The sequence below is a fragment of the Oncorhynchus tshawytscha genome, linkage group LG15 (assembly GCF_018296145.1).
Source record: "Oncorhynchus tshawytscha isolate Ot180627B linkage group LG15, Otsh_v2.0, whole genome shotgun sequence".
Classification (NCBI taxonomy): domain Eukaryota; kingdom Metazoa; phylum Chordata; class Actinopteri; order Salmoniformes; family Salmonidae; genus Oncorhynchus; species Oncorhynchus tshawytscha.
The window spans coordinates 9853809-9917632 of NC_056443.1; the positions used below are offsets into that span (position 1 = coordinate 9853809).

The 63824-nt window shown below is 42.2% G+C and overlaps 1 protein-coding gene across 1 annotated transcript; it reads right to left on the bottom strand.

Annotated features, from left to right (window-relative positions):
* Positions 1 to 31831: 31831 nt before the first annotated feature.
* LOC112214351 (leucine-rich repeat neuronal protein 3) lies at positions 31832 to 53109 on the bottom strand. The gene is made up of 2 exons (XM_024373001.2): positions 52790 to 53109; positions 31832 to 36634 (listed from the first exon to the last, which is right to left on the bottom strand). Exon 2 carries the CDS (start codon positions 36238 to 36240, stop codon positions 34120 to 34122), a length of 2121 nt encoding a protein of 706 aa, XP_024228769.1. The 5' UTR covers positions 36241 to 36634; positions 52790 to 53109; the 3' UTR covers positions 31832 to 34119.
* Positions 53110 to 63824: the final 10715 nt, after the last annotated feature.

Here is a 63824-nt window from a genome sequence, read left to right on the forward strand (position 1 = left end):
CTCTCTCTCTGCCTCTCTCCGCTCTCTCTCTCGTGCTCTCCCCTCTCCCCTCTCTATCTCTCTCCTCTCTCTCTCTCGTGCTCTCCCCTCTCCCCTCTCTATCTCTCTCCTCTCTCTCTCGCGTGCTCTCCCCTCTCTATCTCTCTCCTCTCTCTCTCGCGTGCTCTCCCCTCTCTATCTCCCTCCTCTCTCTCTCGCGTGCTCTCCCCTCTCCCCTCTCTATCTCTCTCCTCTCTCTCTCTCTCGTGCTCTCCCCTCTCCCCTCTCTATCTCTCTCCTCTCTCTCTCTCTTGTGCTCTCCCCTCTCCCCTCTCTCTCGTGTGCTCTCCCCTCTCTCCTCTCTCTCTCTCTGTGTTTGTTCAGTGTTTGTGCAGACAGAAAGTTTTGGACACAAAGGTCTGTAATGTTCCATGGCAATACAAACACACTCTTATTTGTTGGTACTATAAAGAAAAAAAAATACCGTCTTTTTTCTATAAAAAGTTATAGAAAAAAATTATGAATAACAAGACATCATACAGATAGATGGTGATTATTCAACGATGATGTGCTTTACAAGACATCATACAGATTGTGACAACGATGATGTGCTTAACAAGACATCGTACAGATTGTGACAGCGATGATGTGCTTAACAAGACATCGTACAGATTGTGACAGCGATGATGCGTTTCTTCAGATTCTCATCCTGTCTGGCACTCTTGAGTTACTGCCTCGTCTGAGCATGTGCCGTGCGGTTGCTCCAGCGAGCTGTGTCGGTAACCTCATTCGGTTGATAGTGGTCCAGCCACACATTCACGGGGCTCTTCGGAGGTGCTTATCGCATTTGCAAATATGATTACTATTACAGTATCCTTGTCCGTACGAGCGTATGTCGCTTTTAGACTTATTAAAAGGCGAGTCTAGGCAAGCTGCTGCCTCGTCATTTGAAATGAAATGTTGTAATAAATCCAACGCATGTGTTTGAATCAGAGGGGCCAAATGTAAGTGAGAATGGCTATCCTTTGAGTGAAAGTCTTTCTTGGCCCCTCTGTGATTCCGCATACAAATGATTGCTTAGCACGAACCGGAGCATAAACTCATACAACTCCCTCTTTCAGCCAGAGAGGGGGGGCTAATCTCACACACCTGATGGATTCAATTTATTTAGGGCACTGCGTTTTATACACAGTCTTTCATTCATACGGGGATTCAAAGGCACTTTACAATTACTGGGCGGATTATTAAAAACTCACGGATATGCAGAACGCAGAATCCTACAGTATAGCTGGGTGACGAATGGAGACCACATTGCACCAGTATGCCCCACCACACAGTATTTTGGTACAGAGCAGAGGGTTCAGTGCCAATTTGGCCTGGCCTATTTTCGATACACGTCACAAGACCGCGGTGTCTCTGTGCACTCCGTTGGCCTCTATCAGAACCTTGGATATGCTTTTTTTTTTTTTTTTTTTTTTTGGGGGGGTCTGGCAGTCTGCACTCCTCCTTCAGCTTTTGATTTCAAAGAGGTGAACAAAGAAATACAGGACAGTCAGGTTAGGGGCTAAGAAATCACCAGGGAGAAAAAACAGCTGAAAGCTGCAATGGTCGGCTGCGGCACTCTCTTTCACGATCTCTCTCTCTCTCTGTCTATATCTCTCCAGTAGTGGTGTGTGGGTAATATAACAGAGGAAGCCGAGCCAGTAAAAGAAAATCCATATTGCAACCTACGATGTGATATACAGTACAACAAAAAGACAAGTCACGCGGTGGAGGAATAAATTCAACTGCACTTACGTTTGTCTCATCAAAAACCATTGAGCAACGTCTGTCCGATTTTAAATCTATTGCATGTACCAAGCAGTTATAGGACCTGCAGCATTGTCGAGCAAGGTAATGTTTTCAACATTTTACTAAACAACTACTGATTTAGAACAGCAAGTCAGCGCAAAGACAACAGGAGCGCCGCCTCCGCTACCTGCGCCATTTCAACGTCAACCTTTGAACATCATCGAATCAACAAGGCTATATACTGTATGCTTAATTTAATACACTGAAAGCATTGTTCGTGTTGGCAAAACAGTATATGGCTCTGTTTTTGTTTGTCATAGGCTACCTAGCTAAAATGCTTGCTAGCCTAACTTCCTCACATAAGGCAACAATGAACCAGCTAAGTTAGCTAGCTAGTTAATGTGATCCTACCAGGCTACATCTAAGCTACATATTGAACTTCAATTGTCTCAGGCCAGTGGCACAATATGTGAGTTTATGGTTAGATCAGAATCGCCTTCATAATCATTGGCCTGTATAGAGAATTAAGTCAAAACCACAAGTCCAAATCCCCATCTCCATCCATGGCTTAGGAAAGGGCTGATTTAGCAAGCTATCTACTGCTGGACATCAACACAATCTGACCAAAAACAATGATGACGTTTTGCTTAGAATGTGATTTGATTGGTGTGAAGCCAAATCTAAACTGGCCTCCCTTGCGGACCGTTTTGCTGCGCCAGGACAAGCCACAGTTGAGCTCAGGTCAACGCTGATTGGCTAATTACTTTCAAAAAATGTTATCAAGGGGGGACAAACGCTTGCTGGCATCAATCAATCAAATGCTACGGTGACAATATGCCATACTCTTTTGTTCCAGACAGCATCAGATGCATGGGCTCACATACTTAGACAGAGGGGTGCTATTTCCCTCGTTCAGAGGATTTCTCCTGTGAGATTCAGCCACTTGCAAATAGACGGAAAATTATGAAAACACATAGAGACGAAAGAGACATTATTTTCTAACAGTAATTTTTTTGATTGGTTAAATATTTGGGGAAGCCCAGCTTCCCTTTTGGCATCCATGAATACCCACCACAGTATCTCTCTCTCTCTCTCTCTCTCTCTCTAGAGTTATTACTCAAGGCCGGAGCACACCCTCTATTTCCCATTCTATCTCCTGCTAGGACTTGTAGCCTGTTTCAAGAGAAGGGAAACATGCCCTGACACCAGCACTGTCCAGGATAAAGACGGCTTCTGCAAGGCGCCCTCATCATGGGGGTGGAAGGGGGAGGATGGGCAGAGGAAAAGAGGAAGATGGATGAAAGGCTGGGTGTAATATGATGAAGAGTGGTGAGGGGAAGATAAGCGAGAGACAGAAGATAGTTCTTTCTCAGTTTGATGAACAGTAGCAGCGGGGGGCCTGGAGAAAAACAGAAGAGAACAATTGGATGGAGCGGAGGAGGAGAGGTGAAATGAACACCCTTCGTAGAACAACAGATGGGCTGTTGAAGGGATGGAGGCGATGAAAGGGTGGAAATTTAAAAGGCAAAGGGGATCTGCAGTTGAAAAGGTCACATTGAGGTGGTTTGTTTATGTGGCAGGCAGCTTGAATGATGATGTACTCTGCAAACATGAGGAAATGTTGCGCCTTGAGGTGCTGCCTGAATTTAACAGCCCTCTGCAAATGTCTCTGATGGACCACAACTGTCGGACAGCACCTTCAGTCACTAGGAGTAAAGGACAGTCAAGTAAATAATGACTTATTCAGTGTATTATGTATCATAGATCCAGTCATTTTATTTGCCTGAGCCAGAATAACCTACGGTTGTTTGGACAGCACTACCACATATTGGCTTGTGTTTATACTTCTCACGCCTGTTGCTAATGGAACACATGTGGTCTATACACAATATTGCCAGTCAAACGACTGGCTTTATATCTGCATGTTGATTAAACGACTTCAGTTGATTTAAACTGCTCTGCACATAAAACCGACACCAGTGTGGTAGTTTAGCAGTATTAGCTTCCTCCCTCTCTGAGTACAACTCAAGGTAAACTGTCAGCACCACGGCTTGAACCCGGGGCCCTCTGCCTTACTATCATATGACCGCCCGCTTGATCCAATTCCATAGCACTATTGGCGGCATTTCGAGCTAACTGTGTCGTTAGCTTACAGCACTTCCTTGTCTCCGTTACACACACTGTGACAGAGTTTGATCCTCTACATCCATTATTATCCATGTGCCGTGCGTCACATCTATGTTCATAATAAACAGCCTTTCCAACGTAGGCTTTCCAATTATTCCCTTGGTTTTTCTCAGCGTACGACTGACAAAGACAAAAACAGGGATCTTGTATTTATGGTTTTGCATATAATTAATGAATTCAAGCTGTTCTGTGGTGACTGCGCTAAACAGAACTTTGAATCATTCTGAATTGTGTCAAGATTTCCCGACAATACTTTCTGAATTGCATGTTTGGGTTCATTTAAGGCTCATTTGAGGTGGTGAAAATAGTTGTTGTTATGGTTACCACTGGTTTAGTTGATACTGGATTCGTCAATGTACTTTTTACTTTATTTTCTACAGGTGCTTTCGTAAATCTTTGAGACTGTATCAATGTGTCAATACCATGGGATGTAAATCCTGTGTAACGTCACATGTACTCATTGTGAACATTCTGCAAATACGATTATTGCACTGTTGATTCCTGGAGTGTTTAACTACTACCATTCCTCTATACCTCAGATTGTCTAGTCTGCTAGACAAAGGTTGATGAGTCCTATTGAATTCCATCAGTTGACAGAACCATACCGTTTTGGGATTTTGATACGTCCCCCCCCCCTCCTTGTTTTTTCTCTCCTTGTGTGTCGTGTCAAACAGAGAACCAACCCACAAAATGGTTAAATCATTGTCGTTAACCACGTTATGAAACATTTAAAAGTCAACGTGGAAATCTGATTGGAAATACAAAAACCTAAATCCAATGACACGCTTCAAATTCCTGTTGATTTGATGTTGAATTCCCGTTCGTTGACAACTCAATCAAATGTAAATTGAAGCATGGCGTTGAAATGACGTCAGTGCCTTGTGGGAAAACGCTTTCTCAAGATGTCCATTTTTGTGTAGTCTGGCTATTTATTAGGAAGATGTCTTGACAATGGAACTAATACTTTGTACAATTTAAAGGTCCTTTTCAACTATCGGCATGTCTACCCTTTCATTCTCCCTCAGCTCGTTAGCGTTTCCTCTCCCATGATGTAATGAACTTAAAGTTCTCTTCAAGCTGTTTTCCCCTCTTCTTTACTTCTTCTTGGGCCATAATAACTTTGTTGAGAATAATAATAAGAACAGCATGAGCAGCACAATGTTCTCGAGCTCGAAGGGGGTCATCCTTATCCTTATTCTGCAACTGTCGCCTTCGGTCTAGAGTGGCTTTCACTCATATGCTCAGAGCTCTGTAGGACTGGACCTAGATCACAGAGATTCAGGAAAAACAACCGATAAACAAACCTCTCCCTTTAAGCGTCGTTGGCAAATCAAGGAGATTCGGGTCTAATTAGGCAACTCTCTTTGTCTGTGATCTTGCAGCGTTACCCATTCGGTAGACAGGCTCGTGAAAGCAGCCCAAGGGTTAGCCACAGTAGCTGTGTGTTTTTAAGGGATACGTACGCAAGTCCACGTGATGATTTCATAAGAGCCCTCTCTTGTGAAATCTGTTTGCGGTTCTCTTCCGGTTCTCTCCCGGTTCTCTCCCGGTTCTCTCGGTTCGCTGAACTGTACGGCAGGATTTTAAAAGTAGAGCATTGATAGTGTTTTATTTTCCACTCTAGAAGGTTTAGCCTTATTACGAGCTTACAGTACAGTAAGTATGTGCAGAGCAGCTTACAGTACAGTAAGTATGTGCAGAGCAGCTTACAGTACAGTAAGTATGTGCAGAGCAGCTTACAGTACAGTAAGTATGTGCAGAGCAGCTTACAGTACAGTAAGTATGTGCAGAGCAGCTTACAGTACAGTAAGTATGTGCAGAGCAGCTTACAGTACAGTAAGTATGTGCAGAGCAGCTTACAGTACAGTAAGTATGTGCAGAGCAGCTTACAGTACAGTAAGTATGTGCAGAGCAGCTTACAGTACAGTAAGTATGTGCAGAGCAGCTTACAGTACAGTAGGTATGTGCAGCAGAGCAGCTTACAGTACAGTAAGTATGTGCAGAGCAGCTTACAGTACAGTAAGTATGTGCAGAGCAGCTTACAGTACAGTAAGTATGTGCAGAGCAGCTTACAGTACAGTAAGTATGTGCAGAGCAGCTTACAGTACAGTAAGTATGTGCAGAGCAGCTTACAGTACAGTAAGTATGTGCAGAGCAGCTTTACAGTACAGTAAGTATGGGCAGAGCAGCTTTACAGTACAGTAAGTATGTGCAGAGCAGCTTACAGTACAGTAAGTATGTGCAGAGCAGCTTACAGTACAGTAAGTATGTGCAGAGCAGCTTACAGTACAGTAAGTATGTGCAGAGCAGCTTACAGTACAGTAAGTATGTGCAGAGCAGCTTACAGTACAGTAAGTATGTGCAGAGCAGCTTACAGTACAGTAAGTATGTGCAGAGCAGCTTACAGTACAGTAAGTATGTGCAGAGCAGCTTACAGTACAGTAAGTATGTGCAGAGCATTCACTTGAGTCATTCAAATATTGTACTGCATGTGTGTGTGTTACAGTGGTACAGTTGGCCAACTGTACTATTCTCATGTACTCCTTTGGTCATGGTTATCTGTGGGGAAAGCCATTCTGTCTGTGAGTAGCTACACGTGCAACCCTAATTGGGGCATTAGGACCGCTCTGTTCAGAATATCAGCATATTCCCTGTTTGTTTTATAAGTGTCCAGAGCTCTCTGGCCTCTGCTGTAGAGACACACAAAGAGACACCCAGCCAGAGACCTAGAATCAGAACCATAAACCAGAATCCCCTGCCAAAATCAATAGAACTAAGCCAAGTCTATCCTCTGTTTACTGTATTTGTTGCATACCAAAGAGTTTAAATCAGCCAACACAAAGAACACTCCCTCTGTGTTGTTACATCATTGGAATGAGACTTCTATTATAGAGGGGATAATGCCATGCAGTCCTTTATTTTCACTTAGGAGGGAGAGGGTGAGAGGAGAATAATTGTGTCTGAGATGCACTCCTTTTTGTCATGGCTGTTTGTTGTCCAAGAAAGTTAGTTGGGTTGTGATAGATTGCTAACTAAATAACTCTTTTATTTACATACTCTATAACCAACTGTTTCAGAAAAAATAAATCACATAAAAAAATGTGCAATGCAATGCATTTCATTCATGAGCTATTTTAACAATTTTTACTGTCAAAGCCATGTGGTCATCGACTCGTACACCGAACGCCAACGATTTGTAGTCGCTGAGAATGGCCCCAACGCTAATCCAAGTCGAAGGCCTCATCTGCTCGAGCTCCCGGTTCCTGAAGATGCTCAACTCGAGTTGCTGGTGTGTCAGGCCCTGCACAGCATCCCACATCTGACCAGGAGGCAGCAGCCAGGTAAAGACCATCTGTGTGAATGACCTGCCAAACATGGCAGGCATCATCAGTCAGCTAGAGAGGAGAGAAGTCAGTGTGGGTGACACCTGACCACCATTCGTCTGTCCATCTGTTTTCTCCCAGGCCCAGCCCGGGCCTCTCTCTCTCTCTCGCTCTCTCTCTCTCGCTCTCTCTCTCTCGCTCTCTCTCTCTCGCTCTCTCTCTCGCTCTCTCTCTCTCTCTCTCGCTCTCTCGCTCTCTCTCTCTCTTGCGCTCTCTCGCTCTCTCGCTCTCTCCCTCTCTCTCTCGCGCTCTCTCTCTCTCTCTCGCTCTCTCGCTCTCTCGCTCTCTTGCTCTCTCGCTCTCTCTGTCAGATGGCTGAGCTAATTCTCTCATCATGTCAGTGAGGCCTTGTAGCATTGCCTTCTACCGTACTTCTTCGTTTTGGCTTGAAAACGTAGGACTATGCTTCTGTACTACATGTCCTTGTTGTTGTCGTTAAATGGCAGAGGGAATGTTTATAATAGGTAGAGGAGCATCTGACTTCATTGTAAGTACCATTTCAGTACATGTTCTTACTGAAGGGACTTCATAGTTATTTCATGAAAAAGACACTACCTAAAAGCAAACATGCTCAGGAGTTCAACTACATTTACAAAAGGCTCAATCGCCTTGTTCTGATTAGTCCCTTGTGATATAAGCCCTGGTCTGTGTTATTCTATTAGGGAAAAGCTCATGAAAAAAACTACTTCCTCTCTTCCTTCCACTCGTCCAAAACAATATTTTGATTGATTAACTGCCATCAAAGCAAGGCGTCATCAGATTGGTAAAATCTCAGCCTGTTTCCCTATAGTACGACTAGGAGGCAGTGAATTTAGCAGTGAATTTAGCGAGACACAGATCTGCTCCCACAATCAGCTGATTCCTCTGCTTGGCTTGGGAGATGCATCATTAAGGAAGGAGGAGGGTCACAGAGGTTCATAGAGCTACACAGGTTTATCATCTTCCCCCATCGCCCCCCATCTTGCCTGACAGTTAATTTGTATAATTTACCTCCGTTCGGTCTCTCCTTTAAAGCACCCGTTTGACCCCCCAATGCCGATGAGTCAAACATAGCATCTAAATTAAATGGCTGAGACTCGGGGAGAATACATGCAGCCAAGTCAATCAATTGATGGGGAAATGATTCTCAGACGATGCCTGACACAGAGCTGTTTAGGCATGAACTGTAAGCAGGAGAAGAGCGAGAAGAAATGGAGTGAGAATGAGAGCGAGAGAAGGAGGGAGAGAGAGGGGGAAGAAACGGGGAGAGAGAGAGAGAGAGGTAGAATGAGAGGAAGAGAGAGACCGAGAGTAATGAGGAATGAGAAGTTTAAAGTTTGTCCTTCCAGAGGTGATTTGTGGAAGTGACCCCCAGAAGGAGAAAGATGCTGCTGAGCTCTGTGGTATGTATTCCTCCCTCCCTATCCAACGGAGGGGGCTTTAGTTTATGTCTCATAGTCAATCATGAGCCAACCTGCTGAGGGATGGAGGGATGGGAGAGGAGGAGAGGAGTGATGTTGCTATGGAGAAGAAGTGATTACCCTGCACCGAGCTACGGGTATGAGAGTAGAACAGGGATATTTTATTTTGTCAATTGAAGTGTGCAAATGGAAATGTCAGAGCGGCCTGAGAGTTAACGAATGTGACAGGGAGAGGATGTGCCGCCGTCGAACACCTGGTCAATCGCCGCTGTCTTTTGAGTGTTGTTTATGTTTGTCACGCCCTGACCTTAGAGAGCCTTTTATTCTCTAATTTGGTTAGGTCGGGGTGTGACTAGGGTGGGTGCTCTAGTTTTTGTATTTCTATGTTGGCCTGGTACGGTTCCCAATCAGAGGCAGCTGTCTATCGTGGTCTCTGATTGGGGATCATATTTAGGCAGCCTTTTCCCCACTGGGTTGTTGTGGGATCTTGTTTGTGTATAGTTTTGCCTTGAGCTTCACGTTCCTTTCCTTCTTTATTGTTTTTTTGCCCGGTTCACGTTAACTAAAGATGATCAACCCAAACCCACGCTGCATTTTGGTCCGATTCTTACAACAACGTTCGTGACAATGTTATCTTATTCGATGGTGCGCTGTGTTGTTGTGAGCTTTGCAGTCAAATGTTCTGCAGATGAAGTGTGGGCCAAGGAAAGGGAGAAAGGATTTGGTGTTAGAAATCCATAACTGTTTCATACAAACGTCTGTGCTCAACATTGGATTGGGCCAATCAAGAGAGGAGTCAATGGAAACAGAAAAGATGAATGAGTAAATGCTAGTCAATACACAGAAGAATATTAGGAATGAGGCATTCGCTCAAGATTATTCCAACTATGGTCCCAACAATAACAAAAGCCTTACAGAATCCAAAAACACATGTCAAACTAAAGTATTGTAAAAATGCTTATATTCCAATTAAGTCTGTAAAGAATTTCAAACACCTCAATGTTTTTATCAAACTTCAATGACAGTGAGACTCACGACAGATGTGCTTAGTTTAAATTTAGACCCATCCGACACAATTTAATGGCTTAGAGCTTTGTGCTTGTACATTTCTTTGACTTGATGAGGAGTTGTTGATGCCGAATCGCTATGCGGGATACTAGCGTCTGCAGTATTCTATTTTGACAACCAGGCTAATTTCTGCTTTGGGTCATCAATATTTGTGACACTGCCGTGCTGGTGTAAATATAGCATGGTTCTTTGTTCTGTTTAGAAAGTGACATGTCTGATGACATAGACAGGAATTATTTGGATTTGTTTGTTAGTTTGTTCTGTATAGGCTGTAGGTTGTTCTGTATTTGCTTCCCTCTAGATTTCACACACACACACACACACACACACACACACACACACACACACACACACACACACACACACACACACACACACACACACACACACAGCATTCTCCCTATGGTGCAATATCCTTGGACATGTGTACTGTAGATGGCAACTTAAGTTTATCTAACCATTCACTCGAGGCAGGTGTGCAAATATCAAATTGGAATGAAATTATTTGACTTGTGTTCATGTAGTTTCTGAGACATTCTGCAAAGAATATATAGACTCCCTAGTGACAAGAACTATTGTAAAACAGAGACAACTGTGCAAACTTTTAATAAATTATAATATCTTTGCAATATATTTCATACTTAGAGTCAGTACTTCAGCTGTTGGCAATCGACAGATCTCTGTGATTCTCTGTGGATTTAAACCCTCTTCATTCCGAGCTGTTTAGAGAGTGGACTTTCTCTCTCGCTCTCTAATTGACTACACTCATGAGTAGCATCCATTTCTGATTCTGAACAAGGCTTCATGCCCCTCTCTCTGCTTCTTCTTCTCTCTGCTTCTTCTTCTCTCTGCTTCTTCTCTCTGCTTCTTCTTCTTTGAGATTGTGTCGGTCGATCGCATCCAAATTTTAGGTGCATTCACCGCCAACTGCTGCACTGGAGTGTGAGGACAGTCACGGTCTACCTACAATACCATCTGGTAATAAATGACCCTGCTAGCTATTAGCCCTCACAAAAAAACATCACCCATTCAACTATTTAACCCTATCTAATCCTACTCCAGGGCAACAGTCTGGGAGGACAGAACACTACCACTTGCGTTGGCAAAAAACAATTGATATTGAAGGGTCTATATGGTGTGGACACAACAGAAAAACTAATATGAAAGCCCCTAGGGGCTCTGGGGGAGTGGGGTTGTGTAAAGTCTGATGTGATGAAAGCATATAAAATTGAAATGATTGATAAAGCCATGGAAGGAGATATTGATTTTTTGCTTTGAACATAGGGAGTCCGATTATTGTTTTGTTGTGTCGTCATGCTGTTTGCTACCTGAACAGTCCACGAGGGGTAGAGATGCATACTCCTTCTATAGTCATCTGTATAATTCAAGTGCAGATGCTATTTACATATGTGGGGATCTTAACAGTCGAATTGGGAGGTTAGATGACTATATCAATGATGTTGATGATATTCCATCGCGTGTTACTTTGGATGGCTTTGTTAATCATCCTGGAGAAACCCGATTAGAATTCCTTCATGACTCTAGAATGTGTATCATTAATGGAAGGAAATTCCCATTAAGCGATAACTTTACATCCATATCTGGCAAAGGAAAAGCTGTGGTGGACTATGTAGTTACCCTCCACGACTGTCTAGAAAGTCGTTAGGAATATAAGGTGTCACAACCTACACAGACGGTTGAAGAATGCGGATGGTTTGACTTGATTGATCTTTTATTTGTGATATTTTCTCAACCAGGTATTAGTACGCATCACTCGGGGCAAACGCTTACATACCTGTACCATGTATAGGCCTAGATGTAAAGAAAATAAATGTGCAAAATGACTTTCTATGTTCTGATATTGGCATGTAGCGCTCTGGTAGAACTCATCACAACTCTGCAAAGTTGCCAAGCAGCAACATTTGATTTAGATGTGTGGTATGAAACATTTTGTGATTTCATATATTCTGAAATGGGGGGGAAAATGATCAAATAAAGAATACACGCCCCCAAGTCCAGGAAAGTTTACGCGCCGAACGAGACTTGTTGGAATGAAGAGTTAACGGACCTAGGGTCTGTCATGCCGCAAGGCTGAGTATTTATTTTCACAGTGTAAATATAGGAATACAAGAGAACGTTTTAGGAAGGAATTTGATTAAAGACGATGTCTATTCAAACGGAGATACCAGAGACGGCAGCTATTACACATTGAGGAGATACAGACAAGAAATTGGAGCCAAACAAACAAGTTAGGACCAAAAACGACATAAGAAAATTCCAATGGAAGTCTAAGGAGAGCAGGAGGGGGCTGATCTCTGATATTATACAGGTACTTAAGGAGTGGGAGAAGGGGCTTGTTAGTTTGTTCTTAGGTAATGAAAATGTGGCATATTTTGAGGAAGAGTTTTATAAAGACCTATGTTCCTTGAGAACTAAACTGGAAAATACAGTGTCAGAACCCTCTTATTTAAGTAACCTATATGTAAATGAGGAGCTGTCTGTGGCAGAAGTTAAGAAGGTGATTGACTCTGCAAAAAATGGGAACGCATTTGGCGTTGATGAACTGCCTAATGAAGTTTTAAAATCCCCTAAACGAATTGACGTCCTACATTATTTGCTCAACATTTGTTTCGAGTACAGTATACTGCCATCCACTTGGCATAAGTCTATAGTGAATCTCATTCCCAAATCTTCAAAAAAGAATAGGAAAAACTATGTAATTACTGCCCTTTCTACCACGATATATGCTTGCTCTTATTCTAGAAAGTACACCAGATATACTCTGGCATTATGTGGCTGAGCCATGAGGAGAAACTGAAATAGTTTAATGTCCATTGTGTATTTCTGTTTGAGGAATATTTAGATAAAGCCTGCAATAAAAGAAAAATGGCTACCTGTTTCAGTCTATAATATTTAGCTTCCATGTGGTAAATGGCATGTGTGTACAGTGCATTCGGAGAGTATTCAGACCCCTTGACTTTTTCCACATTTTGTTACGTTACAACCTTATTCTAAAATGGATTAAATTGCTTTTTGTCCTCCTCAATCTACACATAATACCCCATAACGTCAAAGCAAAAACAGGTTTTTATAAATGTTTTCAAATATATAAATATATATATATATATATATATATATATATATATATATATATATGCAGTTAAAGTTGGAAATTTACATGCACTTAGGTTGGAGTCATTAAAACTATTTTTTTCAACCACTCCACAAATTTCTTGTTAACAAACTATAGTTTTGCCAAGTCTGATAGGACATCTGCTTTGTGCAGGACACAAGTAATGTTTCCAACAATTGTTTACAGACAGATTATTTCACTTATTATTCACTGTATCACAATTCCAGTGGGTCAGAAGTTTACATACACTGAGTTGACTGCGCCTTGGAAAATTCCAGAAAATCATGTAATGGCTTAAGAAGCTTCTGCTAATTTGCATCATTTGAGTCAATTGGAGGTGTACCTGTGGATGTATTTCAAGGCCTTACCTTCAAACGCAGTGCCTCTTTGCTTGACATCATGAGAAAATCAAAAGAACTCGGCCAAGACCTCAGAAAAATTATTGTAGACCTCCACAAGTCTGGTTCATCCCTGGGAGCAATTTCCAAACGCCTGAAGGTACTACGTTCATCTGTACAAACAATAGTACGCAAGTATAAACACCATGGGACCACGCATCCGTCATACCGCATAGGAAGAAGACGCGTTCTGTCTCTTAGAGATGATCGTACTTTGGTCCGAAAAGTGCAAATCAATCCCAGAACAACAGCAAAGTACCTTGTGAAGATGCTGGAGGAAACAGGTACAAAAGTATCTATATCTACAGTAAAACGGGTCCTATATCGACATAACCTGAAAGGCAGCTCAGCAAAGAAGAAGCCACTGCTCCAAAACCGCCATAAAAAAGGAAGACTACGGTTTGCAACTGCACATGGGGACAAAGATTGTACTTTTTGGAGAAATGTCCTCTGGTCTGATGAAACAGAAATAGAACTGTTTGGGCCTTAATGACCATCGTTATGTTTGGAGGGAAAAGGGGAAGGCTTGCAAGCCGAAGAACACCATCCCAACTGTGAAGCATGGGGGTGGCAGCATCATGTTGTGGGGGTGCTTTGCTGCAGGAGGGACTGGTGCACTTCACAAAATAGATAGCGATGAGGTAGGAAAATTATCTGGATATATTGAAGCATCTCAAGACATCAGTCAGGAAGTTAAAGCTTGGTTGCAAATGGGTCTTCCAAATGTACAATGACCCCAAGCATAATTCCAAAGTTGTGGCAAAATTAGTTAAGGAGAACAAATCAGGGTATTGGGGTGGCCATCACAAAGCCCTGACTTAAATCGTATAGAAAATATGTGGGCAGAACTGAAAAAGCGTGTGCGAGCAAGGAGGCCTACAAACCTGACTCCGTTACACCAGCTTATTGTGGGAAGCTTGTGGAAGGCTACCCAAAACATTTGACCCAAGTTAAACAATCTAAAGGCAATGCTATCAAATACGAATTGAGCGTATGTGAACTTCTGACCCACAGGGAATGTGATGAAGAAACAAAAGCTGAAATTAATCATTCTATTTACTATTATTCTGACATTTCACATTCTTAAAATAAAGTGGTGATCCTAACTGATCTAAGACAGGACATTTTTACTAGGATTAAATGTCAGGAATTGTGAAAAACTGAGTTTAAATGTGTATATAAACTTCTGACTTCAACTGTATTCATTAAAAAAAAGAAAAAATAGGACATATTACATTTACATACTCATTCAGACCCTTTGCTCAGTACTTTGTTGAAGCACCTTAAGCAGCGATTACAGCCTCAAGTCTTCTTGGGTATGACGCTACAAGCTTGACACACCTGTTTTTGGGGAGTTTATCCCATTCTTCTCCGCAGATCCTCTCAAGCTCTGTCAGGTTGGATGGAGAGATTCGCTAAACAGCTAATTTCAGGCCTCTCCAGAGATGTTTGAACCAGTTCAAGTCCGGACTCTGGCTGGGCCACTCAAGAGCATTCGGAGACTTGTCCTGAAGCCACTCCTGCATTGTCTTGGCTGTGTGCTTAGGGTCATTGTCCTGTTGGAAGGTGAACCTTCACCCCAGTCTGAGGTCTTCAGCGCTCTGGAGCAGGTCTTAATCAAGGATCTCTCTGTACTTTGCTCCGGTCATCTTTCCCTCGATCCTGACTAGTCTCCCTGTCCCTGCAGCTGAAAAACATCCACACAGCATGATGCTGCCACCCCCATGCTTCATTCCTTCGTCCTCATGGCTTGATTTTTGCTCTGACATGCACTGTCAACTGTGGGACCATATATAGACAGGTGTGTGACTTTCCAAATCATGTCCAATCAATTGAATTTACCACAGGTGGACTCCAATCAAGTTTCAGAAACATCTCAAGGATCGTTAATGGACGCAGGATGCACCTGAGCTCAATTTTGTCACTGTAGACTTCCATGTGTTAAAAAATACTATATGCGGTGTTATTGCATAACACTGAAAGTGTTCATTCACTAACACTGACAAAGTGTAACAGTGTGAACACTAAGCACAGTGTTAATTTATGGCTCTATTCAATCTGTAAAGCTGAAGTGTTAGAGATACTGAGATATAAATGTAAAGGTAATTTCTGATTGATTCGACATATGCAGCGTTCACCGTGAATACAGTCACCGCTAAAGCGGGAACATTGCCTTTCAATTTCAATCACGATGTAAAGCTGACGTTCCACGTTTCAAATTGAATAGAGCCCTTAACACTCAGAAGTGTGGACCCGTATAGACACCGGCCCAATAACCATGTTATTGTTGATTTAACACTGGGGAATAGAGAGAAAGAGAGCTCTAACAAAGGCCAGTGAAGTCCATGAAAATAGTCATTTCTGGTTTGATTTGAATGATTGTGGCTACGTTGGATCATGGAATATAGGATTGACTGTTGAACTGTGCCTGGGAAAAGAGAGAGGTAGTGAGATACTGGAGCTCTGAGGCATGCGTCACAAAGCATTTTACTTCGAAACAGTGTGTCGTTACTTGTATCACTTTATCAGAAGCACAATGACGTCCAAAGGTTCATTTTATCGAACAACCACCTGATTGACACGCTATGGCGTGTGCGACGTCATCTATAATAATTGGTTTGTTTTCAATTATTTTGACCAGCAGGAGCCACTAATGTACACTGTTTTGATCAAAGCCTCTGGTAATTAACCTATTTTTGACACAATTGGCTGGAAATGCTAAATGCTTCAGGAATCTTTGTTGCCCAATCACTAGAGAGAGGGAGAGGTGCCACTAATGGACTTCAGAGAGTGAGTCTTCAGAGAGTGAGGATGATCCTCATTACCACTGTTTCTTTCGACTGGATTGAGAGAGTCTTAAAATGGAGAGTTTAGGACTATAAGATTCTATCTGCAAAAAGATGATTATAAGATTATTGACTTTAAAGTTCCAAACCCTCATTGGTTTGAATGGTGTCAGCGATGTTTATTTTGTATTCTTTTGAACTGAACAACATGAATTGGGGGTATTTCGAGTACTTAATTAAAATATGCGGTGTATGAATTTAACATGAACAGGAATGGCATTTACTCTCACAGTTGGCCAAAAATAACTATCTGAAAGCCTGGCCCCCAATAGGCAATACCTTTTGATTACACAAACATGGGTTAATTTCACCATCAATTGGGGTTTTATTCACTTTCATTCTGGGTCTTTGTTAATATAATCTTTAAATTACGTTCAGGAGGTGTGGTCTATTGGGGGTGTGGCTTTCAGTGAGTTATTTTTGGCCACCCGTAAGATTAAATGTCATTCCTGTTCATCATGTTAAGTTTGTACACTGCTTAAATGTGTATGTTGACTTTGAGAAGCTGATTGTGGTGCCAATGTGTGTCGCTGTAGTCTCTCCTTTCTCATTTCAATTGCACCTAATCTGATGAAGTCATCGTCAATATAAAATTGCAGTTCGTTTTTGCAGTGATCTGGTTTAATTTGAAGGATTTGTATTATCCGGAATGAGAGGAAACAGCTGGAGAGAAAGGGAGGAAGAAATCAGCTTGAAGGATGATGAACATAAAACACATGATTTATTTTTTGCTTGGGCAATAGTTATTTTAGTTTCTAAGGAACTGTGTAATGAACTGAAAGGATATGACATTTGCAATTTTACAGTGTGTCACAACTAGAATCCGTATATTCAGTCCCGCTCGCCTATTATGGATAATACAGTATAGGTATTTGTATGTAACAATGAGACCTGAACACATTCTTGATAGGCAACAGTGAGACTTGATATCAAAGCATGTTCCAGCTTCCTGATAAGTTTAGTATAAAAGCTGAACCAGGAAGCAGTGTTGACATCAAAACAACAACCAAGGCAACCGAATGATGTGGTGAACAATGTGCCTGGCTTACATATTCTATAGATGGATAATAATGGTATGGAATGTCGATAACATGAAAAGAGAACAAAGGATTCCACAGAGAAGCTTTAGGAACGACTTAAAAGAAATCTATAAAAATCTAATTAGGCATCTCTTTTTGTCAACAAAGGGCCGATTCAAAGGGTTTTCAGTACATTTATCTAAAGCCATCCCTTTAAATTTGGTTTACCTTTAATTAGACATTTCTTGGCAGACTCACTAGAATACTGTATAAGGAGAGAACTGTTCAGAATATTAGGGATAGATGAAGAAAGCCATGTAAATTTACACATATTCTCCTTTCCAGCACCAATTGGTAGATTAAAAAATACTGTGTTCTGACTAAAGTTGTTATGAATAACACAAAAAAACTGGTTCGGAGAGCCTTTACACACAACATATATTATATAGTGGTTTGATTCATCCTGAATGCTGCCATTTTAAATAGTTTAATCCATGAAATATTGGAGGGTGATAAAATTGTACAATAAGGGGTGAACAGTCCTATAAATCTACCTCTGTAATCCTCACTAATCATGGAACTGTGATGACAACAGTCCAGTCGTCGTGAACCGTGCTCCAGGCTCCACGTTTAAACTACTACGTATGGCCTGCGTTACATAATGATTCAAATAGACTACATGTCCCAAACCTGTAATACGTTAGCCTAACATGATCCACTACTTCTAGCAGGATCAACCACATGACCACGTGACAGAGCAAAGAAAGGTAAAATAACGATGCAATGGAATGATGCAACATTTAAGGAAACTAACACTTAAATCAGTGACTGTTATAAATGTATGTGGGTATAACTGATGGTGGCTACCGATCGTGGCTAATATTTAACATCATGCAAATTGTTTTTTAAAAAACACAGTGAAAAGTCTGGGCATATAATTAAAACGTTCTAGAAATCATAAATCATTTCGGTAGGTTTGGCGCTATACTGTCATCTGCACCTGGCTACAGAAACAAGGTACAGACACATAGCTTGTGTCTCCAAATGTCATCCCAAGTTATGTCAGCATTTCATAAACTTCACTGTGGAAAAGGTTATATGTTGATATACTTCAGTTTGCTGCCATCTGACTGGTTTCACATTTGTCTCCAGCGATCTATCATAAGGTAAAATAGATCTAAAACACTTGTCATTTACAGTGCCTTCAGAAAGTATTCATACCCCTTGACTTACTACAAGTTTTGTTGTGTTACAGCCTACATTGAAAATTGATTACATTTGGGGGGTTTTAGAAATCTTTGCAAATGGATAGAAAATGAAATATCTAATTTACATAAGTATTCCCACTCCTGAGTTAGTACTTTGTAGATGTACTTTTGGCGGAGTTTACAGCTTTGAGTCGTCTTGGGTCTGGATCAGCTTTGCACATCTGAATTTCAGGATTTTCTCCCATTCTTCCTTGCAGATTTTCTCAAGCTCTGTTGGATGAGGAGTGGCAGTAAACAGCAATCTTCAAGTTTTTCCTCAGATCTTCACTGGGATTCAAGTCTGGGCTTAGGCTGGGCCACTCAAGGACTTTTACATTCTTGTTCTGAAGCCATTCCAGCATTGTCTGTAGGCTTTAGGTCATTATCCTGTTGGAATGTAAATATTCGCCCCAGTCTAAAGTCATTTTACTCTGAAGCAGGTTCTCATCAATGATTTGCCTCTATTTGGCTCCATTCATTGTTCCTGTTATCCTTATCAGTCTCCCAGTCCCTGTCGCTGAAAAGCATCCACATAGCATGATGCTGCCACCACCACGCTTCACTGTAGGGATGGTGTTAGACGTGTGATGATCTGTTCCTGGTTTTCTCCAGACACAGGACTTTGCAATCAGACTAAAGAGTTACATTTTTGATTCATCCGACCACAGAATCATTTGCCTCTTTCAGGTGCCTTTTTTGCAAGCTCTAGGTGTGCTGTCATGTGCCTTTTTCTCAGGAGTGGCTTTCCGTAAAGCTGTGGTGACACCCCAAGGCTGATCAAAGGAAACTGGATGAACCTGAGCTCCATTTAGACTTGGAGTGTCATAGCAAAGGGGTGTGAATACTTATGTAAATGACATATTTCTGTATTTAATTTTCTATAAATTTGCAAAACATCTAAAAAAATGTTTTCACTTTTTCATTATGGGGTTTTGTGCCATAGCAAAGGGGACTTAATACTTCTGTATTTCATTTTCAATACATTTGTAAACATTTCTTTCACCTGTTTTCACTTTGTCGTTATATGGGGTATTGTGATCCATTTCTAATTCAGGCTGACGGGTGAGAAGGAAAATGATTTAGGCTCTAACAACAAATTGTGTAATAAGTGAAGTGGCATGCATACATTCTGAAGGCACTACATATTTACAATCCCCTTATCCAAACAGTTTACTCATTTGCTTAGCAGTTATCAATAGCGCTTATCCATTTGTAAATTGCAGTGCATGGAGAGTGGTGTTATTTCTATCAGAAAAAACAAAGTAGATGTTGTTCCACTTGGGCAAAAATAAAGTAGATGTGGTTCCACTTGGAACCGAGAGATTGCTGGACCTTATTCATCGTTTTATAGCAATTAAAGGTGTAATTAGAAGGGAATTAAGTCTAGGTCTGAATACAGTGTACTGTATCTCTAGACACCCCTTCACCACACCTTCATTTCTTTGATCTCCACTCCCATGCTATTCTCATGCTTGAGGTCATCAGAATACGCGTAGAGAGAAACGTGCATAAAAAGGAAATTATGTTCCATTTATGTACGCTTAACGCGAGTCGGAAGTCCATAAGCTCTCACAGTCTTACGTCATAATTAGACGTTCATCCATATTTCTCAAACCAAATTTCAAACTGGTTCCAAACGTTACATTTGGGGGTTCTGGCCTCCCAGAAAGAGTTCTGGCCTCCCAGAAATCAAATGAACACATCATAAGCCATGAATTACTATTGTTTATTACAGGAAATTTGCTTTAAAACTGCAACATTTTCTCTCAGCTTCATGGAAAAATGTGTCAAATAGCAGGACATTAGTTCAGGGATTCTTGAAAGCCAGGAAAATCCTTTTCCGGCAGGGAAACCTTATTTCTATAGTTGAAACAATTTATGTTGTTGCATTATTTGAGAAAAACCTTTACATTTAGGGTAATTTTATAAGTAAAATATTTGTTTTGGGAATTTTATAAATACTTGAAATTAATAAATACTTTTGGCTCTATGACTGGAAATGCCCTTGTCCAAAGCAAAAGATCCCAATTTCAAACTCTCCAAAAAAGTTTTTAAAATAAAAAAACTGGCAATAATGGATATTAGCTGAAAAAGTATCTTACAGTATGTAGTGTGTTGCCCTCCGTGACTTTAAATAATACTTCTCTCCAAACTGTGGTTCCTAAAAGATGTGTCCGGAGAATTGGTCAACTCCGTCAGATTTGTCTTAAACCCTAAATGAATCAGGAATGAACAGGGCCAGCTATACCATAAGGACCCCTTATTCATGTCCTTATTATATATAAGGCCAGAAAACAATTTATGATCTGTAACGTATTATTTAGAAATACAGTGCCTTGCGAAAGTATTCGGCCCCCTTGAACTTTGCGACCTTTTGCCACATTTCAGGCTTCAAACATAAAGATATAAAACTGTATTTTTTTGTGAAGAATCAACAACAAGTGGGACACAATCATGAAGTGGAACGACATTTATTGGATATTTCAAACTTTTTTAACAAATCAAAAACTGAAAAATTGGGCGTGCAAAATTATTCAGCCCCTTTACTTTCAGTGCAGCAAACTCTCTCCAGAAGTTCAGTGAGGATCTCTGAATGATCCAATGTTGACCTAAATGACTAATGATGATAAATACAATCCACCTGTGTGTAATCAAGTCTCCGTATAAATGCACCTGCACTGTGATAGTCTCAAAGGTCCGTTAAAAGCGCAGAGAGCATCATGAAGAACAAGGAACACACCAGGCAGGTCCGAGATGCTGTTGTGAAGAAGTTTAAAGCCGGATTTGGATACAAAAAGATTTCCCAAGCTTTAAACATCCCAAGGAGCACTGTGCAAGCGATAATATTGAAATGGAAGGAGTATCAGACCACTGCAAATCTACCAAGACCTGGCCGTCCCTCTAAACTTTCAGCTCATACAAGGAGAAGACTGATCAGAGATGCAGCCAAGAGGCCCATGATCACTCTGGATGAACTGCAGAGATCTACAGCTGAGGTGGGAGACTCTGTCCATAGGACAACAATCAGTCGTATATTGTACAAATCTGGCCTTTATGGAAGAGTGGCAAGAAGAAAGCCATTTCTTAAAGATATCCATAAAAAGTGTCATTTAAAGTTTGCCACAAGCCACCTGGGAGACACACCAAACATGTGGAAGAAGGTGCTCTGGTCAGATGAAACCAAAATTGAACTTTTTGGCAACAATGCAAAACGTTATGTTTGGCGTAAAAGCAACACAGCTCATCACCCTGAACACACCATCCCCACTGTCAAACATGGTGGTGGCAGCATCATGGTTTGGGCCTGCTTTTCTTCAGCAGGGACAGGGAAGATGGTTAAAATTGATGGGAAGATGGATGGAGCCAAATACAGTACCATTCTGGAAGAAAACCTGATGGAGTCTGCAAAAGACCTGAGACTGGGACGGAGATTTGTCTTCCAACAAGACAATGATCCAAAACATAAAGCAAAATCTACAATGGAATGGTTCAAAAATAAACATATCCAGGTGTTAGAATGGCCAAGTCAAAGTCCAGACCTGAATCCAATCGAGAATCTGTGGAAAGAACTGAAAACTGCTGTTCACAAATGCTCTCCATCCAACCTCACTGAGCTCGAGCTGTTTGCAAGGAGGAATGGGAAAAAATGTCAGTCTCTCGATGTGCAAAACTGATAGAGACATACCCCAAGCGACTTACAGCTGCAAAAGGTGGCACTACAAAGTATTAACTTAAGGGGGCTGAATAATTTTGCACACCCAATTTTTCAGTTTTTGATTTGTTAAAAAAGTTTGAAATATCCAATAAATGTCGTTCCACTTCATGATTGTGTCCCACTTGTTGTTGATTCTTCACAAAAAAATACAGTTTTATATCTTTATGTTTGAAGCCTGAAATGTGGCAAAAGGTCGCAAAGTTCAAGGGGGCCGAATACTTTCGCAAGGCACTGTATATATATATATTGTAATCAACATGGTCACAACCATAAAATGTCAACTCCATTATCCTTATAGATTACAATAGAATATTAATTTTGGTTAAAATATGTTACATTTCAGCTGTGCCATCAGAGACTGGGTTCGCGCCAAGGGGGCGACGCACAATTGGCCTAGCGTCGCCCGGGTTAGGGAGGGGTTGGCCGGTAGGGATGTCCTTGTCTCATCGCGCACCAGCGACTCCTGTGGCGGGCCGGGCACAGTGCGCGCTAACCAAGGTTGCCAGGTGCACAGTGTTTCCTCCGACACATTGGTGCGGCTGGCTTCCGGGTTGGATGCGGGCTGTGTTAAGAAGTAGTGTGGCTTGGTTGGTGTATCGGAGACGCATGACTTTCAACCTTCGTCTCTCCCGAGCCCGTGCGGGAGTTGTAGCGATGAGACAAGATAGTAGCTACTAAAACAATTGGATACCATGAAATTGGGGAGAAAACGGGGTAAAAAATATATATATTTTAAAAAATATATATATATATGTTACATTTAATTACGTTGTTGAGTCATAAAGCAACAGTAAAATCAAAATTGCTACAGTGTATACCACTTTAATGTAAAATAAAATGTTTATTTTGTCAACTCTGTAATATATTAACTCCGTCAGAGGGCTAAAAGATCTGATAGAATGGTTATGTTTTTATTGGGGATTTTGAAAGTAATACTTTTCCATATTTTACAAATGTTTATTCTGAACTTCTATTATTAGAGGCAAAAATATCTGTCTGTTTTGAATATCAGTCGCTTGTCAACTCTGTCACTGATGGCTAACCCAATTAAAAAATATATTTTAATCACAATTCTGCAACAAATGCTTAACCAGTTGAAATATTTGCTGCGCTAGACCTAAGGGATAATGTTTGCTTTAGAAATGTTGTTTCATGTTCACCAAATTCAACCTAGCTCATTTCCGATTTATACGAAATTGTTTGACTACAGAGGTAGCAAAACTGTACTTCAAATCTATGATACTCCCCCACTTAACATACTGCTTGACTAGTTGGGCCCAAGCTTGCTGTACAACATTAAAACCTATTCAGTCTGTCTACAAACAGGCTCTCAAAGTGCTTGATAGGAAGCCCAATAGCCATCATCATTGTCACATCCTTAGAAAGCATGAGCTCTTGAGTTGGGAAAATCTTGTGCAATACACCGACGCATGTCTTGTATTCAAGATCCTTAATGGCCTGGCTCCCCCTCCACTCAATATTTTTGTTAAACAGAAAACCCAGACATATGGCAGCAGATCCACAAGGTCTGCCATGAGAGGTGACTGTATAGTTCCCCTAAGGAAAAGCACCTTTAGTAAATCTGCATTCTCTGTGAGAGCTTCCCATGTCTGGAATACACTGCCATCAGACACACATAACTGCACCACATATCACACTTTCACAAAATGCTTGAAGACATGGCTAAAGGTCAATCAGATTTGTGAACATGGTCCCTAGCTGTGTGTTGCCGCTCTCCATGTTGTCTGTTGTCTGTAGCTTGTGAGGTGTGGAAACACTTTGTTGCTTTTATGAATTTTGTCTTGCTGCTTTTTGTTCTATGTTGCTCTGTCTGTATGCTACGTCTTGCTTGCCCTATGTTGCTCTGTCTGTATGCTATGTCTTGCTTGTCCTATGTTGCTATGTCTTGCTTGTTCTATGTTGCTATTGTCTATATTGTAATTGTTTTTAATAACCTGCCCAGGGACTGCGGTTGAAAATTAGCCGGCTGGCTAAAACCGGCACTTTTACTGAAACGTTGATTAATGTGCACTGTCCCTGTAAAAATAAACTCAAACTCAACTCAATGTCCTAAATCTAGAAAAACATGCCAAAATGCTAAGGAAATTAGCATTGGAATTCACCACATAGAAAATAACTCATGAGAATGGAAGCATTCTAAGCACATGCTGGGCACATGCTCTATTTTTGATAGAATAAAATATACAAATGAATAAAGCATCAAGGTAGAAATGTATAATGAATGATGTACAGTGCCATCTGAAAGTATTCCCACTTTTTCCACATTTTGTTGTGTTACAGCCTGAATTTAAAATGTATTACATTTTGATTTTTGGTCACTGGCCTACACAGAATACCCCATAATGGTATATCTTTAAAGAGTAACTTAAATAATCCCACAGACATTGAATATCCCTTTGAGCATCGTGAAGCTTTTAATGACATTTTTGAGATTGTGTATCAATACACCCAGTCGCTACAAAGATACAGCAGTCCTTCTTAACTCAGTTGCCAGAGAGGAAGGAAACCATTCAGGGAATTCACCATGAGACCAATGGTGACTTTATTAAAACAGTTTTGTAATTCTATGGCTGTGACAGGAGAAAACTGAGGATGGATCAACAACCTTGTAGTTACTCCACAATCTCAATTTAATTGACAGATTGCAAAGAATGAAGCCTGTACAGAATAAAAATACTCCTAAACATGCATCCTGTTTGCAACAAGGCGGTAAAGTAATACTGCAAAAACATGTGGCAAAGCAACACATTTTTTGCCCTGAATACAAAGTGTTACGTTTACGGAAAATCCAATAAATCACATTAATGAGTACCACTCTCTGTTTTTTCAAGCATGGTGGTGGCTGCATCATGTTATGGGTAAGCTTGTAATCGTGAAGGACTGGGGAGTTTTTTGGGGATAAAAAATCTACGGAATGGAGCTAAGCACAGGCAAAATCTTAGAGGAAAGCCTGGTTATGTTTGCTTCCCACCAGACACTGGGAGAGGAATTCACCTTTCAGCAGGACAATAACCTTATACACAAGGTTAATTCTACACTGGAGATGCGTACTAAGAAGACAGTGAATGGTCTTGAGTGGCTGAGTTATAATTTTGACTTAACCCTCCTGCTGGGTTCTGGTCGAATTGGACCGATTCACAAGTTTTCTCTCTGAAAAATGTAGGTCCTTTAATCTGATTGTAATACGTTTCCATGACTTGTCTACACAGGGCATATGAACACACAAAATTAATTTTGATTTTTATTACATTTATTACATTTTAACTCTTGTACACCTGTGGTGTTCCCTGTCAAAAATGACCTGTCATTAAAAATGAATGGGTGAGACTACAATTAGTGTATAAAGTTGAGTTCAAGCACATGCCCATTCATCAGATGGACACACTTCCTCTCCCAGACCCCCACATGCACGTGTGTTTGAGCACACACACACACACACACACACACACCTCACTCCTCTTCTTGGCTTCCATGGCAAACCCCCACAGGAACCTTTCCCCCATGGGAACCATACCTCTTGGCATTCTCACAAACAATTTCAACATTGTTCCAATATTTATACTATATACAAATATAACATTATATTTCAATGTTTTATTTGTATATAGAACTTTTCTCGCAGCTCTGGTATATAAAGCTTTTTTGAGGCCTTGCCCTCAATTCATTCTGTGGCAGCACAATGACCAAACAATACACTGTATGTGAGGCTCTGGATCATATCTTTGATCATGACACTGGTGAGGAGAGAGTCCTTGTTAAACTTTGACACAAAGTAGTCTGTGATAAATAGCACAATATGTTTCATTTGAGTATTTGTTATAGTCAAAATAATCCATACATTATGCTTTTTTTTACTCAAAAACTAGTTGTATGAGCTCAGATCAATGAGGCCTGCAGGCCATTAATAGAAAATAGAAGTTTAAAACTTGTATCGTTCACGATAACTGAATTTGATTTAAAAAAAGATCTAACACAACATTAGCTGATAATATATGTATTATTATGGATTTATAATCAGCCATTTATAACCATTTATAATGGGGCGGTCATTCTGGACCGGGGAACACAGAATTAATTAACATGAAGCGAACACAACAGGAGGGTTACATTTACTTCTATGGCAAGACCTGAAAATGGTTGTCTAGCAATGATCAACAACCATATTTGTCAGAGCTTGAAGAATGCTGAAAACAATAATGGGCAAATGTTGCACAATCCAGGTGTGGAAAGCTCAGAAAGACTCACAGCTCTAATCGCTGCCAAGGGTGATCCTAACATGTATTGACTCAGTGGGTTGAATATTTATCTAATCAAGATGCTGTGTATTAGTGTTTTATTTGTATTTGTATTTTTTATTTTACATATGTTATAATATTTCTTCCACTTTGACTCTACATAATTTTTTGTAGGTGGTTGACAGAAAATGACAACTAAATAAATGTTAATCCAACTTTGTAACACGACAAAATGTCAAGGGGTGTGAATACTTTTTTAAGGCACTGTATGTATGTGGCTTTCCTTTTGAGGGTTGCCATTTGACATGTACAGTATTTCCACAACACACGATTGTGTGGTAAATATAGCTAATGCGGTTTTTGTGAATGACGGGGAAATAATACGCTTGAGCAGTATAATCATGAATCTCTGACATGTCATTTATTTAGCATGTTATTTCTTCATGCTACTCTGAGCCCAAATGGGAAATAGCATAATATACTATAAGCCTGCTTCAGATGCGGGTATATCATTATCATAATGCCATATTAGGCTAGGTACCTGCTTTGAGGATATTTCTCGAAGCCAATTTGATAAAATACTGAGAATGACCTCTCATAGATCATTAGACGTACTGTAAATTAAAGGAAACCCCTGGATTCAATTAATACTCCGAGACACAGCAAGGACATTATAAAACAGAACATGTTAACTCCCATACCAGTAACAATGACCTAATAACGACCTTTTGTGAGACCTCAGTTAAATGAGAGCACATTGTATTTGCTGTGGATGTGGCTTTTGACTGTCTCTGTTCCTACATTGATCAGGCCTCCAGAGCCTTCCTTCCTCTCTCCATCCCCATCTACCAAAATTCATCTCTACTCTGTCATCATTACATCACCAGAATGAGGCCACCTCTCACGGAAAGCAGAACACACAGAGAGATGAGTTCCATCAAGGCCAGACATCTCATCTCTCCTACAGAGCAAAATAGCAAATGGCAATTGTGATGTATTCTTAGAGCAGGTTCTAATCTAGAACATGACCCTGGACAGCCAGGATTCTAGAACATTTAGAAAACACAGCCCTCTAATCATGATCATGTAGCAGCTGACACACGCTCGGAACTCATTCACTCTTTCTCCCCATCATTGCAAGCACATGCATGTGGAGGACAGCTCATTAGGTTTGCTTGCCATTGATCTGTTCATAACATTTGCATGCAGGCATGGCTCTGCTAGCTGAGGAAACAGCACAGAGACAAGAGAGGAGTGTAGTCGATCCACCAATGATCAGGAAACCAATTATCCATTTGGCAATGGGAGGATGGGATGGGCAATTAGTACAAAAACCACCACATGGTGTCATATCCTTCCTCCATTCATTTTGAACCAGATTTTCTCATTGATGGAAAGATGTATAGGACACATTTCATTGTTTTGTTTGTCAATAACGTCTCATAATGTTTACATCATAATGTGTATGTCTAACGGATGCTATGCTTCCATTGTCTGCCTTCCTCACTCCGACACGACCCTCGTCCCTCAACCGGCACTGCAGACGAAGGCACGGAGTCGTCACTCTATCCGACGTAAGACAATGCTATAGGACGCTCTGATGTAAAGAGAATTTTGTTTACTTTTTGCAGCGTTACTTTTTGTTATTTTAATGTCAAAGACACCCAAGTGTGCACGTGTGGTAACTTTACTGGCAGTGCCAGGTTGGTAATCAAGTGAAACATGCAAATGTGATAACAGTCCTCTATGGATCAACGCTCTATTAGCCTCACAGCCGAGCTCCAATCAATTTGGCTCCGTAAGAAGAAAGCGACTGATGATTGCAGATGTGTTTTTGGAGAGTGTGTGTGTGTGTGTGTGTGTGTGTGTGTGTGTGTGTGTGTGTGTGTGTGTGTGTGTGTGTGTGTGTGTGTGTGTGTGTGTGTGTGTGTGTGTGTGTGAGTGTGTGAGAGAGAGAGAGAGTCAGTGTCTTTCTGTCTTTGTGTGTCTGCATGTGGTGGTGGGTCGGACAGCGTCTCTTTATCTGAGAGGGAGCAGGAGGTAGGAGAAAGGATATGGGAGAGATGGTTGTTTAGATGGAAATGGAGAGGCCAGGCAGAACTGAAAGTTACAGACAAATGGCATTTGACCTTTGACAAGCTATGGCAAATTCACCATGACGTCCTGTCTCTACTTTTCAGGAAATACATCGCAATGCATGTCAGGAATGGAGATTATCTGGACCAATGCTAGGTTCGTGATAACAAAGGTGCTTAGTTTGGAGTACACAAAATGTCTATCTCTGTCATTTGATATTATTATCAGCTATTCCAGGTCAAGGTTTGTGGACTGGGTGGGTTATCTACAAACAATAAAATTGACTTTGCATTTCTGTGATGCTAATTATTGATTTGTCATATAGGCTAAATGGAGAAATATAATATAATGCTGCCTGAGAAATTGAGATTGGTTTTCTAACGTGACAAAGATGAAAAGTCATAGTTCTGTGTCACAGTAAATGGTCAAATGTCAACTTGGCTGTTCTTGTGATTGCTGGCTACTCAGGTAACCTCCAAGAGGAATAATCACATTTAATACATTGAAGGTGGTATAGCTGCACTGGGATTATAAATAAATGTTGACATTTCACTTTTATTGAAAATGTTGCCTGCAGCTGCACAGGCTGACCTATGTAGGTATGTCTAGCTGTAATAAGGTATATGGAGAGCTTATAGAGTTGTTTGACCTCTTTTATAGTACCTGCTACTGGCATATACAGCTAGCTGTGTGTGTTTTCCATACATGGCGTGAAATTATATGAAATGATTCAACTCAATAATCCCATTCAAGTCTTTTGACCTCTGGTGTGAATAAAGAAAATGGTTCAAACAATACTATTGATGTATACATTATTAGTATTCAAAATCATTTGAAAGGTTTGCACTTTGTATGTTGTGTAAATGTTATAGTGTGTAGTGTTCAAGTGGATCTACTAACAAAATAACAACTCGAGTATACATGAATCTTTCCGCTGAAGACTCGCTGGCTGGACTCCAAGCACACATGACTACGGACAGTGGAAACCGATAGATTGCAACTTTCTACGGAGATGCCGAGAAAGATGAAGGAGAGTTTCCTTATTGCTTCCAATGGAGGATTTACTTATTTTACTGAATAGTACACAGTAGTACACACTGACTGTCACCACTACATTACATATGGCATTACGCATACTTTGATTTATACATTCACATGAATAATTATAAAACAATGTTATACTTATGAAATCCTCTTTCATCACCCACAGCACACGCAATAAATATAAATCAAGAAAAGACTGAAGGAAACAAATATAAACTAACCATTATTACTGCATTTGTCTTAAAATGTTAGATACATTTGTTTTATTACATAAGAGCTCTTTAATAATAGCTTCTACCACCATGGAGATTGACATTGGTAGTGATGATCCTTGCATAATTAAATGGAACTGTATAACTGGCAGAAATACCTTAATATACACATAGACAACAAAAGAAAATGTGCACAGAGAGAATGCTTTAATATCTCAGCATTGCAGATGGGATTTTTTTTTTTAAATAGTAGAAAGTGATTCAAAGAAAATATTTGAAGATTCATCAGAAACTCTCTCTCTTTTTACGCCCTCTGTGGATTAAATGGCTGCACCTCACTGGCTCTTTTCATGTAGGATTTAAGTTAAATCCCGACGTCTCTCATATAGGTGGCTGTGAATGTACAATTACAGGGAAAAAGCTATCACCTGAGTTCTTACCCGCTGAGAGAGAGAGAGAGAGAGAGAGACAGAGAGAGAGACAGAGAGAGAGAGAGAGAGAGACAGAGAGAGAGAGAGAGAGAGAGAGAGAGAGAGAGAGAGAGAGAGAGAGAGGGAGAGAGAGAGAGAGAGGGGTGTAGACAGAGGGGAGAAACAAATTTGTGGATAAGTCTTGAGTCTGTTCATCCAAGGATGTAATCAAATCATGGGTTCGTGATAAAATAATAATAATACCCCACGAGCTGTTGGTTCTTCTAAGAACACACTGTTCTCCTTGTGGGCACATAGAGCACACAGCTTTTAGCCACAGTAGCACCTCATGATGTCTTCAGGGTAAAGATATCACAAGGTGTGTGTGTGTGTGTGTGTGTGTGTGTGTGTGTGTGTGTGTGTGTGTGTGTGTGTGTGTGTGTGTGTGTGTGTGTGTGTGTGTGTGTGTGTGTGTGTGTGTGTGTGTGTGTGTGTGTGTGTGTGCTGCTTGCTTGCTTGTATGTACACTACTGTTCAAAAGTTTGGGGTCACTTAGAAATGTACTTGTTTTTGAAAGAAAAGCACATTTTTATAAAAAGAAAAGCACATTAAAATAACATCAAGTTGATCAGAAATACAGTGTAGACTGTATTAGACAACATTGTTTATGTTGTAAATGACTATTGTAGCTGTAAACGGCATATTTTTTATGGAATATCTACATAGGCGTACACAGGCCCATTATCAGCAACCATCACTCCTGTGTTGGTTCCCAATGGGACGTTGTGTTAGCTAATCCACGTTTATCGTTTTAAAAGGCTAGAAAACCCTTTTCCAATTATGTTAGCACAGCTGAAAACTGTTTTTCTGATTAAAGAAGCAATGAAATAAACTGGCCTTCTTTAGACTAGTTGAGTATCTGGAGCATCAGCATTCGTGGGTTCGATTACAGGCTCAAAATGGCCAGAAACAAATAACTTTCTTCTGAAACTCGTCAGTCGATTCTTGTTCTGAGAAATGAAGGCTATTCCATGCGAGAAATTGCCAAGAAACTGAAGATCTCATACAACGCTGTGTACTACTCCCTTCAAAGAACAGCGCAAACTGTCTCTAACCAGAATAGAAAGAGGAGTGGGAGGCCCCGGTGCACAACTGAGTAAGAGGACAAGTACATTAGAGTGTCTAGTTTGAGAAACAGACGCCTCACAACTCCTCAACCGGCAGCAACATTAAAGAGAGAGCAATAATTTCTCAGAGCAAGAATAGACTGATGAGTTTCAGAAGAAAGTTATTTTTTTCTGGCCATTTTGAGCCTGTAATCGAACCTACAAATGCTGATGCTCCACGTACTCAACTAGTCTAAAGAAGGCCAGTTTCATTGCTTATTTAATCAGCACAACAGTTTTCAGCTGTGCTTACATAATTGCACAAGGGTTTAATAATGATCAATTATCCTTATAATGATAAACTTGGATTAGCTAACACAACATGACATTGGAACACAGGAGTGATGGTTGTTGATAATGGGCCTGTGTACGCCTATGTAGATATTCCTTTAAAAAATGATTTACAACGTTAACCATGTCTACACTGTATTTCTGAACAATTTGATGTTATTTTAATGGACAAAAAAAATGTGCTTTTCTTTCAAAAACAAGGATATTTCTAAGTGACCGCAAACTTTTCAACGGTAGTGTATGTACTGTCTGTGTGTGCCTCTGTGTGCGTCAGACTCAGGCAGACTGGCAACGTTCAGCTCAGTCTGACCTAAGCCACTACCTGAGCGGAGGGGCTCTGCTCATATTTTAGCTCCCTTTGTCTGTGACAAATGGCTGAGCTCTAAAAGCCCTGTCCATGGTGCTGAAGGCTGCAGTGATGTATGAGGCAGGTCCTGTCTGATAAATCCTCCATGTCACTCGGTCCCTGACAGACATTCATCATGTCTGGTATTTTTATGTTCGGGACTCCAGCATCGGATGCCTAATGAAACAAATATAATGCGATTTCCCGATTCCGACTGCTTTGGAGCGAGCTTTAACCGGCTGACTTCCCTTGCAGAGCGTTGTCATTGGGACATTGTGTCTTTCCGCTCTACATGACTGTGACACTGACTTTGCTGGGTTTGTTCAGACCACGGACCTCTGTCTAAAGAATGAACATGTTCCTAATGAGCCAGTTAATGAGGCTGTATTGGGTCTGGGAATAACAATGTAGGCTAAAATACATACAAACTCGTAAGATACAGTATATTCACATTGTGTTACAACAGGCATTTTTGCTCTTATATGAAATGCTGGGTGATCATTATCAAGGTTTCCTGGCAATATAAAGGTCAGGAACACAAAAGGTTGTATAGTGTTTTCATCAAGTGTGATGATTGTCATGTAGTGAGATAGTAAAATTATTTCAGCACTCTGAAGAAAGGGGAGAGAGGGACTAACCCTATGATTGCAAAGAAACGTTGATGTTTATTACATTTTTTTCCTCAGCACAGATTCTTATCTCAGTCCCAGTTGTGCCCAGATATCACAGACAGTACAGTCAATATAAAAATGGCTTTTATAACTTTACACCCAAAGCAAGAACGCAACGTTTTTAAAATGTTTATATGCCAAAAATACTAAGAATGTATTTTCACTAAAAGTACTTGAGATTAGCTTGTGAGTCTGCAGATATGACATGGCCTTTGTTGTTATTTCTCTGTAGTAGTTCTTGTGTACTTCCTGTGTACTTCTTGTGTAGTTCTTGTGGTAGGCACTTACCGGGGCATAACAACCCACTGAGCACAGACGTCAGTTCAACGTCTAGTTTTGATTTTCATTTGGTTGAGTTGTCAACTTGAATTCAACGTGAAATCAACAACAAATTCCACCATGTCATTGGATTTAGGTTGAAAGTTGGGGGGGGGGGAAAGACGAAATACACTTTTATGTTGATGACATTTTCCCAGTCCAATCAGTTTTCAACGTTGATTCAACGTCATCACGTTTCATTTTTTGTTGTTGAAATGATGTGGAAACAATGTTGATTTAACCAGTTTTTGCCCAGTGGGGAAACCACAAATCATTACTCTCTGGGAGATGTCAGGATAGACAATCACATTCAGACCATGAACTCACCATCAACTCAAGGTCTGCCTTTGTCAAGATTCTTAGATCCTTCTTCGAACACTTGCAAACAACCATTTCTTTAACACCCTATCTATATACTGTACCCATATGCAGTATAATTGTATTTAGCATAATGATGTTGTTATTAATGAGAGTCATTTGTTTCTGTCATTATTAATATCACACCAGTTTACTGTCCAGATATTACACCAGAGGATTTATGTTTACATTAGCAGATAGAATATATAACAATTTATCAATGAAAAAACAAAAATCCTCTCTTTCTAAATAGAAAAAGGGTAATATTCATCAAAATTTTTACACCATAGTCATTATTATTGTCTATTCTACTACATAATTCCTCCGTTATAGACAGTTGTCATCTCTATCTCACCTATGGATGTTGTACAGCACAGACGCTATTGCTTGGGGACCACAAGGACAGTTCCACTATTCTTAACACATTTAACAGTCAATTACAAGAGAGAGAACACCATCGTCATCATATTCTCTTATTCTATCTGTACTCTGTGAAGAACCCAGGGATGTCGAACTGTGTGATTTAGCAGGGAAAACGATCACCCTGGTGATGTTAGCTTGATAAAGCAATTGAATTGTTATAAAGCCGCCACGTCAGATACTATGTTGTAACCAGGAGAGTGGTCTGTCTCCCTCCTACCGGTTACTCCTCAATTCAATGATGGTGTATATTTTTCCAGAATGTCAGAGTCAAAGCTAAAAGGAAGCCGATGCACATTTTTAAACAGTTACTGCAGGTTTCTCCTTTTTGTACGCTTTGTCCATTCTTTGCGATTGTGTGGTAAGCTCCACGGGGGTTTAGTTCTTTAAAAGGCATTGTCAGATACATTTATGACTGTGGGTTTCACTTCCACTGCAGTTGGCAGTCCGTTCCCTGAGACCCACAGCCTCGTAAAAGGAGAGTGCAGGCCGGCCACCTGCGTCAAAGACACTTTGGAGTGGCATTTCCTTAAATCCCCACAAAGGTGGTGGTTCCTCAGAGACACATAAATAAGCAGACAGGCCACTGAAATCACAACGAGAAGCACACCAAAGACAGCAATTACTGCAGCGTGCCACTTTTCAGTGTCCTTGGCCGCCAGCTCTAATCCCTTTGTGGTGACATTGACACATTTGGTGTCGTGTTTGTAGAGGATGCTGCGGATGTCCACACACACCTTGTACTGGGTGGCAGGAGTCAGATGTGTGAGATTGTACACTTTCACATCAGACGGTACGCGTGCCGTGAATGCCATGGTCGGGTGGTTGGGGTCGGAAGCCTTGTACCACTTTATGTTAGGAGCCAGACCACCATGGGCGGCTTTCCAGGCCACCAGGACCGAGTTGGACTGCACTGATTTGATGTTGACGTCCAAAGAGCCGTTGGCAGGTCGGGGGAAGTATCCATCCACCTCCACCGAGACTGACTTTAGGTCTGCGCCGACCAGATTGTGGGCAACGCAGGTGTACAGTCCAGCCTCGTTCTCTGTTACATCGTAGATGTCAAACGTTCCCTCTGAGTGCATGTAGTATTTATCTGAAACGGTATTGGGCAGGACCCTGGTACCAGAGGGTGTGATCCAGTAGATGTCCGGTTCGGGTTCAGCAAAGGCCCGGCAGTGGAGCGATACAGAACTCCCGTTGTCGACGCTGACGTGCCCGGGCATGCTCTCAGGAGAGATGAGAGGCAGACAGATCTCTGTCATCTCCCTGAAGTGGACCTGCCGGACATGCTGGCCCTCGTACTCGGGAGGCTCGACGCAGAAGAGTGAATCTGGTTCCATGAAGCGTATGCTGGTCTTGTTCATGTTCATCCAGCGGACCACACAGTCGCAGCGGATGGGGTTGCTGTGCATGCTCACCTCCCGCAGGTTGGGGAGGGACTCCACGGTAATCCTGTGCAGGGCGCTGAGCGCGTTCCCATTCAGCATCAATGTCTCCAGCCTGGGCAGTTTGTAGAAAGCATTGGGATGGATGTAAGAGAGCCTGGGGTTGTTGGTGGCCTCGATCTTAGTCAGTTCGGGGAGGTTGTTGAGGGCAAAGCTGTCGATAGAGACCAGTTCCGGCATGCTGTTAATGCCCAGCTCTTTGAGGTGGAGCATGTCTGCAAAATCTCCACGCTGTATCCTCCCTATGGGATTCTTGTTTAGATCCAGAAACTTGAGGTTCTTTAAGTTCCTCAGAGCTGCGTGGGGAACTTCGGGGAAGGTGTTGTCGTAGAACGAGATGCTCTCCAAGTTGTCAAGGCCAGATAGAGCGCCGTCGGGTAACTGCGATAGGTTCATCCTGGTCAGAACTAGACTTCGGAGATTACGAAGTGGCTTGAAGTTCATGTCTTGAACGGAGGTGATCGGATTCTCCCCAATCATGAGTATTTCCAGATTGGGTATGGTGTCGAACCACTCACTATTGATCATCTGCAGCTTGTTGGAGTTGAGGTGGAGCCGGAGGAGGTTGTGGAGACCCTGGAACGCCGTGGGGGAGATGGAGGAGATCAGGTTGTGGTTCATGTAAAGCTCCTGAAGGTTGGCCAGCTCTGCCAGACAGCTATCTGGCAGCTGGCGTATCCAGTTCTCCTCCATGTGCAAGGACAGCAGCTGAGGCAGCCGCCCGAGGTGGATGTCACTCATTGAGGATAAGTTGTTTTGCGACAAGTCAATCTCTGTGATGTTAGCCAGGTAATCCAAAGGTCTCTCAATCTTTGCAATGTTGTTGGTCTGCAGCAATAGCACTTGTGTGTCCGTTGGTAATCTCCCAGACAGAGTAAAAAGTCCCAAGTCATTACAGTCAACAATTGGGGCCTCCATGTACACGGAGCTGGGAGAGAACCAGGGTCTGATCTCACACACACATAGCTGAGGGCAATCGACTCTCTCCTCAGAGGCCAGAACAAAGGCAGTCATGGCAAGGCCCACGAAGAAACAATCTACAAATGACACGTCCTTCATATTGGCCCGATTCCCTCCAGTAAGTAATTGGTCTTTGTAGATTAAGTGGTCTGAGCTGTTAACTTAACAAATAATGAATAATTTGTTACTGTTGCTATAGCGACTGACTACCCCCCACTGGTAGGGAGGGTTTCCCAGGGGGCTTTTGTTTTGCTGTGGTTGTACTGGCGTCCAACCGCTCAATTTTCCCTCCTGGACGTAAGGGTTGGAGTCAAGACTTCAGTCATACAGGCCCAAGTAGATAACAATAAACTTATACCTCAGGAAGCTACAGTCCTGCTAAGCACATCTGGGTTAGCCTCCATTAACGCTCTGCTTTCTTTTGAAGATGAATCACATCCATCTCTCGACGTTGTTACTAGCTGCCGGCATCGTCAAATGAGTCCATTCCCACCTGTAAAAGGAGAGAGGGGAATGTGAATACATTGACAGAAAACCTGGGTACATCATACAAAGGGGATTTAGACATATTGACATTTGTTGTTGAGGCACAAGGATGCATGTTGACATTTACATTGCACGGCCCTTCAAGACACATCAGCATGGATTTAGATCTGCTTGACCTATTTCATATAATTTGGGGGCATCTCTGTGCCCTCCTGATATGGCATGAAAGGATAAATATAGGAGGATAGTGCCTTTAGAGTTAAAGCGAGAAGTATTTATAAAAATTTTAAATGGCAGATTGCATATGCTTAAACGGATACTTTAGGATTTTGGCAATGAAGCCCTTTATCTCCTTCCCCAGAGTCAGATGAACTCGTGGATACCTTTTTTAATGGCTCAGCTTGCATTTTGAAAAAAAGTTGCTAACTACCACTGATATTGGGCGATAAGTCCTAGCTCGCAGTCTGCGAGTGCGATGGGGTTGAGGTCAGGGTTCTGTGCAAGCCAGTCAAGTTCTTCCACACCAATCTCTACAAACCATTTCTGTATGGACCTCGCTTTGTGCACGGGGGAATTGTCATGCTGAAACAGGAAAGAGCCTTCCCCAAACTGTTGCCACAAAGTTGGAAGCACAGATTAGTCTACAATGTCATTGTATGCTGTAGCGTTAAGACTTCCCTTCACTGGAACTAAGGGGCATAGCCGCAGACCATTATTCCTCATCCGCCAAACTTTACAGTTGGCACTATGTATTGGGGCAGGTAGCGTTCTCCTGGCAACCGCCAAACCCAGATTCGTCCACCGGACTGGCAGATGGTGATGATTGATTCATCAATCCAGAGAACGTGTTTCCACTGCTCCAGAGTCCAACAGCGGCAAGCTTTACACCACTCCAGCCGATGCTTGGCATTGAGCATGGTGATCTTAGGCTTGTGCATGGCTGCTTGGCCAAGGAAACCCATTTCATGAAGCTCCCGACAAACAGTTATTGTGCTGACGTTGCTTCCAGAGGCAGTTTGGAACTCGGTAGTGAGTGCTGCAACTGAGAACAGATTACTTTACGCGCTACGTGCTTCAGCACTCGGCGGTCCCGTTCTGTGAGCTTGTGTGACCTACCACATCGCGGCTGAGCCGTTGTTGCTCCTAGACGTTTCCACTTCATAATAACAGCACTTACAGTTGACCGGGGCAGCTGTAGCAGGGCAGAAATTTGACGAACTGACTTGTTGGAAAGGTGGCTTCCTATAACAGCGCCACTAATTTGAAGGGGTGTGCACGTACTTTTCGATACAAAATGTATATCACCAGGGAAAATATGTATGGGAAACAGATTTTTTTTAAACAAATTAAGTAAAAAGTACAATTTTCATTTAAAAGTAGTCATGAACACAAAATGACTGTTTATCAGCATGTACTCTTGCTGCGTTTCTGTTTCCTCTCTATGCTCACCTTTCCACAGTTAGGCTGCTGCTCTTTATCATTTGTCATACAGAAACACTTTTCACTGAACGGATGGGTTTGACGGTGCTTGTCATAACCTGGGCTGCAGAGCAACAAAACGCCAGACAGAGCCACACGACGGAGAGAAGAAAAAGGGAACGGGAGAAAGAGAGAGGCGGGGTGCACTGCACCGGAGACATTCCATCATCCTCATTTCTGTTTCCACCCCAGTGCTCCGAGACGACGACGGAGATGAGAAAGTCCGAACGGTGCTACAAAAACACTGCAGTCAGCCCCAATGGCAAAACAGGCCAAGAGTTCATTTCTCAAGCCACTGTTGGAGTGGCTGAGAATGTGGTTTTGGATGAGGTAGGGAGGGAGAGAGAGAGCGAGAGAAAGCGACCAGAGAGGGTGGGGGGTATTCTTTTTCAAATCACCTGGCATTTTAATAAGTGGAATACCCAGAGCATTCTGAAAAACATGGTTACCCTCTCTTTCCCTCAGGGAGCATTGACTCTCATTGTATAGCTCTGTGCTTAATATTCACTGGGGAAAGAACACAGGACCTTCCTTTCTCTTAAAACTGTAATTTTCTTCTATGGTGTTTCGGTTCTTACACCCTGCTTACTCTTGTTCCTGTGTTTACTAATCACAATTAGAGACACCTTAATGTGTTTGGGCTAAACGTTATTGTATCCACCGCATGTTCCATCACAGTGGGTAGCCGTTGTCGGTCCCTTAGGGTCTGGTGCCTTGTTATGCTGTTAATCACCCACCCTGCCTGCTAATTGGCTAAATGAGACATTATTTGGATATGACTTCCATTGGGTGATCAATATCTTTGTGAGCCAACGGGGCCCCTTCACAGCGGTCACAAAATGGAGGCTGGAAAATACCGGTAGCAGCCTGAACGAGGAATCAGGGGTCTGTAAAAAAATAAGAAGAAAAAAGAGCTGCCGCACATTATATTAAATGGAGCATTACCTTCTTCCTGGATTCCTTCAGATTTGGCAAGGTGATATGGAATCCGAATGTCGGAACGGTTAGCAAGGTAGCCTACAGTACTGAGGTGTTGATCGTACAATGGAACAAAGGGCTATTTTCATATCCATTTAATGTCCGTGCTTAAAATCCCTCCTACACAGTGTATGATTGTATTGAGGTTAGTTGTTGACTCAAATGGCGTGGTGCGCCTGGATAACATAACAGCGTTGCTCAGTACTTACTCACGTGTGAGTAAATCTGAGTTATGATAATCACAACTTGATTCATGAAAATTGATGTTTTGCCCTACAATTTATTCCTGGTTGCGTTCACACCATGTATAATATTTTCTTAGCCTCTCCCGTTGTGTAATGACAAGAGGGTTAGAATTATTACACACGCTGCAGCATTACCTCCACATATAATCATAGATCATAAAGGTTTTTACCCTTCACTTTTGGACAAGGTTAAGCTACCCGAGGACCAGCACTTTAGGGATGCCAGATTTTCTGTTGAATGAGTGTGCATTGAGCATCCTACTTAATAAATGAATTGAAACATCCCAAAGAATGTCGAGAGATTGCCGTTATTGGTGATGTGCTCTTTTGTGATACTGTTTAATCAACAATAAGCTTAAACATTTAAAGACAGCTCTTATGAACTGAACCTAATTCAACTCCAATGCCCTCTGCTTTTATGCTGATGGTGACCACTTTCATATTAGCACCTAAATACATGAATTACTTCAACATTATGTCTGTAACTTAACAACGTTAAGTAAGTTCACTTATTAATGTTTCATTCATGACCCAACGGTGAGGAGACTGTCTCCGTGCTCGGCTGCTCTACTATTCAACAGAACATTAAGAGACATTAGTCTGGGGACAGAGAAATGGGGAATTGGAGGTGACACCGACAGAACTTTCAAGCTAGGCTAGAGTATTTTAAATGTTTAGGACACTGCCAGTTTCATAAGACAATAGTGTAAAAGATATGATGATACGAAATCCATCGCTAGGTTTAAATAGCCTATTCAGAGGTATTCAGTCTCCTAGCCTTATAATCCAAACGTGAAAGAGTAAACATGTTGTAAATACTACACCACGCAGTGTGTAAGGTAAGAATATACAGTGCCTTGCAAAAGTATTCAACCCCTTGGCATTTTTCCTATTTTGTTGCATTACAATCTGTATTTTAAATAGATTTTTATTTGGATTTCATGTAATGGACATAGACAAAATAGTCCAAATTGGTGAAGTGAAAAACTAAAAAACAATGGAAAAGTGGTGCGTGCATATGTATCCACCCCCTTTGCTATGAATCCCCTAAATAAGATCTGGTGCAACCAATTACATTCAGAAGTCACATAATTAGTTAGATTGCACACAGGTGGACTTTATTTAAGTGTCACATGATCTCAGTATATATACACCTGATTTGATTTGATTTGATTTTGATTTGATTATTACAAATTTGAAAGAATATGTCACCACAACAAACTTGCCAAAACGCCCACCAAAACTCACGGACCAGGCAAGGACGGCATTAATCAGAGAGACCAAAGATAACCCTAAAGGAGCTGCAAAGCTCCACAGCGGATATTGGAGGATCTGTCCATAGGACCACTTTAAGCCGTACACTCAACAGAGCTGGGCTTTACGGAAGAGTGGCCAGAAAAAAAAGCAAACATGTTTGGTGTTCGCCAAAAGGCATGTGGGAGACTCCCCAAACATATTGAAGAAGGTACGCTGGTCAGATGAGACTAAAATTGAGCTTTTTGGCCATCAAGGAAAACGCTATGTCTGGCGCAAACCCAACACCTCTCATCACCCTGAGAACATCATCCCCACAGTGAAGCATGGTGGCAGCATCATGCTGTGCGGATGTTTTTCATCGGCAGGGACTATGAAACTGGTTAGAATTGAAGAAATGAGGGATCGCGCTAAATACAGGGAAATTCTTGAGGGAAACCTGTTTCAGTCTTCCAGAGATTTGAGACTGGGATGGAGGTTCACCTTCAGCAGGACAATGACCCTAAGCATACTGCTAAAGCAACACTTGAATGGTTTAAGGGGAAACATTTAACTGTATTGGAATGGCCTAGTCAAAGCCCATACCTCGATCCAATTGAGAATCTGTGGTATGACTTGCGTGCATAACTATTCACCCCCCCAAAGTCAATACTTTGTAGAGCCACCTTTTGCAGCAATTACAACTCTCTTGGGGTCTCTTGGGGTATGTCTCTGTAAGCTTGGCACATTTAGCCACTGGGATTTTTGCGCTCAAGTTTTCTGTTTCTTTTGTCCTATTTCTTGTTTGTTTCACAATGAAACATATTTTTGCATCTTCAAAGTGGTCGGTATGTTGTTTAAATCAAATGAAACCAACCCCCCAAAAATCAATTTTAATTCTAGGTTGTAAGGCAACAAAGTAGGAAAAATGCCAAGGGGGTGAATACTTTCGCAAGCCAATGTACTCTAGCTATTGTAAACTACAAACAGTATAGCCTGCAATAGCATTTGTGGCAAAGGGCTCGTACACTTAACTACTGTGCCTAGTCCAGGATTCAAGAGTTTACTGCACTGTACTAACATGTCAGTGTGAAATCAGGTCAAGCTGGGTTTTCCCCCGTTCAATACGGAGTTAATTTCCCCCCACAATACAGTTCATTTCCCCCACAATACACTGTTCAATTACCAGTAGTCAACAGGAAGCAATGGAGGAAATATCTAGGAAAAAAATGACTGCCAGGGTATCAATACCATCACATTAACCTCCAGTGACCCGAGGAAGTCGTAATGGCATTAAAAACCTTAGCACAAGACAGATGAGGGAAATCAGCCATAACCCATTTAAGCTTAGGTGAAAACAAGAGTTCCAAGGAACAAAGAGGGGAGGAGGGAAAACTGGAGCTTGTTTGGCGTTAAGTGGCAATAACTTGCATAACGCCTGCGGTTCTCAGACAAAGAGGAATGCGGTTAATACCGAAGCCAAATGGAATTATAAGATGGATGCTCCTAATCAGAGTCCTGATGCAGTGCAGCATCAACAGAACGATACGGCAAAGGGAGAGAGAAATATAAATCTGGATTTGTCCCTACTGCTTCCAATGTGTCCAGGTCAGTGGCACATATACTCCCCTATGTACTAAAACTTTTCATTTGGCTCTTCGCTCCAGCATTTTGGATTTGAGATCAAATGTTTTATATGAGGGGACAGTACATAATGTCACCTTTTATTTTAGGGTATCTTCATACATATCTATTTGATCGTTTAGAAATGAAAGCCCTTCATGTATCTAGTCCACAAATGGGCACCAAATACTAAACTTTTGACGAAATGTAATACACTATAAATACATTTGTCCAAATATTTATGACACCTTCAAATGAGGGGACTAGATGCATACCCAGTCGCGAGGGCCCTGGGGCGGCTTAATCAAGTGCACCGCCCGACAACAGCGTGAGACGAACACAAAATGTAGGCATGCAAGGCTTTATCGTTGTAGTTTTTTACAGAAATGTTTGGTGATCAATTAGGATTGCCTTGTCAAATGCCTCGGTGACCGTTGCGCTACACCATGCCAACAGACGATAGATTCCTCTCCAGAGTACATCCCCAAGGATTTCTAGAACACAAACACATGTTCTGATTCTGACAACCGTTTTGATGGGCCCTAGAAACCGCTGAGTTGGACCAGAGCCAGAACCCATATGGGTAAAGCGGCATTTTTTACATTTTTTATTCGTCATTGTCTTTGATTCTCTGATTGGTTAGAGATGATCCAATTAATGATGACTTTGTTTTGTACAACAACCCTCGTTCTCACGTCACCACAAGCGACTTCAACGATGGCAGTCTCAGAACGGAAGTACGTCGGGAACATAGAGCAGAGGAAGAATTCAGTTCAGACGAGCAGAGAGCTGGGCTCCTCCTGACTCATGCCGCTGTTGCTCATCTCATCATCAAGCAGCCAGCCTGCACTGTTAGCTTGATAGCTAGCTGCATGTTTGAAGTGAATTCTAAACCCTAGCCTGCGGAGGTCGTGTGGGGTCAAGTGGAGATGAGGGGGGATCTGGAGATGATTACTTTGGAACATGTACCCGTCACTTGTTTATGCCAATCTACAGTATTTATAAGTATGGAGATAGAAAGGGGATGTTACAGTACATTAACAAAATGCTCTGTACTGACATTAAGTTGGGGTAAATTAGGCTGGGGTCGAGAGGCAAGGAGTATTGAGATCATTATTTTGGTAGTGTGCAGTCGCTAGTTGATATGTTGTAAGAAATGAAAGGTACTGTCTTATGTATGAAATAAACATTACATTCTGTTCTGATCACGGGTTAGAAAAACTCCCTGAATGTACAGTAGATTCCCAGAAGGAAACAATGGATGCGCTGCATCTATCGCTGTCTCGACCCCGCCCTGTGCAACTGGGTACTGGACTTCCTGACGGGCCGCCCCCAGGTGGTGAGGGTAGGCAACAACATCTCCTCCCCGCTGATCCTCAACACTGGGGCCCCACAAGGGTGCGTTCTGAGCCCCCTCCTGTACTCCCTGTTCACCCACGACTGCGTGGCCATGCACGCCTCCAACTCAATCATCAAGTTTGCGGACGACACAACAGTGGTAGGCTTGATTACCAACAACGACGAGACGGCCTACAGGGAGGAGGTGAGGGCCCTCGGAGTGTGGTGTCAGGAAAATAACCTCACACTCAACGTCAACAAAACTAAGGAGATGATTGTGGACTTCAGGAAACAGCAGAGGGAACACCCCCATCCACATCGATGGAACAGTAGTGGAGAGGGTAGCAAGTTTTAAGTTCCTCGGCATACACATCACAGACAAACTGAATTGGTCCACTCACACAGACAGCATCGTGAGGAAGGCGCAGCAGCGCCTCTTCAACCTCAGGAGGCTGAAGAAATTCGGCTTGTCACCAAAAGCACTCACAAACTTCTACAGATGCACAATCGAGAGCATCCTGGCGGGCTGTATCACCGCCTGGTATGGCAACTGCACCGCCCTCAACCGTAAGGCTCTCCAGAGGGTAGTGAGGTCTGCACAACGCATCACCGGGGGCAAACTACCTGCCCTCCAGGACACCTACACCACCCGATGCTACAGGAAGGCCATAAAGATCATCAAGGACATCAACCACCCGAGCCACTGCCTGTTCACCCCGTGTCATCCAGAAGGCGAGGTCAGTACAGGTGCATCAAAGCTGGGACCGAGAGACTGAAAAACAGCTTCTATCTCAAGGCCATCAGACTGTTAAACAGCCACCACTAACATTGAGTGGCTACTGCCAACACACTGTCAATGACACTGACTCTCTCCAGCCACTTTAATCATGGGAATTGATGGGAAATGATGTAAATATATCACTAGCCACTTTAAACAATGCTACCTTATATAATGTTACTTACCCTACATTGTTCATCTCATATGCATACGTTGATACTGTACTCTATATCATCGACTGCATCCTTATGTAATACATGTATCACTAGCCACTTTAACTATGCCACTTGTTTACATACTTATCTCATATGTATATACTGTACTCGATATCATCTACTGTATCTTGCCTATGCTGCTCTGTACCATCACTCATTCATATATCCTTATGTACATATTCTTTATCCCCTTACACTGTGTATAAGACAGTAGTTTTTTTGGAATTGTTAGTTAGATTACTTGCTCGTTATTACTGCATTGTCGGAACTAGAAGCACAAGCATTTCGCTACACTCGCATTAACATCTGCTAACCATGTGTATGTGACAAATAAAATTTGATTTGATTTGATTTGATTTGATTTGAAAGGGAACATACTGGCCCTCAGGGATGTGATTATGTAGCCTATACCGTTTAGCCAGTAACAAGGAAGTATAGTATCTGCTGAAAGGTAGACATTACCCTGGCAGGGCTAAAACTGTTTCCCCGACATAAAGGTCATACGTAATTGCAAAGTAGGGCATCAGAGGAATTGCCTCTTTTTTTGCAGGAGAAATGGCCTGTGTATTTAAGAAATGGTTCACAGGAATTCTGATCCATTGGTTATAATCATCAAAGGCTCTCTCTTCACCCCTCCTCTCTCTCTCTCTTCCTCTCCGCGCTCGCTCTCTCTAATATCTCCCTTCCCGTCTCTCTTCTCATCCCACTTCCCGCGTTTCTTCTCCCCCCTCCTCTCTCTCTCTCTCTCTCTCTCTCTCACACACACACACACACACTCCCTCTCTCTTTCTCTCACCTGCTCTTGCCTTTCTCTATATTGCCCACTTCCTTCTCTCTTCTCATCCTGCTTTCTTTCATTCTTCTCTTCCCCACATGAAACCAACCCCTATAGTGGGTTCCTCTCCTCTCCATCTCCACTCCTTCCCTCTTCTCCATTCAACCCATTAGCATCATTATCTCCAATAGAGGAAAGTTAATGTGTGTCCCCCCCCCCCTGCCCCTGATTCCCTCCCGGTCTCCATGTCTGTCTGCCTGGCTGGCTAAGTGCTGCATGGATAAGCCGCTTGGTGGGTGGCTTTGTGAGTCTCCTGTCCCTTCCCCTGCCCTTCAACTCATTGATTTGCCATTACACGTTGTTTTCTAAGGTAAGGGGAGAGTCCATTAAACGCTGTCTACTATGCAGTGTGTGTGCATAATTAAGTTTTGTGTGGTGCTGTGAAAAGGGGAAAACGTTTCCCCTTATACCTGCTCTTGCATGGCCGCAAATCAGCAGCGAGTCAACAGTTAATGCGGAATCAATGTTCCAAATTAACCACAGGACACCCCAGGTCTGAGCTCAGCCTAGCTCAGCCGCATGCCTCTCTCGCTCTACAGCCAGTGCCCTTGGGCTGAGTAAGGGAGAACAAGAGAACACACATACAAAATCATATGCACACAAACATTTTCCTACAGGCAACTACAGACCACACACGAACGGAGACATGCATGGATGCAAAGGCAGGCACACACACACACACACACACACACACACATGCACGTGTATAACCACACGTGCACGAGAAAGTTAGCCCATCTGAATGACAGAATAAGGCATCCTTTTATAATCGCGCTAAATCAGCCATCGATAAGTTCCAAAGCATGGCGAACACGCCAAACACTTATTTATCTCCCTAATAGATAACCGTACTCTCCCTGTCTGTCACGGTCTTCCTCCTCTTCATCTGAAGAGGAGAGGCGAGAAGGATCAGAGGACCAAAATGCGGCGTGGTATGTGTTCATGGTGAATTTTAATAAAGAAAACACTGAACACTGCAACACTATACAAAAACAATAAACCAATGACGACCGTGGAGCTACAAATGAGACCTGTGCTGACACAAGCCCCTAACATTGACAGAATCACCCACCAACCAAGGACCAAGCGGCGTGGTAAAAGACAGCGACGACAGCAGCAGCAGCAGCAGCAACAACAGCGGCCAGCATCACAGGACTCCTGGACATGGGAGGAGATACTGAACGGAGAGGGACCCTGGGCACAGGCTGGGGAGTATCGCCGCCCCAAAGCAGAGCTGGAGGCAGCGAAAGCTGAGCGGCGGCGATATGAGGAGGCAGCACGGCAGTGCGACAGGTACGAGAGGCAGCCCCAAAACATTTTTTTGGGGGGGGGCACACGAGGTGTGGAGCTAAACCAGGTAGCAGACCTGAGCTCACTCCTCGTGCTTATTATAAGCAGTGCGTTACTGGTCAGGCACCGTGTTATGCGGTTAAGCGCACGGTGTCGCCAGTACGTGTCCATAGCCCGGTGCGGGCATCGAGTGCGAGTGCGGGCATCGAGCCAGGGCGTATGGTGCCTGCTCAGCGGGTCTGGTCGCCGGTACGCAGTTTTGGTTCAGGGTATCCTGCGCCGGCTCTGCGTGCTGTGTCTCCGGGGCGCTGGGAGGGTGCAGTGCGTCCTCTGCCTGCGCTCCGCTCGTGCCGGGCAAATGTGGGAGTGGAGCCTAAGGGAGAGGTGCGCGTAGTAAGCACTAGATCTCCCGTGCTTACCCACAGCCCGGTTCAACCTGTGCCTGCACTCTGGAGGGTCCGTGCTAGAGTAGTTGTCCAGCCTGGGGAAGTGGTGGCAAGGTTGCGCACCAGAGCTCCAGTGCTCCCCCACAGCCCGGTCCTTCAGGTGCCTCCTCCTAACACCAAGACTCCTGAAGGTCTACCCAGCCTGGTGGTTCCTGTGGCAGCCCCACGCACCAGGCTGTCTCTCTGTCTCCTCCCTGCAGGTGGTCCTGTCTGTCCGGCGCTGCTGCCGGAGTCTCCCGCCTGTCCGGCGCTGCTGCCGGAGTCTCCCGCCTGTCCATTGCTGCTGCCGGAGTCTCCCGCCTGTCCGGCGCTGCTGCCGGAGTCTCCCGCCTGTCCGGCGCTGCTGCCGGAGTCTCCCGCCTGTCCGGCGCTGCTGCCGGAGTTTGAGGCGCCAGAGCCCCTCAGCCCAGAGCTTCCGCCCCTCTGTCCCGAGCTGCCGCCCCTCTGTCCCGAGCTTCCGCCCCTCTGTCCCGAGCTGCCGCCCCTCTGTCCTGAGCTGCCGCCCCTTTGTCCCGAGCTGCCGCCCCTCTGTCCCGAGCTGCCCCTCTGTCCATTGAGAAGGGTTGCCATGGTTAGGAAGCCACGGAGGCGGACAATGAGGCGGACTAAGACAATGGTGAAGTGGGGTCCGCGTCCCGCGCCAGAGCCGCCACCGTGGACAGACGCCCACCCAGACCCTCCCCTATAGGTTAAGGTTTTGTGGCCGGAGTCCGCACCTTTGGGGGGGGTACTGTCACGTTCTGACCTTTATTTCCTTTGTTTTGTATTTATTTAGTATGGTCAGGGCGTGAGTTGGGTGGGCAGTCTATGTTTGATTTTCTATGATTTGGGGATTTCTATGTTTCGGCCTGGTATGGTTCTCAATCAGAGGCAGGTGTCATTAGTTGTCTCTGATTGAGAATCATACTTAGGTAGCCTGGGTTGCACTGTTTGTTTGTGGGTGATTGTCTATGTTAGTGGCTTGTGTCAGCACAGGTCTCATTTGTAGCTCCACGGTCGTCATTGGTTTATTGTTTTTGTATAGTGTTGCAGTGTTCAGTGTTCTCTTTATTAAAATTCACTATGAACACATACCACGCCGCATTTTGGTCCTCTGATCCTTCTCGCCTCTCCTCTTCAGATGAAGAGGAGGAAGACCGTGACACTGTCACTCATCTACATTATTCTCCTCGTAGTTGTTAGCCAGAATGAAAGGAGACCGAGATTTCACTCAAAGTCAGAAGGAAATTGAATCTGCAGGTGCAAATGTGGTATGTTTCCTCCCTTGGAGATAGATACACAGCTATCTATATTTATATGAATAATATATCTATCTGGTCAAGAGGCCATGAGTCTGCAGGGACGAGGTTTCCTTCAGCAGACAGAATCAATCTTTATACACCACTGAAATGAATTTAATTTCAGCCCGGCCTTCTTTACTATGATTTTATGGCTCTGATAGGCTGTGTAGGCCTTCGCTGTAAATAATAATTAGTTCTTAACTGACTTGCTTAGTTAAATGAATGTTGAATAAAAAACATTATAAGGTATTCTAGGGTACCTACTGTTTCCTTTCACCTTGGCTCAGAAGAGGCCTGAACAGGCATGGGGCTCCTGAGTGGCGCAGTGGTCTTAGGCATCTCAGTGCAAGAGGTGGCACTACAGTACCTGGTTTAAATCCAGGCTGTATCACATCAAGCTGTGATTGGGAATCCCATAAAGCGGTGCACAATTGGCCTAGCATCGTCCGGGGTAGGCCGTTGTCTTAAATAAGAATTTGTTCTTTAACTGGCTAGTTAAAGAAAAGAATTGGCACCTGGAAATGCTAAATGGTTTGCTACATCATGTATGTCCATGGGCTCGGTAGAGGGATGTCTTTACTGTTGTTGGGTACAGTGCACATGTACACCCCTCCGTATATATTTGGACAGTCAAGCTCAAATTACAAAGGTATATACTCCAGCATGTTGGATTTGAAATCAAGTGTTTGATATGAGGCGACAGTATAGACTGTCACCTTTAATTTGAGGGTATTTTCATACATATCTGTCCTACCATTGAGAAATTAAATCACTTTATGTTGTTAGTCCCCCCCGTGTGAAGAAGTCATAAGTAATTTGGACAAATTCACTCTTTTTTTTACTAGGCAAGTCCGTCAGTTACTATTTTAGCCCGTCAGTTAAGAACAAGTTTTTATTTACAATGCCAGCCTACCAGGGAACAGTTAGTTAACTGCCTTGTTCAGGAGCAGAACGACAGATTTTTGACCTTTCAGGTTACTGGCCCAACACTCTAACCACTAGGCTACCTGCCATAGTGGTTATGGTGTATCAAAGTAGTGAAAAGTTTAGTATTTGGTCCTGTATTTCTTAAACGCAATGACTACATCAAGCTTGTGACTCTACAAACTCAGATGCAACATTGTACATTTTAGCTTCACTATCCAAGGGAGTGTATGTGTCTGTGTGTGCGTAATTGTGCATGCATGTCGACTGTACGTGTGTGTCTGGGTGGGTGTGCAAGTCTATGATTTATTTTTTACCTTTATTTAACTAGGCAAGTCAGTTAAGAACAAATTCTTATTTTCAATGACAGCCTAGGAACAGTGGGTTAACTGCCTGTTCAGGGGCAGAACGACAGATTTGCACCTTGTCAGCTCGGGAGTTTGAACTTGCAACCTTCCGGTTACTAGTCCAACGCTCTAACCACTAGACTACCCTGCCGCCCCATGATGCATGTGTCCGCGTCTCCATACATCCATCACTCTGTCTGGGTAGCTCACGATTGCGCGACTGCCTTTATTTTAGCCCATCCAGTCTCAGTGGTATCGTGTCACTCCTAAGCAATAGCTTCTCATTAGTGTATCCGGGACTACACATATTAATCTTGAATATTACGGGACAGATCGAAAGCACAGCAGCAATCCTCAGATGTCTCCTCTATTTGAAAATGCTATTTGCATATGTCCCTCTTACCATGCTCCCTCTGATTAAAATCTATATTCCCTGAGACTTCAGGAGTTACCTTTCAACGGATGAAAAGGGTATCGCTTCATTTCGAACGACATTTTCAGACTAGATTAGAAAAGCTGAAATGTCATTGATGCGGGTAAACAACAATGCTTTTGATTTTGAATTCATACCTGCTTTTCTTAATGTGTGCCCAACCCAAATATGTTTGTAAACAGGAGGCTATCAGCTATGGAAGGCCTGCTTACTGGACTGTATGCTTGAATGCTCTGAACTCTTCCCTGTAGCTGTCTGTCTGCACCACTGTTTCCATGCTGTGTATTCAGGTATCAGAATCAAACCAGGGGCTTCTTGTAATACATCATTATGCAACTAACAATTAATTAGGCGCTGTGTATTTTGACATTGAGTATAGGACTGAGAGTTAAACCCACACATCTTTGCTCCTCCTCATAGATAGATAGCCTTGAAAATTGTACTCGGGCTACATGTAAGTTCTCCTCTAAATACATACACCCACACACTGGCACTCATCACTGTATTAAGCTATTGTATGAGGAAAAACCTATTTAAATCCTGTTTCACATAGGCCCAATGTAATGTAGCCCTAACAAGATCAATAGACCTGTTTACACTGTACTCTACTGCAAGAGTTATTGGGTAAAAAGCAATGATCTATTTTGAACTAAATGAAATCACCATTTGACTCGAGGATTGTTATTCCCACCTGAGAGGGAGAAGTAGTTGCATGTTCAGGGCTCTGATTCTTCAAATCCCAGGCTAGACACCTAGCATTGCAGCTGAACTCTGTAACGTGAATAGAAATGCTTGTTTAAAGAGAAGGTGAATATAGACGGGTTTGCGGACAACATCACAAAAATGATGCGCGTGCATTCAATGTGTGTTGTTATGACTCTTACTGGTCAGATAGCCAGCAACAATGACAAGAAGCTGCCGTGTGGGGAATTGTAGGTGGCTCGGTTCAGCATGTTGTATCTTGTTATTGATACCATGTCTTGTTTTGAGGTGTTTTGACTGATGTCATGTCTATGCTAATATGGCTCAAATCCGCTTATGAGCTAACCAACAGCGGTAATGATATATTTGAGAAACAACAAGTGCTCATTGTGAAAATGCATTTATGTTTCCAATAAACATTTGGAGACTAAATACAGTTTAAATGTTGTTAACAGTCTAAGCCAACGCCGTCTGGTTTGTCCCTTGTTGCTAAACAACCAACCCGTCTACAGACAGACACAGAGCTCCGGTGACATCAAAATGTAAGGTGAACAGTATTGTATGTAATGTACAGTAGACTAGGCTAAATATGAATTGTGCTACGTGGAGACAGGCTACCGTGCTACACTGTGCTATACAGAGCTACAGGATGAGTTGGCCTTGGATAGGGGTGCCAAGCACCGTTTGGTCTGCCATTTTCTCACCACAGGATGAAGATGGTCTCCATCAGAGGCAAATTACAATGATGAAAGGGTGGTTAGATTTCATGGTGAGCATTGAGCAATGCTATATCATTTCATATTGAATGGCTGTTGGTTGGGCTTCTGTTTGGAAGCCTAACCAATGGGTTCTCGATTGTGCCCATGTTCAATATAAGCAGCATTAGCTTTCAGAAGCAACAAGGTAGACTGTTTCACTGATACAGCAACAAGGTAAACCCTGTCAATTGACAACTGTGCCTCATATATAGGAAACATTATAGTAAGCCTTACATGTTGACTTCTCATTTGAATATTCCATGAGCGTTGGAGAGGTTATAGTTTGGAGAGAGAGAACGAGAGAGAGGGAGAGAAACGCCCCAATGCAGTTAAAGGATTAGAGACTCGCTGCTTCTCTCTCCAAATCCTGCAAGGTGTAGGAGGTCAGGCTCCGGGGATATGTGGTTCTGTGATTGTGTTCAATGTGGACTATGCTCTGCACATAAGATGCCTCGCCGTGACAAGTGTCATTACGCAAAAGCCCCGAATGCAACGTGCAGATATGGTGCTGAAGCCTATGGATCTGATGCACGATGCATCGTAGGAGTGTGTGTGTGTGTGTGTGTGTGTGTGTGTGTGTGTGTGTGTGTGTGTGTGTGTGTGTGTGTGTGTGTGTGTGTGTGTGTGTGTGTTGCGTGCAGCCCGGGGATAGGCCTATTAGTGCTTTCGTGGCAGGTAGCTACTGAGAACGGGTTCTCTTTGATTGCAACAGGATGATTCAACCGAGAGCAAAGCGAGAGGGGAGGGAGAGTTAGCCACCATTCTGAGAGTTTCTAGACGTGTCTTGTGTGCGCGCTCTCTAAATGCATCAGCAACAGGACCCGCATCATAGCATACATTTATGCACAAATCCACCTGCTTTACAAAAATATATATATTCGACGTCGTATCTTTTTGGTGTGATTTCATTCATAATCCATTTCCATCCTAAAGCACATTCTGCATAGTTGCGCAAAAGCTTTCCTGCGTCTGAAGGTTCGAGAACAATCAGTAGCCTTCCAAGCTGTCATGCATGTCCGATTGTTACATTTGCAGTAAAACATAACGATAACCATTTTCATACATAATGTTTTATATAGCTTAGCAACACCTTTCTTGTTATGCTAGTATTTACTGTGTCGTCAAAGCCTTTCAGCAAACCAGATATTTCCCGTTAACTTCTTGGAAATCCGTACTGCAATAGTGGCGATATAGAATATGCCCCACATATCTGCTCTCTAGATGACAGAAAAAATATTGGGGAAAGGGGGGAACTCACCCGCAATAGTCATCTTCTCCCATCGACCGATAAGTATTCCCTATAACCCCATCTAGCGCACTGGTCCAGAGACCGAGGAGAGAGAGCGCGCAAAACAGACAAGCCTAGACGGCGGCTTATTATTTTTACACAGTTGGAGAGAGACCAGCTCCAGATTTTCCTTCTTCCTAGTGTTGTTCCCTATCAGAAAACCGAAAGTCCACAAGCAGAGATAGCTGTTTGGTTGGTAGAAGAGCCTCTATCCCCCGTGTCCTTTTCCACGGTGGTTAACGGCGCATCTCCCCCTCGATCAGCTGTCACAGAGACATGGTGCTTTCTGCTCAACACTCATTAATATCAGAACTACCTCCGCTCTCCAGAGAACAGCCAATAGCGTTGGAGATCCAGGCACGGCGCTCGCAGCATCCCGAGTCTGGTTGGCTGAATTCACCCGTCTGTCCTTTCTTCGACCCTCTCTCCCAGGGAGTCTTGAAGCAATAAGGAGGGAAATGAGATGAGGGTGCAGGATGAAAATGGATATCTGTTCCTATTAGAGCTCGCGCTCGATTGAGTCCCAGGGGGGTTTGAACACATTGTTCTACAAAAGGATGTTCCTGCTTGGTCAGAGGAAGCTCCATTACTGTATGGTTTACCAGTTGTTTGGAACAAGTTTGGAAACCTCTGTGCATCAAGGCCTAGAGACACTTAGGACATGTTGCTATCCATTTGGTGCCATCTTATCATAACATGCAGTTATTAAACAGTTACTGTTTTATATTAACTCCTGGAATTAATAATGTAAAACAACATTAAGTTTCTCATAATGAGAAGTTCATGACTTCTAAAGTGCCCTTACTTTGTATAGGCTTCAGTGGCCACAATCCCCCTAGCTTTTAGAAAGGAGCCAACTCAATTTTCAGGGATGAATAAATTGTGAAGGAAGTTGTCCTTAAACTGGCTTCGCACTTTTACTGCCCATGCTCAGACCTTCAACGTTGACCCAGGGGACTGCACACACACACACACACACACACACACACACACACACACACACACACACACACACACACACACACACACACACACACACACACACACACACACACACACACACACACACACACACACACACACACACACAGTAAAACTCTCAATGGGGTGAATGGCAGTCACTTTTTTGTGGTGCATGACTGATAGGGGAGAGTGAGGTAAATTGAGCCAAAGTGTTAGTTGAGCCACCCCTTGTTTCTAAACCATACACAAAATGAAACATGTGACCAAATACACTACCGGTCAAAAGTTTTAGAACACCTACTCATTCAAGGGTTTATCTTAATTTTTTTTACTATTTTCTACATTGTAGAATAATTAGTGAAGACATCAAAACTATGAAATAACACATATGGAATCATGTAGTAGCCAAAAAAGTGTTAAACAAATCAAATATATTTTAGATATTAGAGATTCGTCACATAGCCACCCTTTGCCTTGGTCACAGATTTGCACACTCTTGGCATTCTCTCAACCAGCTTCTTGAGGTAGTCACCTGGAATGCATTTCAACTAACAGGTGTGCCTTCTTAAAAGTGAATTACAGTTTTTTTCAATTGCTAACAAGCATCGGTCAATACTGAAGACACTTTTTCAAAACTCTTAACACAGTCTGCATTACCAACATGCATCTTGGCCAAACAGTTAATCTCACCTCCAAAACTCACTCAAACCACCAGAACACTTCATGCAGATCTCAAAATAAGCTCGTTCGACCAGAACACTGGCAACAATTCTCTCTCAGAAAGCATGCGTTGTCACTCATAACACACTGACCTAAAAAACTATTCTCTTTGAAGTTTGAATGATTTTTCACATAAATCAGTGTTTCATTATATAATAAGAATAACACCTTTTCACTTTATTGACTGTACTAAAGTATATGTAACAAGAATGAATCAGAAATACAGCAATTTGCTTCAATAGCCTTTATTTTTTTCTGTATCTTTGCATATAGAAATTTACTTGTGAAAATAAAAAGTTTAAAAAAAATAAAAAATCCTGAAATTTCAGGGCTGCAACAACAATTACAACAACAAAAAACGTGTATAGTATAACACTCATACTGTACAGTACTGTGTGGGTTCTAGTTCTCATCAACATGTATAGTATAACACTCATACTGTACAGTACTGTGTGGGTTCTAGTTCTCATCAACATGTATAGTATAATCACTCATACTGTACAGTACTGTGTGGGTTATAGTTCTCATCAACATGTATAGTATAATCACTCATACTGTACTGTACTGTGAGGGTTCTAGTTCTCATCAACATGTATAGTATAATCACTCATACTGTACAGTACTGTGTGGGTTCTAGTTCTCATCAACATGTATAGTATAATCACTCATACTGTACTGTACTGTGTGGGTTCTAGTTCTCATCAACATGTATAGTATAATCACTCATACTGTACTGTACTGTACTGTACTGTGAGGGTTCTAGTTCTCATCAACATGTATTGTATAATCACTCATACTGTACATACTGTGAGGGTTCTAGTTCTCATCAACATGTATATACTGTACAGTACTGTGTGGGGTTCTAGTTCTCATCAACATGTATAGTATAATCACTCATACTGTACTGTACTGTGGGTTCTAGGGTTCTAGTTCTCATCAACATGTATAGTATAATCACTCATACTGTACTGTACTGTGTGGGTTCTAGTTCTCATCAACATGTATAGTATAATCACTCATACTGTACTGTACTGTGTGGGTTCTAGTTCTCATCAACATGTATAGTATAATCACTCATACTGTACTGTACTGTGTGGGTTCTAGTTCTCATCAACATGTATAGTATAATCACTCATACTGTACTGTACTGTGTGGGTTCTAGTTCTCATAGTCAACTCATGTACTGTACTGTGAGGGTTCTAGTTCTCATCAACATGTATAGTATCACTCATACTGTACAGTACTGTGTGGGTTCTAGTTCTCATCAACATGTATAGTAGTTCTCATCAACATGTATAGTACTAATCACTCATACTGTACTGTACTGTGTGGGTTCTAGTTCTCATCAACATGTATAGTATAATCACTCATACTGTACTGTACTGTGAGGGTTCTAGTTCTCATCAACATGTATTGTATAATCACTCATACTGTACAGTACTGTGAGGGTTCTAGTTCTCATCAACATGTATAGTATAATACAGGGTTCTAGTTCTCATACTACTGTACTGTGGGGTTCTAGTTCTCATCAACATGTATAGTATAATCACTCATACTGTACATACTGTACTGTACTGTGTGGGTTCTAGTTCTCATCAACATGTATAGTATAATCACTCATACTGTAGTACTGTGTGGGTTCTACTGTGTGGGTTCTAGTTCTCATCAACATGTATAGTATAATCACTCATACTGTACTGTACTGTGAGGGTTCTAGTTCTCATCAACATGTATAGTATAATCACTCATACTGTACAGTACTGTGTGGGTTCTAGTTCTCATCAACATGTATAGTATAATCACTCATACTGTACTGTACTGTGAGGGTTCTAGTTCTCATCAACATGTATAGTATAATCACTCCTACTGTACTGTACTGTGAGGGTTCTAGTTCTCATCAACATGTATAGTATAATCAGTTCTCATACTGTACAGTACTGTGTGGGTTCTAGTTCTCATCAACATGTATAGTATAATCAGTTCTCATACTGTACTGTGTACTGTGTGGGGTTCTAGTTCTCATATGTAACTGTGGGTTCATTCTATCAACATGTATAGTATAATCACTCATACTGTACTGTACTGTGTGGGTTCTAGTTCTCATCAACATGTATAGTATAATCACTCATACTGTACTGTACTGTGAGGGTTCTAGTTCTCATCAACATGTATAGTATAATCACTCATACTGTACAGTACTGTGAGGGTTCTAGTTCTCATCAACATGTATAGTATAATCACTCATACTGTACAGTACTGTGAGGGTTCTAGTTCTCATCAACATGTATAGTATAATCACTCATACTATACAGTACTGTGAGGGTTCTAGTTCTCATCAACATGTATAGTATAATCACTCATACTGTACAGTACTGTGAGGGTTCTAGTTCTCATCAACATGTATAGTATAATCACTCATACTGTACAGTACTGTGAGGGTTCTAGTTCTCATCAACATGTATAGTATAATCACTCATACTGTACTGTACTGTGTGGGTTCTAGTTCTCATCAACATGTATAGTATAATCACTCATACTGTACAGTACTGTGAGGGTTCTAGTTCTCATCAACATGTATAGTATAATCACTCATACTGTACAGTACTGTGAGGGTTCTAGTTCTCATCAACATGTATAGTAAAATCACTCATACTGCACAGTACTATGAGGTTTTAGTTCTCATCAACATGTATAGTATAATCACTCATACTGTACAGTACTGTGAGGGTTCTAGTTCTCATCAACATGTATAGTATAACACTCATACTGTACAATACTGTGTGGGTTCTAGTTCTCATCAACATGTATAGTATAATCACTCATACTGTACTGTACTGTGTGGGTTCTAGTTCTCATCAACATGTATAGTATAACACTGTGAGGGTTCTAATACTGTACAGTACTGTGAGGGTTCTAGTTCTCATCAACATGTATAGTATAACACTCATACTGTACAGTACTGTGAGGGTTCTAGTTCTCATCAACATGTATAGTAAAATCACTCATACTGTACAGTACTGTGTGGGTTCTAGTTCTCATCAACATGTATAGTAAAATCACTCATACTGTACAGTACTGTGTGGGTTCTAGTTCTCATCAACATGTATAGTATAATCACTCATACTGTACTGTACTGTGTGGGTTCTAGTTCTCATCAACATGTATAGTATAATCACTCATACTGCACAGGGGTTCTAGTTCTCCCTCTCTCCTGCATTTGGCCAGTTCTCATCAACATTACATCTTATGTCTTCTCTGGCGATGCATCTTGGAAAGTATCTTCTGGAATGTCTAATCCAACCCTGGCAGTCTTCAGGAGGAGTGTCTGGTCATGTGGATGGTGGTCATAAACCTTCCACCTCCACGCAGAGAAAAACTCCTCTATGGGGTTTAGGAAGGGGGAGTATGGAGGCAGGAATAGTACTGACATCCTGGGATGTGCAGCAAACCAGTCTGACTGCAGCAGAGTGGTGGAATGCTGCATTATCCCACACAACAACGAAGGTAGGGGAGTTTCTGGCCCCTCTCTCCTCCGCTGGCACAAGTCGATTATGCAGGTCATCCAGAAAATAAATGAGCCTCTCTGTATTGTAGGGGCCAATGAGTGGTTTGTGTAACAACAAACCATCATTGGACAGTGCTGCACACATTGTGATGTTAGCTCCTCTCTGGCCTGGGACATCCAGGGTTGCTCTCAGTCCAATCCACATTTCTTCCCCTGCGGCATGTTTTTGCCAGGTTGAATCCAACTTTATCCACATAGATGGATGTATGTGCAGTTTGCCTGGCTTCCAACTCCATTACACTCCAAAATACAGTAAAGCCACAGTTTTACAGTACTTTACATTATGCTTAGTTGTGTATGTACCCTGTTTGGTTATTGAACAGACATCTTACCTGGACATTTTGATACCGGAGTTCTTTCACACGTTCACCGTTTCTATCAAAGGGTACAGTGCTTCATCCTTATTTTATGTTTCTCTAGGACTCTGGCAATTGTTGTTGTGCTGACCGTTTTCACATTCCCAAAAGGGATATTGTCTGCCAACACTCTGTCCCGAGTTTCCCACAGTTTTATTGCATTGTTGCCAATTACCATGTCAACAATGGCAATTTCCTGCGCATCTGATAATATTCTGCCTCTCCCTCCTGTGGGAGGCAACCTTTGGATCTTACTGAAAAACACAAAACAATCAATATATTTCAAAATGTCAGTACATGTAAAAATGTGAACATACTGTATTGTACTGTAATATGAAGTTCAATTATCATTGAAGGATGCACATCTTACCTGTTGTTTTGCCGGAAAATTCGTACTATTGATGCAACTGTTGAACACTGCAGATTTGGTTGCAGATTTGGTTGCCTCTCTCAAAGAGAGACCATGGTTTACAACATGGTCAATAATTGTGGCCCTTTTCTCATCAGAGACCACCGCTCTTGGTCTTCCTCTCCTTTGTCCTCCACACATTCTCCCTCTCCCTGCCACTCTTCTTTCCCCACCAACCTGTCTTCCTTGAGCCATGTTTCCGAACTAAATCATTCCAAAGCCGCCCTCTTTTGTCTGTTTGGTAACGAGACTAAAAACAGGACACTTGGGTAGGCTTCAGGCTGAAATTGCAATCAGCTGTGTTTGGAACGATGAAATAGTCTTCTGAGATGTTCTATATGTTTCAATCTGGTTACTGCAGAAATGCACAACATTTTTCATCCTTCTGTTTTGAATGTGTTTGTAACAGTTTTGGAAACAGTGTGTTAGCATTTGAAAACGTGCTGCAAATATAGTTTTGCAGGTTGTGGAGTATGAATGAGAAAAGAGTTCTTGGTTTACGGAGAATGTGGTCATTTAATGCATTTTGTGTGAAAACAATGAAAAATGACTCCCAGTTTGGTCCACGTTCACTTCTGTTTCGCTGACTGTGTGAAGAGTTTTGACAATGTGACTTTGGTTTTGACCATATATTTTGATTTGTTTAACACTTTTTTGGTTACTGCATGATTCCATATATGTTATTTCATAGTTTTGATGTCTTCACTATTATCCTACGATGTAGAAAATAGTAAAAATAAAGAAAAACCCTTAAGTGAGTAGGTGTTCTAAAACGTTTGACTGGTAATCTGTGGAGTCTGTGAAGGTCCAAAACACAGACTTTCACAAAGTCAAATTAATGTATTGTATTATAGGTTTTATGATGCCTGTATCTAGATCATTTTAACGTTGTTATAAACATCAGTTGTTGTCTCTATAAGCTACAATATAAGGTTCTTAACCTAGCATGAAAGTGCATCATTGTAGCTGTGCGGGCTAACACACAGGTTAAGACAACGGCCACCATACCCCATACATATTATGATTACATTTAGTACCAGCTTTATGCATAATATGCATAGTATCTTTGCAATGTGTCATGCATATGAACTCCATTTTTATTGTTATAGAGCAGACACCATCACGCCCCGTGTATACAAACATGAGGTTCTTGAAAGAGCAGCCAAGGAAGTGAGAGAAGGGAAGAAGTCCAATCGAGCAGCAGCGATGGATGGATAAATAGACTGAATGACAAGAGGTATTTTGACATTAAAAAGACAACGAACATGTACCTGTGCGAAAGAGAGGCTATGATATAGTAGCAGAGGTACACAAGGTCTTATCTGAGGACATGGAGTCTGAGCTGGCTTAACAAATGAAGGAGCTCGTGGTCCAGTTTCATGGGCTTTTTAATGCAGACAACATCCCTGTCCCAGACAACTGGCCAAGAAATGGAAGGGTAAGTGGATATTGAACAGAGAGATCTATAGCTGAATATAGGCATACATTTAAGATATACAACATACCACACCCCCATTCCATGAATTCAACTTTGACCTACCAGCACCATCACCCACTGTCACAGGACATTATCACTCACTTACCCCAAGGCGGCTCAATTTACCCCATATCTGTGGTAAGTTGTGTGACTTTTTTCTAGACAAGTTATGTTTTCAAAACTGTTATGTTTACATTAATTCGGATTATTTCCAGGGATACACAACATCCTGAAATATATGTAGAAATCTTTGTTAGAAAGAATACTTTATTTCCCTCGACACTGTGATGCTGAATATAAAAACTAGCTCAAAATACCCCACTCTCCCCTACTGCCATGGCGTAACAAAATGTACACAGTGTACAACACCTTCCTTATATTGAGATGCACACCGTTTTGCCCTCAGAACAGCCTCAATTTGTTGTGCATGGACTCTACAAGGTGTTGAAAGCATTCCACAGGGATGCTGGATCGTGTTGACTCCAATGCTTCCCACAGCTGTGTCAAGTTGGTTGGATCTCCTTTACGTGGTGGACCATTCTTGATACACATGGGAAACTGTTGAGCATGAAAACACCAGCACCGTTGCAGTTCTTGACACATTCAAACCGGTATGCCTGGCACCTACTACCAAACCCCGTTCAAAGACACTAAAATCTTTAGTCTTGCCCATTAACCCTCTGAATGGCACACATAAACAATCCATGTCTCAATTATCTGAAGGCTTAAAATATCTGTCTTCAACCCATCTTCTCCCCTTCATCTACACTGATTGAAGTGGATTTAACTGGTGACATCAATAAGGTATAATAGCTTTCACCTGGATTTACCTGGTCAGCCTATGTCATGGAAAGAGCAGATGTTCCTAATGTTTTTTTTACACTCAGTGCATATCAAATTAGAAGCTATAAATCGGTTTCCGGGGTGGTACAATGTTTATGATTTGAATGATTTATTCCTTCCCGGACCCTGTTTATCAAAGAATTCTGCAAATATTCTGGGAGTGTTTCATGGTGACATTTTAGGCGTCCCCTTTGCTGGGGGAAAAGGGTTTGAAAGGGCAGCGGAATTTATTGAGTGAATTTCACATAATAAACAGATTTACTGGGAACATAACGAAACCTGATCTGCTCAGCTGAGCTGTGCAAATGGAAATCTGTACAAGTATTTAATGTACAGTTAGATTATTTGTGTTGCGTTGTAGCCCTGTGTAGTTGTACGGAATAATGAACAGGTCTAGTTTAAAAACTATATGGGAAACCTTCTCTTCAACGCCCTGTCTTCTGGCATTTGCTTCAAGCCTACAGACATGATAAATAACCGAGAAGCATTCCCTGACTGTTCTATAGGGAGCTCACTATGCCTTATGCCTCTCTGTCCCTGGAGGAAATTGACATTCAAGGAGACACACCACAGTCTAAGTCATCATTAACTCAATGTCACAGGAACGCAAACAAACCCCGTGTCACACCTCATAGTAAATACCGCACAGCACCGATGTAAAAATGTGTGAGAAATACTGTAACTGATAAGCCGGACAACTTCTCATTTTCGAAGGAAAGCGTTTTAAGCTTGGTGACAGAGTTTGACATTTAGCTAGATGCCTACCACCCGCATGAGTCTTGGCTCCAGCACCGTACGAGCTAGCTCAAATAGCAGCATCTCAGACGGTAGATGTACTCTCCAAGCCGGGGTTTGGGCTCCAGCAGGTTCACTGAAGCAGTCGTTAAGACGGCACAGGTGGAGGGTGTTTCGGGAAAAAGCCCATTAAGAAAATACCAACCTGGAACCTGGAAGACTCCAGCCAGCCAGGCTGCTAATTATACTGTTATACCCCATGATATTAGCTTCTTCAGTGCCCCTAAAAAGAAAAAGAAATATGTTTTATTATTTTATTTACCAGCATCAGGCAAGGCACGCAGGCAGGCAGGCAGGCAGGCAGTCAGCGAGCGAGTGTTCCCGTCTGTGTAAATTAAACCCATTACCCTTCATAAACCCATTAAAGGAAACGCTATTTCTCCCCCTGTAATTATGCTAATGTGATACAGTAGATGATATAAAACATATCCCTGCAGATAATGTCCTTGGGTGTGACTATAAATAACCTAATGTACTTACGTATTTATATACTGTGCGTGAGGTAGCCACTCTACAGTGTGATAGCAGGGTTAAAACAAAAGACAAGCCATATCATTTACATGTCGCGTTCGGTAAATGTCATGTGAAAAACATTTTATTTTCCCCCCTATACATGTTTATGGTTCTCGTGTATTTTTCGAGCAGAGAAATAGACATGCTCCAACGTGGAAATGGACTAAAGCAGTGAGTCAGCACTGTGAGGGAGTCATTAAACTACTACAGTATGTGTCGGGTTTCACATTAAAACACTATTTCATCTTTGTGTACCGAGCTGATTTATTCTATAAATATAGAGACTGCAGGCAGAGCAATGTGCTCTAGGACCAGCCAACATGCCTTAAATAAAGATTACGCATCCCAACTCACCCCCCGCACCTTGCCTGCACGCACACACACACACGCACACACGCACACACACACACGCTTTATAGCCCCCAGCACAATCTGCTGGTGTTTTAAAAACCCAACGAGTACTTCAAGGTGTAATCAATACGCTGTAGATGGTATGATTATAAAATACCTTTCTTCAAAAACTCAATAATGTGGTCAGTTGCACAGCTAATTTACATTGGCTTATTAAAGGATGGTCCACGCTGGCAATGTTAAAAGTTTTTTTTTTTTAAACAGGAGATCTATTAGGCAGTCTTATACTGTAATAAAAGAGTGACTTGTGTCAGCACCTTCACTGGCTCTGGAGTTCATTCAGCTCAACCCACAGGCCTCTTTCGGTGCCTCCTCCGCTGTCCTTGTCAAAAGAGCTCACAAGAAACAACCTAATGCCCCCACAATAATCCCCCCCCAGTGAAAGGCGTCCAACATTTGTATTCCTCGTCCCTCTCGGCAGCAGTAGCAGCAGCAGCACACCTACTCCTAAGACCTGTCTGAAATGCAACAGAAGTTTAGGACATAAAAGAGGGGGCTTTCTTTTTTTCTTCCTCCACCGTGAGAGAACTGAGGCTGAGGAATATAGCCTGAGGATGTTTGATATCCCCTCTGTGGAGAAGAGGAGGCACAGCCCTGATGCTCCCTCTCCCTCTCCCTCTCCCTCTCCCTAGTTGTGAGAGGAAGGCTTGCTGTGCTTTTGGGGGTTTCGGAACCTCTCTATCACTCCAAGAGGATGCAGGGGAGAGACGGGGACACTGTCACTGAGGACATGTTCCAGGGAAGAAAGACGAGGTAAAACAAGTGAAATCTTACCAACCAAAAGCAGAGCAGAGAGAGAGAAGGAGAAGGAGAAGGAGGAGAGAGAGAGAGGAAGGAAGAGAGAAAGAGTAAGGGAAGGGAGAGAGAGACAGAGTGAGAGACAGAGAGAGCGAGAGAGAGGGATGAAGAGAGGAAGAGTAAGGGAAGGGAGCGAGAGAGAGAGGGATGAAGGG

Excerpts from the sequence above, each read along its gene's own strand:
- LOC112214351 (XM_024373001.2), bottom strand. The coding sequence starts at position 36,240 with ATGAAGGACGTGTCATTTGTAGATTGTTTCTTCGTGGGCCTTGCCATG.